This window comes from Apteryx rowi, unplaced genomic scaffold (genome assembly GCF_003343035.1).
Source record: "Apteryx rowi isolate R43461 unplaced genomic scaffold, aptRow1 scaffold_86, whole genome shotgun sequence".
Lineage (NCBI taxonomy): Eukaryota > Metazoa > Chordata > Aves > Apterygiformes > Apterygidae > Apteryx > Apteryx rowi.
Window position 1 is genome coordinate 1,372,385 of NW_020451160.1, and position 69,674 is coordinate 1,442,058.

A 69,674-nucleotide genomic window follows, 5' to 3' on the forward strand; every position below is an offset into this window, starting at 1 on the left:
GTATTTTTTTTGAATAACTGGGGGGGAGAGCCTTGCCCTGTGCTTGGGTGGCGGTTGATTGAAAGGGATGTTGGCCAAGCGTGCTGTGGAGAGAGCTTTTTGCAGCAGAAGCAGTTCCYATCTGTGACCTGCGAAAGCGTCGCTGTATTTCTGCAGGCTGAACAGGAGTTAAATGAAAGGAGGTGAGGATTATGGATAGGGAGGTGTTTGTCTGGAGGCCTAACAGGTTTTTCTCTCATACTGGGAACCAGCTCAGTTCTTCTCTTAGGCTGGGAGCCCAGTAAGAGCAGCATACTGGCAGCAAAGTGGCGTGGACTGCTGCTTGTCTAAGGGGCAGAGTGGCTGTGCTCTGCTGAGAAACCACGTCTCAAGTTCTTCGGCGCTACAGTGGAGAACTCGTGTTCTGAGCCACCTCTGGTGGTGAGGAAACGGCAGCAACTAAGACAGCTTGGGGAGGATGACAGAAAGTGATGTAATGGTAGGAGGATGAGGTCAGAAGGAAAAGGGATGAATGCAAAGGGGTAAGGGGTGACGAGAGAAAAACCTGTGAAATCTCATGAGGCAAAGACTTGGACTGAGAAATGGATCATAGAAAGTAGGGCTGGAAGAGCCTTTGAGAAATCATGTTTATACTTTCTAAAGCAGCACCAGTTGTATCTACATCCCTCAAGAATGTCTTTTGTGAACTTTTTAAAAATATTCTATTGTGGTTGTTCCACGATGTCCCTAGGCAAGAAGAGACATAGACAAATTAGTGTTAGAGGGGATTCTTCCAAAGTCTCTTTTGGATGCCAGAATAGTTCAGAGTGCCTTCAACTTTGGGTTCTCCTTCCTCCACTAGCAAATGTGCTTATAAAATGAGATGGGGAGGGGGAATGAAGCCTCTGTTTCTCAGTGCCTCCGTTAGCTAAAGGGATCTTTCAAGACTGCTGTTCACAAAGAAAATTCAGCATGGGGCAATCCGTCATGCTGCCAGGCAGGAAAAGAGAGTGCCCCCTTCCCCCCCCCCCCCCAACTGGTTTATTGACATATGCAGTGAAAGAACATGCTGGGGCCCCGCGTAAAGGAAGGAGAAAAAGCTTCATTCTTGACTGGTCTTTGTGGTCTAGGTGAGACTAACTGCCATGTGACAAAAGGGTGGGGTGTTGGCGCTCCCATATTTACATACCTCAGCAGGGCACTGGTGTTTGCTTGTGCAGGATGCATGACTGGACTCCCCTGAAACCTTCTGAGCTCCCACTGGCAGCCATCTCCACGTAACCTCCCAGCCCGTGAGTCCCTGGATTCACACCAAGCTGAAATAATGGGCAGAGTCAGATCCCCGCTCCAAAGTGATGTGCTCAAAATACACATTGCTTTCTCAGCAGCATGTCTCCTCTTTTACAGCCTCCTACTCTGACATCAGGTTGCAGGAGAAATAGATTTTCATCAAATCATTGGTAACATGAAACCCTGAGCTTAGCAATGCACTGTGCAGTGTTTCCAAAGGCTTTGATGGTCAGAGGTGGTATAGCAGAAAGCAGTGTTCACTCACTGATGAAAGTCCAGAGTTAGCACTGAAGTTAGTTTTTCTTAAAAATAATCTCTTAAATCTCCAGACTTCTGTCAATTTAAAAGCACAAGTTTTCCCATGTGGACATTAAAAAATAATCTGTAAGGAACATTGCACTTCAGTACTTGCAGCATAAGTGGAGCCCAGAACTTGAAAGCCGAACTGAGTGTGGACAAGAATGAAACGGCTTCACTGATTTTTAGTTGCAAGAGAGAAACTCTGAAGCTGCAACAGCATTAAAAATGAAAAATTGCTTCAAAATGACTTCAGTGATAAAAGATGGCGGTAGCAGCTGACAGAAGGTATTTGTATATGCTGCAGATGTATAGTGATAATCACACATGGAGAAGTGGGGTTGAAGATTTTTATATGATATGTATATTACATCACAATTAAATTTATAAGGCCCTTTTAATAATAAAGCARCCTCATCTTTTTTCTGAGGATCCTTGTGTGCTTTACCACTGCGAATGTGTGTGCCCACCCAAAATACCCATGAAAATGCTGCCTGTGTAATGGGTGAAGGGAAGCACAGGCTGCGAGTGTGGCACCAAGTCATCGGCAGAGCAGGAAACTGAAGTTGGGAGTCTATTAATTGCTAGGGAAACATATGCTTTCTTTTCTCAGTCAGTTGGTGATTCAATGATTTCAGCAAGCAACTGATTGGAAGATATGAAATACCTGATCTTGTGAACCAGCTTGTTACAGTTTAATGCTAGCTGTGCCTCTGCTTTTAAAGAGACAGGAAGGATCAAACAACAGGGATACAAACTCCAGCCCTTTCTTGCTCCCTGTTACGCAGCTGCGGTATCACAACAGGTTGTTAATTTGAGCATGGTGACAGTGCATCTTAGAAACTGATCTCTGTCTAGTCTTGAATAGCCTATTTTTGAAAGTATTCAAGCTTGATTCAAGTATTCAAGTCTATTGGCTTGATCAAAAGCAAACTTGTTAGTTACAGCTTTGCTTTTAAGACAACACTTTACACAGCTGACTCTTATCCTAGACTTTTCCTGCCAGACTTCAACAAATCCCATTTTCCAGTTCCCCTTTTCAACACTGTGCAATGCTATCCCTGCTGTGGGAGCAGAAAACTGGCGAAAAAAGACCCATTTGGAGTCTTGCCTTGGTTTTCCTTTGCTGACTGCAAGGATCCTATAGAAAAGCTCACTTCTAAACTCTGAAAACTGTGTGGAGCTGCTGGCCTTGGCAGTGGGGATCAAATGTTGCTACTTATTAACATTCTAAATAAATCTGTCCTCAGACTTTCCTTGTGCATAGTGGCTTCAAAACAGGTCGTTAAAGGTGCATGAATTGCCTCAAACTAATCAGCTGGCCGTACAGAGTTGCCGGATTTCCTAGAACTCAATTAAGTGCTGCATGAGCGACTCTGTGGTCATTACACTCCATAGTTCTGCCTCATTTGGGTAGAAAGGAGCACACTGCTGTTACATATTATCTGAATTTCTGTGGTAGTGTGGCTAGAAACCCTGGTCGGGGGCTAAGGCCCTGCTCTGCTGCCTGGTGACAGGACAAGGAGAGTCCCTGCCCCAAATGCTTTGCAAYCTGGACTGGTAGGATGCTTGTTTGGGGTGTTGGCTGGAAGCCAAGCGTGAACACGGTGAGCAAGACTAGTGACTGCTTGCGTCCTTGATTCTCTGCTGACAGTTTGCAGCAACTTTAGAGGTGGTTTAAGATCAGCCTGGGGTAGGGACCTGTTGGACGGATTACTGGGAACAGGCATTCGGTGTAAGTACAGAGAGATCTTGGTTGGGAGGAGGGTGCAAATACGTACCCTGTCCGAGTTTGTGAGGGATTGTGTCTGAAGGAAAAAGTGAAGGTGATATTAGTTTTTGGTTGAGKATGGCAACAAATTCGGGGAGCAGGCTGTGCCTTGGGACCTCTTCCTGTTTACAGGACGTTGTCAGCTCAACTCTTTTCCCGTTTCCTTTGACGTATCCTGTCTAGGGATTGCTTGTTCAGGGCTGTGATTCTTTGCTCAGTAACTGGCGAGATGCTTGAAATCTAACCGGCTTCCTTTTCTGATTCCTGCAGCGTGTGTGTGTATGGCATGTTTCAAAGAACCCCAGACCTGGAGTTTACAGCCTTGGGGACGTAATGACTGGAGGTACTTGACAGGACCAGTTCTGCCTCTGTGCGGTCAGCATACAATCAGAGGTCTTTACACGTTGCCTAGGTGAACTGTAGGTAAAAAACCAGTTGCCTTCCTTGCCCCCTCTGAGGTGTCACATCACAAGTCTGCCCGCTGTGGTCTTGGCAACCACGCTGTGCTAGCTGTCTCCTCCCTTCTGCGCGGAGACCTTGGTTTGGGCAGCAGCGTGTCTGTCTCTGCCAGCTAGTGTCTAACTTCAGCAGCTTCCCCAGCTGGGTGTATGGGAGCTCAGGAGCTTCTCTTTGCTCTCCAGATGTCCCACTTGTGTTTCCAGAGGAGAGCTGAGCTTCTGGTCCCTCGCTTATTGCTGCAGCGAAGAAGTCTTTGTTCTCGTCGCATCCCTGGTGCAGAGCTGCTCCTGTGCAGTGTTTTGGAGGTGTATCTGGCTGGCTCTTGTCTGTGCGTTGCAGCTCTGCCGCCAAGAGAGGACACATCTGTGCTGACCCAGAGGATCTGAAGTGGCCCTAGTTCACAATATTGCTGATGAGGATTCAGCTCTTCATGAAGTTCTTATTGCTAAAGCACTGTGCACGTGGCTGAAGTTAGCTGCGGTGCTGTGGGATTCATTCCTGCAGCATGTACAGTACCAGCACTTGTAACTAAACCTTGGTAAAGTTTCATAGCGAAGATATCCATGACAGGTGAACAAAACTCTAGATCTCTTCCCTTCTCTGTGAGCTAGGTACAGGGTGTTGGATGAGCTCAGCATGAGCAAATGGATATTTAGATTCCCCAAAGACTTGGTGTGCCAAGTACAATCAGCATAAAAAAAATCCAGTGATGTTCTATTAGGGAGATGAATGTTACGTAGATCAAGTAGCTTCATGATGCCAGATTATTAGTTAAAATCCGGGGGCTGCAGGGATGTGAGTGACTCAGTCGGTACTGAATCCATGTCCCGGGATTGTACAAAAGGGATACCATCTGTCGGATGAGGAACTGACTCGCTGCAGCTATTAAAAATGGAAGAACTGATGTTTCAGTGTAATCTGCTTGCTAAGATGGCAGGCACGATGTTAACGTAACTGCGGGATCCAATATTGCAACTTGGGTAATCGCTGTTACGTCTTTCTCTCCATGTAATTTTAGTTGGACACAGTGCTCTTCACTCCATCTTAACTGTTGTGTTACCTTGTGTAAAATAGCAGCGGTGTTCAACCTCTGAAGAGGCTGCGTGCTAATGGCAGGTAAAGGGATCTGTGCACGCTGGAGGGAAATGGCTTTCTCCTTCCCCTCCAGATGAGGGCGAAGCCATTATTTATGCATGATCTCCAATTAGCAGCAATTGCTGTTTGCTGCTGTCAGTGGGAGCGGCTGTGGCCGGCAGCCAGGAGGTACATGTGGCAATTATCCTTGCGGTTGTGGTATACGATTTGAAAGGTGATGTAGGAAGTGTAGGATGTTTTGTGCGTTACATAGATTGGATTTCCAAATATTTGGCTCTTTTGGAGGAGTGTACTTAAAGATTAGATTTGCAAGAAAGTTTACTTCTGGCTCAGGTTCTGGAAAAGCACAGCTCCCTCACGTGCGGGAGCTGAATTCCCCTGAAAATCAGGCTCTTAAGTGCCTGGCTGTTCCTACAGATCCCCTATGTGGAGCTGTGCACTTGGATCCTTTGGAAAAAGTCCCTCTTCCCTTGAAAAGGGATCTGGTGGGAACTTGCTTCATAGGTTAGGTGATAAAATGAAGAGGGTTTGGGCACTAGAGCAGTATTTAAGAAGATACTTGAACACTGTTTTTCTCCTTTTTGCTGAAGGACTGGGGAGTAGCTTGGGCTGTTCGTTGCATGGTGGGAAAGAAGAGGACAAGCGATATGCGGCCTCGTAGCACTGGAGCGTTAAGGAACCGAGCTGTAGGGCAATAACCAGCTATACCAGTTTGGGGGCAGCCCGCCTGCTCCTCTCACTTTCTGGCCTTGGGGTCATAGTGACACATCGCCTGCTTGCAGCTTATGGCTGTTAATTCAGCAGGTGTTTCCTCTTCCCGAGGGGGAAATCCAGTGCTTCTTGGTGCCAGAGCTGTGAGTGAGCTCTTCTCCCTGGAGCTGGGTCTTGGCTGCGCTTAGCTCATCTAGCTCTGTGATATGTTTCTTTTTGCCTACTGCAGCGGAGTTGGGAGTGGGCAGGAACAGTTTAAATTAAACACGCATTCATATTTTTGCCCCTTTCCCATCTGACATGACAGACCTGCCCACAGTGCTGATTATCGCAGTTGGCAAGAGCTGTTGTTTGCTTTTGAGCTGTTGCACGTCAGCGGCAGGAGGTTCCCTCTTGTCTTGACCCGGCGGTTGGGGGTGTTCAGCCAGGCTGGTGTTTTGAYAAGCTGAGCACGCCTCGGCAGGGCCAGGGAAATCCCTTTGGGAACGCTTCCATTTTCTTCTTCTGAGTGAACTTGTTGACCCACCTTTTTCACACTGCATGGCATAAATACTCAGGAAGGCTCCTGTCACCCTTCTAGGAGGACCCTTGGGCTGGATGAACACTCCCAGCCTGTGTTTGGGTGCTGCCTATTTCTTGGCAAGTATGAGCATTTAGATGGGAAGAGTGATGCTCAGTTTTAGGCTGGCTGAAAAGTCTTTCCTGACGGTTCAGAGCTCCCTGGTTTTGGATGCCTGAGATGTGTAATAGAGATGCCTTCTTGCTAAAAGAAACAGTATTGGCTTTTTTACCTCTGGGGGAGTGACAGAATACTTGTTCTCACACTGTGGGAAGGAGATGGTAGTGCAGGTGAGAGAGGAGGACGTCTGCACCTGCAGAGCCAGCAAGAGTAGCAGGGAGAGGCGAGTTCCCAGACACAGGGGGATGGGCTTCTTGGGCTGCGGGCCTGAAATTGCTTTTTTTGGTATCTCAGCCTTCTCTTTCCATCTCCCCCTTTGACTTGCACTTTTAGTGCTTTTTTAAGAGCAAAGCCTTGGCAGGGACCAGCTGCACTGAATCCAGTTCCCCATAAATATTTGATTCTGCAAGATCAATTCTGTTGCAACAGTAAGTGCTCTGGAGTGGGTCTGTCAGTTCCGGGTGTCTGTTTGTGCCCAAACGTGAGAGATCCCTGACTGCTTCCCTGAGGCTTTGGTTACAACAGATGCAACTCCAGCGCAAGCTCAGGGCATCCTTGGCATGCTCTGAAGGTGACAGGATGCGTGACAGCAGCCTGGCCCATGTGCATCGGAAAAGACCTTGTCGCATRTGTCCTAGGTTGCAGACAAGCAGGCGGCCTTGTGCGTGTCCTGACTTTGTGAAAGACTTGGGGGGTTCCAGTCTGATGCAACTTGTCACGTAAATGTCTTGCTGGTCACCTCCACTGCAGAGGGAATGCTTAGTTTGGGTGGTCGAATCAGCCAAGGCTCTGATAACAGAGAGGTCAAGCTATAAAACCAGTGCCAGTGTGTTTTCTCATTTACCCTCTTGTATGTTCTGCTGATGCTGGGGTGGCCCAGGCCTGAGCCTGAGCTGTGATGTTTGGACCTCACAGAACAGCAGCTCTGCGTTTGTAACCGCTGTTTGTCTTTCTGTAGCCTGTGGAGGCAACGGATGATGCCTTTTGGGACCAGTTCTGGGCAGATACAGCCACTTCAGTGCAGGATGTATTTGCCCTTGTACCAGCCGCAGAGATCCGAGCGGTGAGAGAAGAATCRCCTTCAAACTTGGCTACTTTGTGTTACAAGGTAAGGAGGGCACCCTCTTCCCTGGTCCTGTGCTCGTGGAGGGGGGCTGTCCCTGGACCAGGAGTCCTGTGGCTCCTAAGGCCCTCTTGTGTGGACTGGAAATTTTAAGATGTTCAGCTAAGTGGAGTTAGGCTGGGGGTGGTTGTGGTGGCTACTGGCACTCCAGGCATGTTTGCCAAGCCCTGGCTTCTTGCTTGGCTAGCAGTCGTGCCCGCTGGGTGATAGCGGCACATTGGTGCTGAGTGTGGTGGCAGATAACAGCTTATTTCCTTCCGCCAGACGCTGTGCTGGCTTGTCCCTGTCTCCTTGTGATAACTCTCAGCCCTTCCTCTCTTGGTTTACCACAGACCACAGCTGGCATTTGCTCAGTTCAGAGCTTTTTTCTTCTTGTCCCTGCACCCTTGAATCCTGCCCGAAACGTTGACTGCTTCAGGCTTAGGGAACTTTGTACCAAGGCTGTGTATATGTGGTGCCTCTGTTTCCCTTTCTGCATCTAACTGCTCCTCATTCTGTATCAGTTCTCCTCCAAACTCATAAACCCCAGAGGGATGTGGAATTTGTCACTGTAAAAGTCCCTGGATGAAACTGGGGGGAGTCTTAAGCCTTGTCTTCCTTCTTCTGTTATGTCAGCATGTCCCTGGTGCTGCTTCTGGTATTGCCATGTCCTCGTGGAGYGCAAGGGACATTGACTTGCATTTCCTACTCTGCCAGAACTGGCAAATTGTCAAGCTGCTGAGCAATGGCTTAGGCTGCTGAGGGAACAGTCTGGTGAGACTTACTCTGCCTGGGAAAGTGCAGGTGTTGATAAGTCTTGATTTGGGTCGTACAAAGATCAGCCTTGAATTTGGAGTGTTGGAAACATGCAGAATGGCATTTGGCAATTTTCAAATGGCTGTTGCTGTCCTGTTTTTCTTTCCTGCTCTACAAAATGCAAAAGGGCCCTGCTGAATCATACTGAAGGTCACTCTGACTAAATATCTTGCTTCAGACAGATGCCTGTAGTGGATGCCTGAGGAAGAATATAAAAATGAAGAAAAATGAAGTGGTGTTTCCCTAGTGCTGGGTTCTGGCCATCAGCAGCTTGGGAACTGAGAAGGACTCGGAGACCTGTACTGACTGTTAAAAAACAACAACAACAACAAAAAAAACCCACCTGTCCTCTTTCCCCCAAAAACAAGACTAAAATATGGGCTGTTCACCCTCTTGGAAACAGATGTGTTGGGAGAGCTGGTCATGGCAGGGTTGTTCATCCAGGAGCCCTAGATCTTGGTATGTCGGGGCAGAAAAGCCTGCAGATTCCTGCAGCGCTGTTGCCAGGCTGAGGGCACTGACTTGCACTAGGTGCAGCATGGTGCCGGACTTAGCAGCGCTGCATGTTTGTGGAAAGCACAACAGCATGGCTGAAATGTCATTTGTAGTCATTCTGGGGACTCAGTCTATATCTCCACTGTACAGGGTCATGAGCATGCCCCCAAAATATATTTAAGCGCAGTCACAGAGCAGTACATGGACAGGCTGAGAGTACACAAGCAGCACTTAAATACCCATTAAGACAGTGACGTAAACTAGCAGAGTCAGTGACCCAGACAGTCTGCTRTGAAAATAAGCAGGGACATGTGGCACCATGAATTAAAAAGCTGCAAGGTAAATCCTTGGTAAATGTTTCAGCTTTCATTCCCCCTCTGTCCCCTCAGGATCAGGGATTAAGAGGAAGCGGGTGCAGGTACGGGGGGAAAGGGGGTCTCTTTTTTTTGTCCAGTTACAGACTTCTGCCTCTGCCTCCTGGCGCTGTGGTTGCTGTCTGGCGAGACCCACATCCCTGTTATTTAAAAAAAAAAAAAAAAAAAAAAAAGCTATGTGATTGCCTCCCTTGGCAGTTTCAGCATTGATCAGATGGACTGTAGAGACTCAGCCCAGAAGCTCTTTCCAGGGCAACAGTCCTATTCGCAGGGTGAGCTGGGGGAACCTGGGCTGCCACCTTCCTGTGCTGCAGTACAGCAGGGAGCTGGGCCTTGACAGGCTCTTCCGGAGCCCTTATCCATGCGCGTAGGCAGCATCTTCGCTCCCACCTGCCGAGTCAGGAGAGGTGCCTGCTGTAATCACGACRGCACGTATGGATGTGTTGAGTTTTGTGTTTCCATGTAATAGTCCCCTGCTGGTGCCTCACATCATGCAGTGCGAGGCTGCTGCCTTGGTCCTGGCCCGAGTCTCACGCATGTGACGCGGCTGCTTAATCTGATCTGCTCTTTGCGGTGTCTGGTGTCATGGAAGGAGTCTACGAAAAGGGATGCTCCTGCGGTGCTGTGGCCCTCTGTCTCACATGACCCAACACATGAGCTGCATGGCACACCCTGGCATGTGAGCAGTCTTGCAGTGGGAGAGTAGAAATTCAAGAAGGTCCATTTAAGATGCTTAACCCTATTTCTGCAGTTTTTCAAACAGCAGCACAGAGACTTTACTATTGAACTCAGGGAAAACAGCTTATAATTCTATGTCGGGATGTCACCAGCACAGCAGGCCTGCTCAGCTCTTGCTCATGTGTCTCCAGGCTAATGCTACCTGCCTTGGTTTTGTTTCCCTCAGGCTGTGGAGAAGCTGGTGCAGGGAGCAGAGAGCGGCTGCCACACGGAGAAAGAGAGGCAAATTGTCTTGAACTGCTGCCGGCTCCTCACGCGTATCCTGCCCTACATCTTCGAGGACCCAGATTGGAGAGGTTTCTTCTGGTCAACTGTCCCTGGGGCTGGCCGAGGAGGGGTCTGTCTCTTGGCRCTTATTCTTCCTTTTGGAGAGTGAGGGGGAGGTTGTGGGATGGGGGAGACCCAAATGCTTCTGGGGGTACCTTGTTCCAGTAGTGTCTCTTTGGTCAGAAACGAGGGGGCACCTTCTAAGCTGGTTTCCTCCCTTTGATTCTTGCTGCTTTTCCTCTCACCCTCAGCTACTTTGTTTAGCACAGGCTGCTGCATCTCCTGAAGTTTTCCCTTGGGTGCAGCCGTAAGAGAGCGCTAGTATGTGAATAGTGCAAATAGTGCTGGAGAGACTCTCAGCATCTTGTTGTGACTCAATACCCGGTTTAGGAGCAGAGTGATACAGTTTTAACTGGGGCCTAGTCTGGTAGGTGAAGCCCACAACTGACCAAGAGTGATTAAAGAATTAAAGAACTGGGGACTGTTTCTGGCTCTGTCACTGTATAACCTCAGGGGAATCTCTAAACCTCCCTGCTCTTTTCTGTCTGGAGAGTGGGCACAATAGTGCTTTGCTGAGTCTCAGTGTGTCACGGGGAAAGTGCTTTGGGATCTTCTGCAGATGGGAGAAATAGCGTTGTAGACACAGTTGTTAGGCCAGAAATACGTATTTGCCTGCTTGTTCCCTCTGCAGCTGGCTCGTCCTGCATGGAGAGCACTGTGCTATGAGTTTCTGAGTGTGCAGGCCAGCCTGGCTGAGCTCTGTGCTGAAGAGGGTGGTTTYGTCTGTGTGTTACGTGGACTGCACTGTTTTGGGGGAGGGCTGACGGGGATCGGCAGTGGCAGGTACAGCATGAACCTTGTGCCGTCTCTGCCTGTCACCTCTAATCTCTTTTGCCTGAGGCCACTTCAAGGGGAAGTTCTGGGTGGTGGAAAGGGAAGTCTGCTAGCTGCTCTCTCTGTTATACGATCTGTGTGATGGGGAGGGTGTTTGGCCACCCTTTCATCCCTGCAGGAGCTGGGGAGTGCCCCAGAGGCTAAACAGAGGAGCTGAATCCAGCTTGTTTTGGGGAGGACGACAGCAGCATGCTTGGTGCTCTGAGCCAGCCAGGCTGCTGTCACCACTGTTTCCACCTCGTTCAGCAGCTGGAGGAGAGAGTTTCTTAGCCTTAGGGTGGTGGGGTGGCCCTGAGGCGATCCAGCTCAGCAGCATCGTGCTGGGTGGGAGCTCTCCCAGGTGTTGTGCCTCCTGGATGTTAGCAGGGCTGTTGTGGTTCAAGGTGCAGAAGCAGCTGTAAGGCTGGTTGCTCCCTCCTGTAAGGGGCTGAAGGGAACATGAGTGTGGGTGGGTGCTGGCCCCAAAGCAGGGGTGCTGGACTTAGACAGGGACTGTATTTGCGCGCGTGTTGCTGTGTTTAGGAACAGAAAGGGTGACAGTTCTTGAAAGACGGAAAAACCCTTCAAGAGATCTCTGGGGAATGGGATGCCTTCTCCATTGGGTCTATTGGCTTCTTGTGTGCCACCCATCTTGGATGTATTGGTACCCAGAGCCTGCAGGGACTTTTCCTGGAAGCTGAGGCTATTAGTGTAGACCATTCTTAAAAAAAGAAATCCCCTTGGACCCTAATGCTTCTCCTCTCATCTCCGATTGCCAGCCCAAGTAAAAGCATCCTTGCTGCCTGCCAGCTCCGTCCATCCTTTCTGGGCCTCTCCTTACATACGGGATCTGTTTGATAGTGCTTTTCCCGACAGATGCCCGAGCCGTGCAGGCTATTATCTCCTTAGCTGCCTGCTGTGATTGAAGAGCTGTGTGTCATGCTCAGGCTGACAGAGGCCTGGCCGAGATAGATAAGCCCCTGCCGTTCCTGGTCCCTGCCTTTCCCTCCCGCAGCAGCGTGTGCAGGGGAAGGCCACGCATCCCGGCTGCTCTTTGACAAGGCCAGGAGAGGTTTCCCTTGGCAACAGCTGCAGAGGAGTAACCATGCATGATCCGAGCACGACCGTGCCGTGCGGCTTTGAATGCTGGAGACAGCAAAATCCCCTCTGCTGCCATGGCAGGCCGAGGTGGCCCTTGCTGAGCACGGCACCCGCTGCCTCTCCTGTTCTGTCCCCTCCAGTTCCAGGCAGCCCACGCTGGCCTTTGAGAGGTTTTACACTTCTTCCCGCTGCTGGCTGGCTTCTTCCTATCCCCGGCTCCTGTGCACCATCCGTATCACCTTCCTCATTTTCTTTTGTTTCTGTAGCACCCTATTCTCTGTAAATGGTTTCCTTTCCTTTTGTCTTCAATAAGCCAAGCGTCTCCATGTGCCAAGGTCCGGTGCAACTCTTCTGTCTTCCCAGCATCTCCAGGCTTGGGATCCTTCACCTGCTCAACTTGACTCTCATCGCCTCCTGGGGGGAGTCCTTGCCTCTACTGGGTGGATTTTGTGTGCTTTTCCTGCCTGTCCCTTTGGAACTTCTTGCCTTCTTGGGTGTTAATGGGGAATGTGCCTTCTCTTGCTGTGTTATAGTACTGTTACTGTGTGCTCTTCTCTAATCCTGGATTGACAATACTCTTCCACATTTCTCACTTTTAGGGGGATGAAGATGATGAAAATGCCCGGCCACTGGCTGAATCATTGCTCCTTGCTGTCGCAGATCTGCTCTTCTGTCCTGATTTCACTGTGCAGAGCCACCGGAAAAGCACGGTGGTAAGTTGGATCACAAGATTATCTGCATAGAGGTATAAGATTAGATTAGGGGGGCACCCTAGAAGAACCGAGCAGCTTCCTGCAAATGGACAGGCAGGAAAATACTGTGTCATTGAGCTTGAACACACAGTGAGTAACACTCTGACGTTTTTGGTTGGCTTTATGGCATTTGTGCCTTCTACAACAGATGTTTGATTTAAAACAATCCATCATCTTTTTAACCAAATCTATGACTAAAGCCAGGGCCCTTGTGCTGAAGGCGAGAGGTTAGGACATCAAAGCAGCAGGATAACCTCTGCTTGTAAAAGTCTATTGAGAACCTGCAAAGGGAAAAAAAAATGTGGAAATGAAAGCATTATTATGTCTTTATGCTTTGTGTTTAGAGCTTTTGTGTCTTGTCTGGTTAGAGGCTATCAGAAGTAAACTCTTGAGCTCTTTGGAGGTCAGTCTGGGGGATTCCTACAGCAAAGAAACCACTCTTAAAAAGTCTCTCTTGAGGGAACAAAGGGAGCCTGGGGCAAAGTGAGCAAAGACACAAAAGTGTGTTGATACAGGAAGCTTCTCTGTGCCTTGCCTTGCTTGTGATATTGCTGTGAGCGTGGTACAGGCTGGGGAGAGCCACAGAAGTGGGGTGTTCTGAGACAGCTAAGTGAGTCCTAGCTGGTGTGACTGTCCCTTACCTGGCATTACAGCTCACCTCTTGGGAAGATATGATCATGCTGGCAAACAATTGCTCTTTTGTTGTTCCCTGGAGAGCAGAGACCTTTAGCACCTTGTTTCCACTGGCATGTGGCACAGCCTAGGGATGGAAGTAGCTCTGTCTGCCTGATTGCAGGTGCTGTGACATAAATGAATAAACAGTCTCTGCTGTGTCTGTCCATTTTCTCTCCCTCTTCATATTACTGCAGCAAAGACAAATGTGTCCTGATCTCTGTGGTCTGTGTCTTTACTTCAGAGGAGTTCTCTGAAGTTCAGGGATATCCTACCAGATGTGCTAAGGACTGATTCTTGAGTATCTCCTGATCTCTCACTCCCTCTCCCCCACCTTGTGTCCCCCTCTGTGGGTATTTATTGTAGGTCCAGTCTATAAACAAAAGTGGGCAGCCCTTCTATTTGGTATAGTTATGAGGTAAAGATTTAAAAAAGTGAAAAAAGAGAGAGAGGCTAAACCACTGTGTACGTTGACTGCAAAATTCCTTGACAAACCTGAGTATTAAATAGTTGGCTCTAAGTTTCTGGATGGTGGAAACAGTTGAAATCTGTCACCTAGGGATGAAGAAGCAAGGTGGGATCAGAGCTATGGATGTGCTAGGGGTAGGTGGGAGTATGGCTGAAACAGATGGGAAAGCCCCCCCCACTGCACTTGTGATTTCTTTCTTGGCAGCAGCCAGCCTGACTTTCCAGGGTTTTGGGCAAGATGAATTAGGCAGTGGGATGGTGGGTGCTCTGTGATCCTTGCTGTCTGCCGCCTGTGGCATCTGTGGCCTGTGCCTAGTTGTCTTCCCTCTCCAGATCTGCTCTGACCTTGGCTCTTGGGTCTGACTGCTGGTTAAGAGGGGAGAGATGGGTAGAACCACCTCATGCTCGTGGCAGAACTACATATAGCCCCAGAGCCACAGACTGGTTGATAGTTGCTGAAGCAGACCTGAGAAAGGAGGAAGAGTGAGTGCTGGGATGAATGGGCAGAAGAGAGACCTGGCAGTGGCTGGTACTCTTTTGCTGTTTGCTCTCCTCTTGAAGTCAGCTCTGGAATTATGGCTAGAGATTAGGCATCCCTCTGTCATGGGAAGCCTGTGCCTGTGTGTTATATTATTTACCTGCAAAGACTGAGCTCTTTGAAGGCATCAACATCTGTTTCTTTAGGCCTGGGCAAGTGCTATAATGGTGCTTAGTAACATGCTGTCTTCTCCTAGTGTTCATGCTCTGTTGCACATGGTAGAAACAGGTATATGGGTGTAACTGCATTTCTTTCCATGAAGTCTGTGTCTGACAGAAGATGTTGAAGATTTAATTGTGGGGGAGATCTTGGGCACTCCAGTCTCAGAGAGAGTTGTTGTGAGGGGCTGGGTGAGAAACCTGAGAGCAGGCAAGCTCCAAACTATCTGAAGGAGGTGAGTTGGAAGGCAGGAAAAGCCTGGACTGTGGAGGAAGTTGCCGTTGCTCCTGTCTTGGCAGTAGCTGCTGTCAACATGCTGTTTTTGTGGCCGTCATGGTTGAGGCGCTAAGTGTGTCTTGGCTGCTCTTGAGCCCCACTGTCCTGAGGTCAGTGCCTTTGTGGGAGGGAGGGAGATTATGCAATGGGAAGCCAAAGCAATTAGGAGCACAGTCCTCTGAGCTGCTCTCCCTGAGTGCAGGGAGGAAAAAAGACAGGCGGGAGAATTCACTTAATTAAATCTCTAAAAAAAAGACAGGCAAGGTGTGCCAAGCATCCTTGATGTAAGTATGTTCATGTGGGCCCTTGCTCCCAGCTATTCCTGGGGTAGAAACAGGTGGTTTTCAATGCCTGCTTGTATCCTCTAAGCTGCTTCAACCCTGACCTGACTGACCGTGACAAAGAAGGGCAAGCTGCTGTGGTTCATCTCCTCAGGCTACAAAGCAATTCAGAGTCATGCCAGGAGCTGGATCTGTGGGTGTCAGGTGACCCTTCCCAGTGGAGACACCTAACATTGCTCCTTGGCATGCTAGAGAAAGGGCTTCATCCTGCAAAGGTGCTCAGCATGTGTTGAAGATGAGAGGTCCCCTCTCAGTGGTACTCACTGGCTGGCCCTAGTGTGTACAGCCTGACGTCTGGATGCTCATCTGCTGGTTTCTTTGCCATTGCTAAAGAGAGGGGCTGAGCTGCCTTGGATACCACTAGGGCTGTCAACTCCTGCTCCTGCCTCCTGAGCTCTGACCTCCTCCTTCTTCCCACAGGACACAGCAGAGGATATCCACTCCATCGACAGCTGTGAGTACATCTGGGAGGCAGGTGTGGGCTTTGCTCACTCTCCACAGCCCAACTACATCCATGACTTGAACAGGTAAGAGGGTCTGCAAGGGCAGAATGGAAATAAGCTGGGCTTGAGAGAGAGGGATCTGAGGGAGATGGGCTCTCCCTGCTTCTCAAGATGTCTGTGATTTCCAAGGGTCCTTCTACTTGCTCCTTGCTGAGCCAACAGGGCTGGTAGCACAGAGAAATCCCAGTCCTGGATTTCTTCTTGCAGTGGGATTTGGAAGTTGGAGTGTCTGCGATGGGAGCTGGAAAACCTTGCTGCCTTGAAACAGGCCGGGACCTCTCTGCTGTATTTCTTTTTCATAAAGCAGCAATTCTGTGTAGTGCTTTGGGTCAGAGACAGCAGCGTTGCTTCAGAAATTAAACTGGGTGCCCAGGTGTCTGTTGGAAGGACTGCGTAGCTGGGACTGAGCCTTCTTTAAGGGTTGTTGTGGTAAATGACTGTGCTGCCTGTGCCCTGTTCCTGGATGACTCCAAGACGTGGCCTTTTCTTCTCTTCTTTCAGGACAGAGCTGCTTAAGCTCCTTTTGACCTGTTTCTCTGAGGCCATGTATTTGCCTCCCTCCTCAGACAGCAGCAATGCCAACCCCTGGGTGCAGTTCTTCTGCTCTACTGAAAACAGGTGAGAGTAGAGGGTGAGGAGCTGAGTGCCAGGTGGAGAAGTATCTCCAAATGTCTCCCAGGGAGGGTGTTGGCAACGGGGGACCTTAGTACTTGCTCCCTCCAACATCGAGGGGCTCTTSTCAATGCATGGTGGCTTTCCTTGCCCTTTCTCTTTGGCCCTGTCTCACCTTACATCTCCATTAGCCTCTCTGCTTAGTGAAAACTGTTCCTCGACAGCAAAGGGAGGGAAGATGCTGGTGTCTTGTCACAAAGATGTTTGTTGCTTGAAGGATTAGAGTGCAGTGCTCAGTGGAGTCTGATGCAGGACTGGTCCCTGTTCTGCAGGTCTCTGTTCCCTGCTGTGGACGCTAGCGCAACACTGCAGAGTGGGTTGTCTTCCGGCGCTCGGTGGCGGGTGAATGCTGCCCTCTAGTGACATTGTTGTCTCTGGGACTGTCAGCTCCCCAGGTGACAGTCAGCCATCTGGGGCAACACAGTCCTGACTAGAGGCAGCCAATTGAGTCTTTTCAGAGTCTGGAGAGCTTTGAGGTCCTGTCCCCTTTTTCAGATGGCTGGACAGAATCCCTCTGGGAGGCAACACCACCTTTTTCATCTCCCCTTCCCTCTCAGCTTCAGGCCATGAGCCCAGCTAGGAGCTGCAGTGTCGGCTTTTGTTTCTGGCCTGCTCAGTTGTGGGCCTCTGTTGTAGGTTAGTTGGATTAGAGAAGATGCTGGTGTTTTGTCACAAAGATGTTTGTTGCTTGAAGGGTTAGAGCAATACCCCAGACTCCTCCAAGTAATCCTTACAGACCTGAGCCATGTTTGAATGTGAGACCTGCTGTGAAGGTGAAGGCATAATAGAGCAGGGCCAAACTGTTGCAGTTGCCATGCAGGCAATATGGAGCAGGGAGATGAGCTGAGCTGGGAAGTCCACAGGGCTGGAGCAGCGGAGAGGCAGTCTGTACAGCTGTGTGTTTGGCATGGTGCTACACACTTTGCTTCTGCTCAGGGCAGCAGCTCTGCTGCCTGTGTTGTGTGCTGGGTCTCTGCAGACTTGAGCCAGCTGGAGTCTGTCCGTACCTGCTGTACCCTTGTAGCTGTGACCATGGTGTGCTGCCCTCCCTCTGTCCTGCTGTGTTTGAAATGAGAGCTTGGCCCTTCCTCTCCCTCCCCAAGGCAGTGCCTTTYGCTCACTGCTCCTGCCTCCTGAGAACATTTCCTCCTCCCCAGACACGCGCTCCCGCTCTTCACCTCGCTTCTGAACATCGTCTGCGCCTATGACCCGGTGGGGTATGGGATTCCTTACAATCATCTGCTCTTCTCCGACTACCGCGAACCCCTGGTGGAGGAGGCGGCCCAGGTGCTGATTGTCACCTTGGACTATGACAGCTCCACCAGTTCGAGTCCCACTGTGGATGGCACTACCACTGGCACGGCCATGGATGATGTGGATGTGAGTGACGCCAGGACCTTTCTGTGCAGCTCTCCTGAATGCCCTCTCTGTGGTCGTCTTATGACGATTTGCATTGAATGTTGACCTGTAGGGCCCAGCTACACTCCTCTCCTTGCAGTCTGAAGTCTCTTACCTGCTTGGTGGCAGAACCAACCCTTATGTGTGCTTCTCTGCTGGCAAGTGCTCTGACCCAGTCCTGCTTCCTTCTGTAGGACACTAAAGAGCCACAGATGACCAAACCACTAGGTTTCGATCACTGATTTGAATCAGTACCGTGTAAATGAAAAGCCCCTGACTTTAYTGATCCCCCGAGGTGCCCTGTTTCCTGGATTAATTCCAGTTTAAAACTGGATTATTCAGAGAGGAAAGCTGAAGTGAGATGTTTGCCCCCAAAGCCAGTGGTTACACTTGACTGCCTGAGTATTTCCTRTTGTCAATAAGCACTTTATTTATTTTCTTTAAATGCAGCCTCCAGGACCAGACAATCTATTTGTGAATTATCTCTCAAGAATACACCGAGAAGAGGTAAAGTGCTGGTGTCATGAACTACTTCCTGTCTGATTTCATACTGATTGCACTAGCCCTGGGCCCACCACTGTTCTTTGTGGTCTGTTGACAGGATTTCCAGTTCATCCTGAAAGGAGTGGCCCGCTTGTTATCAAACCCGCTGGTCCAGACCTACCTGCCAAACTCTGCCAAGAAGATCCAATTCCATCAGGAGCTCCTTGTCCTCTTCTGGAAACTCTGTGACTTCAATAAGGTGTGGATCTGCTTATTGTCAAGCTTTGCCTCTCCTTGCCTGGTGCCCAGAGCCTGGTGTGGCTCTGGCTAGACCAAGCCCTGGCAAAGGCTTGTGCGATCCAAAGCAGGTAGTTGACAGTAAATCTGTGGTACTAGGGTCAGCTGTGCTGTTCTTTCCCAGGTGGGTTGTGGGGTCTGGCACCATAGAGAGCTTGTGAGAGGGGCCGTAGCACCCAAAGATCAGTGCCTGAGGTAGATGCAGGAGCGAGTATTAAAATAACTCTTCAAGTAACATGAAAATGAAAGGCTGGTGTCTGTACCAGCCTTTCTAACAGCCTTAAGGGACTGGTTAGGTTGAGACTACCTTGCCTTGAGTCCTGTGGATGGTGGAGAAAACCAAATATGCTTGTTGTTGAACAAAAAAGTTGTCTGAAATCCTCCCCTTTCTTCCAGAAATTCCTCTTCTTTGTGCTGAAGAGCAGTGATGTTCTTGACATCCTTGTCCCAATCTTGTATTTTCTCAACGATGCCAGAGCAGACCAGTGTAAGTTGGTTATTTTCAACAGCTGGGGWTGCCCGTACTTAGTAGTTAAGCTAGAATGTTTTTAATATGCTTCCTCTCTACTGCTCAGTTGTAATTGTGGTTTGAATGCATATTCCTAGTCATCTGCAGGCATGAAGTCAGTGGAGTGTTTCAATTAGCTGGGTGTTAAATTTTGTAATGGGCTGGAAGCAGGACATGATCTGTACCACAGCAGAGGAGATCCTTAGCATGTACTAACCTATTTGAGTCCTTGGGTCCAAAACAGTGCCCCTGGTCCTGTGAAGAGGGAAAAATGAGTGACCTTCTCTCGCCTGGGTGTAAATCAGGCATAACTCCATTGCTGGGTGGTAGGAAGGAGAAGTCAAATCTTTCCTACTATGATGTTGGTTTTGCATCAAGAACTTAACAAAGAAAAGCATAATCCATGTGAGACTTATGTTGTACTGGCTTCATAAACACGCTTGAGACAGATGCTGGTACTGAAGGTGGAGAGAGCTCTGTGTGCGGTGTCCCATATAAGGATGCTGTGCTCTGTGCAATTTCTCTTCAGTCCTATTGTGTTTCTTATTTCTCCTCTCTCTGCCATGCCACCCTCTTATTTCCAGGAGCCCACAGACCTCACTGTGATGTCTTTGTTTCCACAGCGCGAGTGGGCTTGATGCATATCGGGGTCTTTATCCTCCTGCTTCTCAGTGGGGAGCGTAACTTTGGAGTTCGACTGAACAAGCCGTATTCTGTGCGAGTGCCTATGGACATCCCTGTCTTCACAGGGACACATGCAGATCTGCTCATCATAGTGAGTACAGCACTAGCAGTCCTCTTCTGGCCCTTCTCGCTGCTCTTTCTTACCCCCACAGCAATTGGTCTGCCTCCTTCTTCAGTATACTGGTCCTGCCTAGATTGCCAGTCCACCGAGTAGCTAGGAAGCATGTGAGATGCATCCAAGGGCTAGTGAGATCTTTGCCCCCTGTTAGCCTGAGGTGATGTGTCTGGCAGGGGACATGTCATACAAATGATCCCAAAGAACGGGATTCGAGACGGAGCTGGCCTGGTGCCTAAAGGAGGGTCTGGCACGGGTGGGATGGATGCCTGATCTCTGCTGGACCTGATTGCAGGTGGGGAAGGCAAGAGTTGTGTTGCATTGCCAGTGTAACTAGAGTTGTGCGGAGCACATCTGTCAGAGCGGGGGCAGCAGTGATGCCAAGCTCTGCCCCACAGCTTTGGGTTGCTGCAAGATTTCATTCATTCTCAGTCTGTAGTGCTGAGCGTTGCAGCACTGTCAACAAACAGAGCCCTGTGGCTGGCAGTGCATATAGCTGCATATAGTAACCCTCCTGGCATGGCAGTGCTTGTTTCAGACTAGAACTTCTTAGCAGCTTCTGATAAACCTCCAGAAGGAGATTCCYATTAGAAGGAGTAGGAAGAAATCCACCCACCAGGACTGTTCTTGGTGCTATCTGTTTTGCTATTACTTTCCATTAATTTTAGATCATCCCTGTATTCTCATTATGCCGCCGGCTTCCTCTATGGGAATGCCTGCCAGAGAGGGGAAAGACAAGACTGGAAGCGTCTGAACTGGTCGTGGGGCAGTTGTCTTTCCATGTCTGAGGGCATAGTTCAGAAATGTGGGACAAATATTTGAGTTGGATGTTTGTACTAAAATCAAATATCAAATCATTAGCTCCTTAGCATTTCAAGCAGCTATCATTAGGGGTCAGAGTCAACACCCATTGGAGATGAAGAGGATGGTTCTTACTTCCTGGTGTCCCCCCCCCCCCCCCGGACTGTCTATGCACTCTGGAACAACTCACAGTTGGTTTCTGTTTGTGATGTTGTAGAGTCCTAATCACATCCACAAAGGATTCCTAGGAAATGAAAGCTTGTGCTCCTGGAGCGCAAGTCTACAGCRAGAGCAGCCTTCCCCACCTGTGTAATTGTGGAGTATGCAGGGCCCTGCCTAGGAAGGAATGGTGTCAGGAAGCAATTAGCATGGGGGTGGCACTGGTTTTGGTCGAGAGGATGCTTTCAGCAAGGTACTGGCACTCCCCTTGCTCAAGAATTCCTTCCTTGCTGTAGGTCTTTCACAAGATCATAACCAGCGGGCACCAGCGGCTGCAGCCTCTCTTYGACTGCCTGCTCACCATCGTTGTGAACGGTAAGCGCCTGGCTGCGCAGTGTGAAACAACCTGTAGAGGGGACATCTGGCTGCTTTCACGCTCCTCCCCATGTACGCTCCTACCTCTGCACCTTAGCATTTACCAGTGACAGTGGCCGCTGCTGGAAATGGTGACCCTCAGGGCTGGAGGTGCCTGCTGAAGATCAGCTCTGCATGCAGGAGTGGTGCTTGGGCTCAGACAGGCGGGTCAGCGAGGGGGAGAGAGGGATCCCTGGAGCCCCTCTGGGGTGGCTGTTACCCAGGCAGCCTGGTGAGGGTGGTGGCAGTGCTGTTCCTCTCCAGCAGGGAGTGCCACCTCCCTGTGGTGCCAGTGGCCTCCCCTGGGTCTAGTGGRTGTCCAGGTGATTCGGGTTGTGCGGGCTTTTCAGGGAGTGCGTCAAACATAATGTTCCTAGTCTAAAACTGCACAATAAGACTTTGAAAACAGAAAGGCCTGCTTTTGCTAGGTGGTTTCTGCGGAGCCCCATTGGGCTCAGCTATTCCATGAGGCTTTCCTGAAAGTGGAGGGTGGGCAGGCGGTAAGAGGGGCATTTTTAGTGATGTATTTATGTTGTCCCTTGGATCATTCTCTGGTTTTCATTTCTTTGCCTTCCTTAGTGTCTCCATACCTGAAGTCTCTCTCCATGGTGGCTGCTAACAAGTTGCTGCATCTCCTGGAAGCTTTCTCCACTACCTGGTTCCTGTTCTCTGCTGTCCAGAACCACCATCTTGTTTTCTTCTTGCTAGAAGTTTTCAACAACATCATTCARTACCAGTTTGATGGTAAGAGACTGACTGCTCTATTTAGTGGCTTTCTAGTAGTTTAGTTCAAAAGAGCAYGAGACTGAAGTTCAGAGAAAATTCAAACTGATGAGAGAGAAGAAGTGCAGAAACCAACTATATGGAGACTTGTCTAGGATTGAGAAGTTGGTTAGGAAGAAACCAGTGTTGCGTTCTGACCCAGACTGGCTGGATTAGAGCAAAATGAAATGGCAGATAGTTATCAGCATAGCCTCTACCTCCTGCAGACCAGAAGATAAGACTTGAGATGGGTAGATGGGTGGGAAAGTTGAGTGCTTACTAATGCTCAAGGTGTAACTGGCTGGATGCTGATGTAAAACTGCTCACATTGCTCAGTTTTGTAGGTGAGGGAACAAAACTTCCATCTTGTTAAATGTTTAAAAGTGCTTCTCAGCTCTGCTCTGGCAGTCTCTGAAGGTGAAGGTCAAACAGCCCTGTCTGAACAAAGTTCCAGCACCTGCTGCATTTCCTGGAAATGCCTTATCCTTTCCCCCTTCAAAGCGTGACAGTCTTGACCCTCTTGGAAATAGAGAGGGAGGTCCCTTACCCTCCTGGGAGCTCTTACTTCTCCTTGCTCAAAATTTAATGTTAAAACTGCAAGTGAGGAGTAGTCATTCTGCTTCTCTAATGGACAGTTAGCAAGTGATGGTTGCCAGATCCTAAGACAGCCTTTGTGGCTGTGGCTTGTATTTTGTTTWAGGGTACAATTTCATTCTGTTTCCTGCCACCTCACAGATGGTAAGAATTTTGGTCTTTTGTTTTTTCTATTTCAAGCCTATTTCTCTGCAAGAAGAATGCCCCGAGCTCTTTGTTGAAGATGGAGGAATGTTGAATCTTGACTGGCAACCTTTTCCTCCAAAATGTGTGCTAATGCAGTTTAAACTGTCCCTTTTCTTCTCAGAAATTTGAATGTCACTCTCTAAGCCTTTTCTCCAGTCATAAGTCTTCCAGCCTAGGAAGAATCTCACAGAATTTCTTGTACTGCTTTGTAGGGGATAAGGGGATACACAACTCTGCTCTTTTTTCMCTTGTACCATTGCCTCTATGGGTGGAAGCATGGTTCTCTGAGCTTGCAGRGTCTCCACCATCATGCTTAGCGTTATCATGTTCCCATTGACTTAGACTACATTGGCAGGGCTCTCTGAGTCTTCCTTCTTTGCTCATTTTGTTGCTGTGATTCCCAGGGAACTCAAATTTGGTCTATGCTGTTATCCGCAAGCGGAATGTATTTCACCAGCTGGCCAACCTGCCCACGGACTCACAGTCCATCCAGAAAGGTCTGCAGCGCAAGAAGAAAACTCCTGAGCCTATTTCTCGCACCAACTCCCAGGATGGGGTCTCCATGGAGGGGTCGCGGCCTGCTGCTCCTGCTGAACCAGGGACGTTGAAGACAAGTTTGGTGGCTACTCCAGGTCAGCTTTAGTTTATCTTTATAACATGAGAGAGGGTTGTTTGTGAGATACATCAGGGACTCACCCTTTCACTGGGTGTGGGAGAGATTAAGAGCTTTCAACTATGAATGACTTATTGCTCTTCAGTTTCAGATAGACCTTGCCCAAGCTGATCGCAGTCAGGTGTAAGTAAAGTGCAGTGAGCTTCTCTCCTCTCAGACTAAGAGTGTTCACATGGCCTTTTGTCCCAGTTTTGACCTCTTGCTTCAGTTTAACTATATCCATGTGAATTTGTGTTCCTATTACAGCAGGGAGTGTTTTCCCAGAGATGAACCAGCTCCTTTGGGGTGGTGAGATCAAGGCTAATCCTTGCTTCTCCTGGTGACAGGAGAGTGTTTYAGATGTCAGCAGATGCACAGGGTGTCTGTATAACGTAGGGCAGAGAAGAACACCCTACTTTTAAGCATATTTAATTCACTTGCGCTTCTGAGCTTTTTCCCTGTCGAACACAGGAATCGACAAGCTCACAGAGAAGTCACAGGTATCAGAGGATGGGACCATGCGTTCGCTGGAGCCCGAGTCTTTGCAGCCTCTACCAGAGGGTAACCCACCCTCTGCTGTGAATGATGGGGAGCCCTGGAGTGGGGTAAGGCTAGACACTCCTCTGGTGTTTAGGGAACATCTGGGCTTGGTGTAAAATGGACTAAAATGGGGGATTCTGGAAGGAGAGATCTGGTGGGCCCATGGAGGAAGGCACTGTATTAGAGGCAGTACGCACACCCAAGCTGTGCTGAAAAACACTGTAGTTTGGAAGTAGTGTTGCATCATTATGCACAAGAGCTAGGACACAAGAGGGCCTTTCTCTGTCTTGAAGTCACTGATGGAGCAGTAGGTGCACAGGTGCAAAAGGATGCGTTCCTGATCCAGAGGCTCTCAACTCAGGTCCTGACTGCTTTCTTTTTTCCCCTCTCCTGCCTTTCTGGGACGGAGAACTCAGCCAGCATCTTCTGGCTTGCTGGTGTTGTGAGCAACAAGTGTTCCCATGAGGGCTTTACTGAGATGCTGCCCTCAGAGTGGCTGCTGCTTGGCCATCTAGATGAGACAGAGGCTCTGTGGTCCTTGCATCGAGGCTGCACTGGTCTCCCGCACTCTGGTAGTGGTGTCAGCCTCCTGGCATTTGCTAATTTCCTACATCAAGAGCCATAAAATAGCTGTCTTCCAGTTTCAGAGGAGCAGTTGTGTTTTAGTGCTCTCTGTTAACTCCTCAGTCTGTCTTTTCCTGTCCAGTATCACAAACTCCCAGGCTGTCTTCTAGAAAGCTTCTCCTAAGGGCTGTTCTGCGTGTGCTCTCCTTCAGCAAGGCTACATTTATGCATGCAGTGCTGCCTCATGGCTCTGCCTAAGCATTTGTTGTCTGCTGAGCCATTTTGTTGGAGGGAAGACATTGCATCCCTTCCCACAAGGAGCCATGACTTCCCTGTGGTAAAAGACAACTTTTCCCCAGCTTCTCCTTTCTTAATTTTCTGTGGAATGGCCAAACTGACACACCTGCTCTCAGATGAGGAGCAAACTGGGCAGGGAGTAATGGGTTGGGATGCATTTTACCACAGCTCCTATGGACTATGGTGGTGCTACAATCTGTTTTGCTCTGGAAATGTTTTTGGCTGAGCCAGCACTGCAGAACTGGGGTGCAAATGCAAATATCCTGGGAAACAGATGAGGCTGTGGAGCATGTTATTTGGGAAGTGTATCAAGATGGTCTCAGCTCTTCTTTAAAAGTTGCTTCCTCCTTTTTTCCCTTTTTACAGATGGCTCTGGAAAGACAAACTGTCTGGCTTGCCAGTCTCCTCATTGCTTTACTGTAATGTTTGTGAGCTAGTCATAGCCCTTACCCTGGTGGTTGTCTGGCTGGGGACTGGCACTGCCAGTGAGGCTGCACGTAGCCTGCTATAGTCTTCCTTACACTTGCCAGCTGTCTGCCTACACATGAGCTATTCGGGGGGACGTTAGCAAAGACATGAGCTAGCAGAGCAAGCCAAAGACTCTTATGTTCTGCCCTTATGTCCTGATGCTTTCTGTTGGTTCTGCTTGTGTGTGTGTGTGTGTGTGTGTGTGCGTGCATGCCCACACATGAGTCTTTGGTCCCAGTCAGGCAGACAGTTGCCCATTAGTTGCCCCACCTGGCTCCAGCAGTGCTATTTGCGTGTCTGAATGTTTATGGAACTGGGGCCAAAAAGCAGACAGGATGTGAAAGGYGGTAAAGCACTGGGTGTGGGATAGGCTATGGGGAGAATCATCACTGCTATCGCATGGTACTTCAGGTGGCACACACCTGTCTCCAGGGATCATGGTGTTTCAGACTTTGTGAACATGATCTTTCCGTGCTCCATCCTGTCTCCAAACTATTGAGTTAAGAACTTGCTGTGTATATTTCAGGACCCCCACCCTTATGACTGATTTAAGTTCCTTCCCTTATCTGTTGCAATGTTCTCCATTTATCAGTCATAACCATTTCAAAAGCATCTCATGAAATGCTCAACAGCCCTCACATTTCAGCGTAATTCTATCTTGTATCTCCTAAATGTGTCAGCTGGCTGCCAGCGTTTAGATGGCAGCTGGGAAGGGATAAGGGCTGTGGGAGAGAGAGGAGCAAAGAGGAAGAGGGTGGGGTCACCTAAAGGAAATCAGGGGGGTTTATGTTTTTATGAATTTTATTTTTAGAAGCTTGATGGGACATGTTACTGAAGCTGAACTGGCTGAATGATAGGTTGTAACTGCAAATGTTGCAAAATGACATTGCTGTTTAGGCTTTGAAAAAGCTGGAATTAACAGAATATGTTTTAAGATGGGCACCAAAAACCCCACAGTACTCAGTATCCCTATAGGTCTCAAAAGCTGTGGTCTTTATCTGCAGAAGTAATTTAATCTCYGTGCTAGAAGAAAGAATCATGCCTGAACCTCCTTTTATCAGTCCCATTTAACTCTCCCACTACAGATTGTTCCAGCAGAAGTATCAGCAGTGGTGGATGGAGTTGTAACCTTGCTTACAAGGTCACACAACTTAACCTCCATCAAAGATTGCCACTCACTGGGTCAAGGCAGGCGGCTTTGGGGAATGATGGGCTGGTGGGTCTGATCTGTTCTAGGGACAGGCTGAGCTGACATGCCCAGGAGTGCTCTGGGAAAGCTAAGGGGGAATGGTACCGTTGAGCAGAGAATGGGTTGTATTTCTTGGTCTTAACTGTGGTTTTTTTTTTTTTTTTATTGATAGGAGGCATCGCAGCCCCGACGGGATCGAAGGCGTCTCTCTAGTGCATCCTCCAGTGGGCAGTGGACCCCAACTCCTGACTGGGTAAGGGAAAGTTGGGCAAAGGAAATAAATAACAAGAAAAAGAGTTGTGGCTGAAATGCTTTTTTTTCCAAAGCACAGACTTCCCTAGCTGCAGATTTCTTCATGGAGAATACTTTGACTTGTGGTCAAAACTCTAGAAGTTCACTACCACCTGTAAAGAAGTATTTTGTTTCTGTTTTAAACCAATGACCCACTGAATGTCTCATAATTCTAGTGCTGCCTGACTTGGTGAATAGTTGTGGTGCGTTTAGCTTATCCACCACTCATGATTTTTGCAAACCTCATTTGATATGAGACAGTGGAGATAAATGCAGAAAAACCACTATTGCAGCCTGTGCACTGATTTCCCTGTGGGCTTCTCCACTCACAGGTGATGTCTTGGAAGTCAAAGCTGCCCCTGCAGACAATCATGCGGCTCTTACAGGTGCTGGTCCCTCAGGTGGAAAAGATCTGCATTGACAAGTAAGTACATTTTGGGAGAGGAAGGGGTGTGCAGTGTAGAGAGCTCTGTGAGGTTGGTAGTTTGGGTTTGGAGGGCCTCTAGGGGAAATCAGGCCAGCAAGTCTAACTTACTCATTTCTGTTTTCTTGTAAAATATAATTGAAAACATCGCAACTTCAGCAGAGGAGGTGTTATGTCACTTGCCAAGCTGGTTGTTTTTGTGGTCCCTTCTCAACTCCTCTTTCAGTGGAGGGAATGTGTGTTCTTGGTGGTCAAGGTCATTGGCTGTGTGTGCGTGCATGTGTGAATTTGCTTAAACAGATACTTTTTGCTGCAGCAGTTCTGGGGGTGTCTGTGGGACATGCCAAGGATGCTCCTGTTCTGTCTCTTTACAGGGGTCTCACAGATGAATCGGAGATCCTCAAGTTTTTGCAGCATGGCACACTGGTGGGGCTGTTACCTGTCCCTCACCCCATCCTCATTCGCAAGTACCAGGCAAACTCGGGCACTGCCATGTGGTTCCGGACCTACATGTGGGGAGTTATTTATTTGAGGTAAACCAGCTGGGTGCGGTCTAACCTAGTCATTTTACAACCATTTTTACAGCCCGCAGGGAATTGCATGCACTTGGCCAGCTCTAGGCTGTCTCATGTTTAGAGGACAGAAGGATGTGGTTCTATTGGAAATGACTAGGGTGAATCAGTTGCTCTGAAACTTTCTGTTTGAGCTGGAGACGTGAAGGGAGTTGATCTTGGGAGCACTGCTTGTTTGGGAACTGGCAGCTTTTCTATTCCCTGTTGTTGCTTGGAGGGGGTGGTGCAGAGATTTGATACAAAGCTCTAGCTTTGTGGGATGTTGTAGAAATTGTCGTCCCTTTAAGGCCCATTCTCTCTCAACCAGTGATTTTTGTCTTCTGCAAAGGTGACGGTGTTCTGTATAGCCAATCCTGTAACCCTGGTGGTGGGATTTGAATTCCATGTACCTGGTCACAGAGAGTAAAGTGGGTCTTGTCTTTCTCTCCCAGGAATGTGGATCCCCCTATCTGGTATGACACAGATGTGAAGCTGTTTGAAATTCAGCGGGTCTAAGAGAGCACTTACCTCTGCTAAGAGAAATACACTGGATCTAAGGACTTTGCTGTGTGCTGCTTCATCACAGCTATTTCTGCATTTCATGTCCAGCTGAGAGACCAAAAGGACAATCGCTTCATTTACCTCCCTGTCACTTTAAGCTTTAATTGGGATCTGCTTGGACATCCCTCCCCCCAGCTCACTTCTCTTCCCTTGCCCTTCACCATGAACCTTGAGTGAAAGATGTCTAAGGGATCATCCACTCTTGTGGTTGCACTAGAAATCAGACTATTCTTAGCTCTTCTGTTACTCTTTTGCTCCTCGATTTGGTTTGGAAACCGATGTGACCCTGTCCTTGCCCAGGTCAGAGTCAACATTTAATTGAAAAAGACTGGCTGTAAATTGGGTGCGGGGGGGGAAGCTGCTATTCCTGCAGAAGATGGAGTTTTGGAAACCTGTAGTTACTTCCATGTGGCTTCATAAAGTTTCCAGGGTATCCCTTCTGACTGCAGGTGTCTCCCTGGTGTCTCAGTTGTACATTGGTGGTGAAATCTTTCCCAGTCAAATGAAAGGAGCAGTTGCTGACAGAGATCTTTGTTCTTGTCTCAGTTCTGAATCCCTCTTCTCCTTTCTTGGAAAGCTGCTTAAGGGCTTTTGCAGTAACCAGTGCTTCAGTGTGGTATGAGAAGCTCTTCCTTGGCTTCCAGGCCCACCAGCCTGTCCTTCATGGTGGGCTGTCACACTAGAGTGTGTGTCACTTAGGAAAGCACTGTTTGATCCATGTGAGCATGCAGGAGTAATGGGCTGGTTTGGTGGGAGCAAGAAGGAGGGATAGATCTGCTAAACTCTATTAGGTTGTTCAGTTCACTGAAAGGACAGTGTTACTTGGCTTTGGAAGAAGCCATAATCTGCCATCTTTGCTTGGCAGGTTGGTGCAATGTAGGGAGTGGGAGGGCCTTTTGCACGCTACTGTCTAGGGCAGTGAGGGAGGCACTCAGGGAAGCTGTAGGAGGAATTTGGAAGTTGCAGGAGGAAAAGCATCTCCATATCACTAGGGAGTGGAGACTGCTGAGGCGACATTGGATTCTTCAGGGCATTTTGCTAGTGACCAAGCTATCAGATCTTGAATGTATTGGGTCCCAAGCATGCAAAGTCTGAGAAGCCAGAGTGAGAATTAGCGGGAGACTGGCTGTTGCTGGCCTGGTTCAGCAGCACAGGATTGCACATTGGTAGGTGGAGACATCCTGGGGTTTGAGTCAAACTTTATGCCCTCCTGGGAGGGCTACTGTCTTAGACCTGTGTGGTCTTTGGGCAGTGAAATGTGAGGGGTCCTTCCATGAACTGAGACCTTTCTCTCTCCACCAAAGCTTAGTCCTTGGTGCTCTGGGCTTCAGGCTCTCAGGAGGATCACTGGTTATGGGATGTTTGCTATAGCTTAGAGCCAGCGAGGTCACTCCATGGGAACTGTTCTCACGCCCTTAAGGAAGGGGACAGATATGGCGCACCCTTTTGTGTCTTCTGACCCTTGCCTAAGTTTTGAAGCTAGAGCTATAGCAACACAGCTGCCTTTCCTCTCCTAGAGAGTGTGCTGCTTAAGTGTACTGGTGGCTCCTGATGGTAAAGTGACTTCCTCCTTTTGGTGCTGAGAGTGGGCTGGAGTCCCCAAGCCAGTTGACAGCTGAAATACAGCCTGAATTGTTTTTCTGAAGGACATGAAATATGTGAAGTAGAGAGAGGTTATTTTCCCGTCCCCCCCTCCCCAATCTCCAATCCACTCTGCCATCTACCACTACTTGCACCCTGACTCCATCTCTGTTCAGAGGTGGACAGGGTGAGGTCTCTGTTTGCTTGGAATCTCTCTCATATTTAAGAATGTGATTTGGTGGGGCCAGCCTCTGATTGTACGACACTCATGCCTTGCAGCTGGAACGGGGCATGCTGTGTCCCATGCGCTTGCCTCTTCCCTCCCATGGATCTGCTGGTTCTCACGATCTCTTCCGTCCTCTTTTCTGCTCTGTTTCTTTGTGAGTTCCTCTGGAATTTTCTTTTTGTTTCTTGGTGTTTGGCGTCTGATCTTTGTTCTGTGGAAATCAACTTGCACTGTAAACTATTTGCTTATTTACAGAGAGAAAGATAAAGATTATCTGAAACATGCAGTTGGCTGCTTATTTTTTTCCCAGAAAGGTTTATAATCTTGATGGCTTGTGCCTGGGTGATTTGTGCTACTAGGGGAACATGTGCAGACTTCCTTTGCAATGTGTGAGGTTTTATTTTCTTTAATCAAAAATGAACATTGAACTCTGGAAAATGTGTGAACTGTGTTTTTGGCTCTTTCTGTGCTATGGATAGGAGACATCATCAAAGCCACCTTCCTCAAAGGAAAGAGAAAATAAACTAGATGAAACAGGACCAAGTCTCCTGACCTTGTGAGCTGTGTGCTAAAACCTTTGTGCAGCTGAGACCCATAAAACAGGCACCCTGGCCCTAGGTGAGCTCTGAGAGTGGTTCATGGATGGTAGATGACAAAGGATGGTGAGAGCAAGTGGGCCCCTGGGGTGACATGGCTATGTTGGCTTCAGTAGTCGCAGCTAGCTCACTTCTCACTGAGCATTCAGATTACTGTGCTCAACCCTGCTGTTGATCATGTGGAGTAGCTGTGGCAGGGCAATTTTAATTGCATGCAAACTGTGTGGTGATGGTTTTACCCCTCCTGGATGTTCACAGAAAGTAGACCCAGCCCAAAGCTTGAGTCGTGTAGAACTGGAACCCTCCCTGGTGCATCAGGACCCCATGCTCCTCTTTGGGCTGGAGGACTGCTTCCTTTGTTGTGCATTGTGGTATTTCTTACCTTCATCTGCTGTTTTAGAACTAGGCATTGTTGGGAAAGGACATAGAGGGTTGTGACCACTTACTTGATTTACAGTGGCTGTTTGCAAGAGTTGGAGCTGGTGGGCTTCCCTCCTGTTCATGTTAGTCAGATACTTGGGTAGTTCATCCTGTTCCTACAAAGATCACAAGCAAACTTCTCTCTCGGTACATACTTGTCTGTAGTACTTATGGGACTTCATATTTATACCTCAATGGGAGACCTCCACAATCATCTGTTCAGTGGAGGCTCACTAGCTTTAAGCAGGTTTATACCACAGATAAAACCCAGGTCATTGGTTAGCCCATGAAGTACATCATTCCTTGTCCCCAAGCTGTCAAAAACTAGGGAGAAGGTTTGAGTTCCTGTTTATCATTTGAAAGGGCCAGACCTTGGCATGTATCTGCTTTGGATCCCTTGGTACAAACTGTGAAATGAGAATAATAATTAACTTTATTGGAGCCTAATTTATCCAGCTGTTACTTCTCATGATATATGTCTGTTGACACAGGCCTAAGTGAAAGCATTTATTGGGCAAAGTTCATGCTCATGCTATCATTCTTGCTTTTAGCCTCAGAGGAAGGTGTCCCTCTGTCCTTGTGATTCAACATTCAGGCTAGGATGTGTGTGGTCAGAAGTTTCTAGCTTTCATTACTGTTCCTGTCTTGGGGGAGTTTGCTTCTCTGAGATTGGAGCGGGGAGAAGCCATTGTTAGGCTCTGATCCACACTCCTCCTGGGATTGATTTATGGAGGAACAGAAGCAGTAACATAGATGCATTTTGTTAAGAGTCATGAAGTGTTTTGATAGCAAAAAATGGATTGATTGTAAAACAAGGCCTGCCCTTAGATCTCATATAACCTCTGAACGCAAGAGTGGTGCAAGTCAAAGTCAGCTGACATTGAGTCTGCTCTTTGAGTGTAGAGCAGACCCAGAGATTTCACCAGATATATGTGAGCATTCAATCTGTCTTTATTTCCATTCATCAAGCTCTGTGTTTGAGACCCATAGTCACAAGCCCCCATGTTCTCCCACGTGCTTCCAAAGCAAGCATCTTCTATGGAACAAGTACTAATGGGTCTTTGATCAGGCACCACGCTGTGTATTTTTATTTCTTTATGCTCAGTGTGCCTTGGGAAATGTTTGTGGATGCACTACATTGTGTGCGAACCAGTAGTGGGGAGAAGTGTTGGTGTGGGAGAGATTCACAGTAGATTTGGCAGTAGCTCTTTCTTGAACTAGCTTATGTGCGATGGTAGGACCTTTGCTAGTACGCACTGGTGATAACATCATGCACAAGTAGCATCAAGTAAAGATCAGCCACAGTACTTCTCTAGAGCTTCTCACTCAAGGCTCTCTGAGTGCTTGTAAGGAGAAATCTGTTTACTCTCCTTAAGGTGAGGTAATGGTATTGCTTCCATTATAGAGAACAGGAAAAGATACACTGAACTGGTGAAGGTCTGAAGGCCTGTCCTGCTCTTTGTCGTTGAGAGCTGCAAGTTTTTGGCTCTTCAGTGGTGTCTTGGTCCCTATGGAACTCATCCAAGCTGGTTCCCCAAGTGTTAGCACCAGGAACAAGCAGAAATAAACCTTGTTCTGACCATTACAGCATGCTACCCAATATACTGATCTTTTGGGAAATTAAATGTAAAAAAGTGTATGTTTGGTTCATTTTTGAATGATCGTGGATGTGTGTCCTTCTAGTGTGCCTAGTACTGATAAGTCTTTTCTGTGCTGCAGGATGGCAGATTGGTGAGCAGTGGAGGGGCTGGTGTCTGTGACTGTAGATCTGGAGGTTCAGTGGAGTGTAGGTCAGTCTCTGCTGCTCTTGTTGAAGGTTGCTCTTGTATTCTTTTGTCTGGAAGATTTCAATAGGAGCGGGTAAAGTCCCACTTGCTACCATAGTGTCCGCTGGCAGACTACCACAGAGTACCAATGTGCTTCCTTAGCTCAGTAAAACAGTGTGTGGGTGTTGATTCTGTTGTTTATGGAGAAAAATGGTAATATAAAACATCCTCCTTTTCTTCTGAAACTCATGGAGATGTGTAAGGAGAAGTCAAAGCAGAAGCTGGAAGGAAAAAGCTGAAAACCTTCTATGTGTGTGTCTGCTGCTTACCACATCTTTGTTCAGCCTCATCCTTCTACCCCAGTGTTTGAGGTGAGCAGTCAGCCTAGTTCAGGCTGAGATGTAGACCTCCAGGAGTCCCCCAACAGAGTGCATACGGTAGAACACACCCAGTGGGAGGCCGAAGTTCACAATGGCAAACCAGGTGGAATAGCCGTAAAATAACTTCTCCAGTCCGTTCTCGAACACAGGGTGAGCCCCAAATGTGGGCATGATCCACAGCTAAAGAGGTGTAAGAAAAAAGAGCAGAAGTCAGAGGATGGCAAACTGTCCCTTATCTGCACTCTGATCTCATTGGGGGCTCAAGTGGTTCTAGGAATATCTCAAGAGTATCAAGGGGGCCTCCCTGCTAGAGGAGAGAAGGCAAGTTCCCTAGTTATACTGCTTGCTCTTTGCTAAGTCAAATCCTGTCGTACTCCTGGAAACTTCATGACAGCATCATTCTGCCCCAGCCAGCTTCATTTTTCTATTGCGGACTGGAGTTGTCCAGATTTTCACTGCTGCCTTGGCCAATTTGCTTTCACTGGTTTAAGGCCATGATGAAGATCCATGTAGCTGTAAGATCCCAGAGCCCAGTGTGCTTATGGGTGAGTTTCAGTCCTGGAGACTACTGATTACAAAGACTCACTACTAGTTTCCCATGTTTCTCCAGTTATCTCATGAAACATTTTTAATGAAACCCTTAATGAGTTTGATAATTTCCTCAGAGGTTAAAATCACAGCACAAGAATTTGAGCTGTCTCCTTCCCTGCACCCAGAAAACCTAGCCACGTTTGACTCAGCTTAAAAGAGAGCATTTAGAATCATGGGAGTAGGGCGTTAACAGAAAAACTGGTCTTGACTTGTAATGATGGTCTTACCAGGAGGTTGAAACTTGGTGGGCAAAGGTTGCTTCTCTGGAATGATGGCCCAAAGGAAAGAGGAGAACGGGTCTGTATAGAGCTCAGCCAAGTTTTGATATGGCAGAGAGAACAATACTTACTATGATGTTACACAAAACCAAGAAGAACGAGATCTCCCTTAATGCTTTCCTCTTCCAGCTCAGGTGAGAGTAGGTATGGATGTATGACAGAGAAACTCTCCGGATCTCCTGTCCCAGCTCCAGCACGCTCACTCGTCTCTGGTTGTGGGCTTCATGATCCCATTCTTCTTTCAACTCTTCCTCTTTTCTGAGAGGTGGCTGTGTGTGCTCCTGTTTGCTCTTTGATGTGGCTGTCTCTTCATGGGAGGGCTCTGAACCCACTGCATGCTGCCCAGCATGTCCAGTGTGTCTGGCCTCAATTGCTTCTGCAAATGGCTGCCTGTGGAGCCCGTCAATAATGAAGACGTTTTGGGTGATGTGCTGAAAGATGAGGAGGACTGAATAGGATAGGATGAGGCTGTTCAACAGGTCCCTGGGGTCGGTGGCCACAATCGCGACAATGGAGAAGTAGGACATGCCGATTTGGCCAAGGGCTGCCCCCATTAGCAGGATCACGTCCAGGCTACGGGTTGGGTTCTTCAGTGTGTCCAGGTCTCTTTTTTCTAAGGCATGGATGATTGTCCCAATCACTGCAGCAACACTCATCAGCGGCAGGAGCACAATGTAGTAGGAGTAATACATCACAAAGATCTGGCGGCTGGGTGCTGAGCCAGTGGCCTGAATCTGGTACATCATGAAGACGCAGATCCCGATGATCACAGCAGCAGCACCCAGCAGTGGTCCAAAGACCACACCCTGGAGCTTGAATTTGGGTTTAATGTGAGAGGCATGGTGGTGGCTGATGCGTCTCCCCACGTTCTTCCACATGACATACAGCATGGAGCAGCAGACAAGGCAGTACTCAGTGTTGAAAGGGTAGAGCAGGATGTAGCCCTTCTGGAAGACCTCGCAGGCAGTTGTGTTTGGGCACGTGCACAAGATGGTCTCGTTACCTGGAGTGAGARAAGAGGAAGGCAACAGTTAAAAGGGAGATGGTCTGAATTTCATGGCCATCTTCAGGAGCTCTGTGTGTGCAGGAATAGCATCTGCCTTTATGTATCTCAGAAATGGTGATTGGTAGGAAGTTAAGTGATCAGTCCTCAGTTTTCAAGGCTGTAAGGATTCAAAATAACAGGATTTAGCACATGGCTTGCCCAAAATGCTAAGTATTCCTTCTGGTCAACACCATACATACAACCCTTCTTTCACAGCAGAGCCTCCTCTACCCTTGGAATATTAATTTCCCTTTATCTTTTTCCTTACTCTTAAAAGTAGAGCACAGCAGCTATGTGAGTTTCTCCTAATCTGACAATCTTTTGCTTGCAGTTGATAGGTGAATATAATTGTCATTATGTGAGCAAAAAAGGCTTTTCCTTTCCTAGCCCCTAGTTCTGTGGTTCTATGTAGCAAGTCTTTCCCCTGCAGCACATCTGCTGAAGACAACCTCCATCAATAGGGAAGTTGCAACATTTGGGGGAACTGGTTGAGATATCTGAATCACTGAGACCAAAAACTGTTGTCTCCCCAGAGGTCAACTGTGTCAGCCTAGCACAAATAGGGATGTGTGAAAAAGGAGTCTTGCCTGCAAGTCGCTGCTCCACGTCACGTAGCTGAGACTCAATCTCCTTGTGAATGGAGTCGTTGGTCACCGCCAAGAGCCAGAGRAGGAGGTTAGTGGCTATGGTCAGCATCAGCCCGCATCTGGGAGGAGGGAAAGGCTCTTTCACCATATGTTACCTATGGAGATTGCTTACAACCTGATCATGTGTTCACCTGCTATGCAGTGCTGCCCTCTGTTTCTTGCTTATATGTGCACAGATGCATGCAAGCATAGTGCTTTGTGCCCATTTGGCATATGGCCATTGGCACACAACTTTGCACATGCAAATCCCACTGTGCATGTTCCTATTTGGCCATTTGCAAAGGAGCAGGGCAGGCAACACCAGGCTTGCTAGCAATTGCAAAACTGGYCTAGGCCTGGGTGCAGTTGCTGGAGGGAAGACTGAGACATCTTCCAGCGCCTGATGTGGGACCCAGCAATAGGAATGGGGAGGCCTCCCCCCCGCCCCCATTCCTCAGTCAGTGAATCAGCCCTTGAACCATGCAATGTGAAGGCGTTTGGGGTTGGGAGGAAGTAATAGGCTTTAGCTGTTCAAGGTGCAAGTGAAGACCAGGGGGAGCTGGTGAGCCCAGGTAGATGGAAGGAGGATGGGTCTGGTCAAGTCATAGCCTAGTTTTTGTGTGATGCAGAATATAAAGAGGTTGTGTAAGATCAGGTGAAGACAGGTCTAGCAAGAGGGTTCATGAATAGACAGAAAGGAAAAGTTTCTCTTTAGAGAAGAGTAGAAAGTTTTTTCTTTGCTCCTCATACCTGGTGAGGTTGTGCTGGACTTGAATGCAGTCCTTAGAGCGATGCCACAGGAAAAGAGCCTGTAAATCAATAGCAATAAAGACATGAGCAGGGTGAAGCTGGTAGCCTGCTGCACTTGTGGTGGAGAGAGACGGGAAGGCAAGAAGGCACGTGTCTGAGTGGGAGCAAACCTGCCTCTGTGTGAACTGTGCAGAGACATGTGTGCACCTGCATTTCAGTGTTGGCACAGGTGTTGGTATCCCTAGGCGACTCTAGCATGTGTATGCCTGTACCTGATGCCAGAGGAAGTCTAGGGGATCTGCTTTTCTCTGTCTTGTTATGCATGAGTGTTTGCTGCTGAGAGGGAACCAGGTTACTTTTCAAATATGGCTTTGGGCCTGGGCAGGAAGGGGGAAAGAGCGTTATTGTCAGAGAGTAACAAGTTGCAAAGAGTGTGAGATATTTCTGTGAGCACATGGTTTTGTGTGGGGGTGTAATTACAAATAGAGAAAGGCTGAATCTATGTAGGGAGACTGGTGCAAAGATATCTCTTTGGCCTAATCTATGAATTTCCTCTCATCTCTCCCTACTTTAATGTTGTGGAACTCCCCTAGATCCAACAGTACATCAGGTATTGCTAGAGATATTTATTTCAAAATCTTATTTCTTTGATATTTGAAATGGTACTTATGTCTTTGCTTGTGAGARAGCCTCCCATGCACCCACTTCCACACTTGCTCCCACCCTGTGGGCTCCTGGTGATAGGACAGAAAGAACAAGCAGACTCCCAGAAGGGTAACGTGCAGTACCTGGGTGCTAACAAAAAGGATTTCGATGCAGGGGAACACAAGCTGCACGTGGGATTTGCACTGGATGTGAACCACACTGTAGCCAATCTCAAACACGTTCAGGAGGACACTGAAAGCACCGAAGAGCAGTAGTGATCCTGGGCAAACAACAAAAGCACCAGTAAATAAGCAAAGACATGTCTGTGGAGCATCTGATCCCAGCTTGGGTTTGGAGACTTTGTGTCTCTTGGATTTGGGAGGAGCTGGAGGCCTTCCAGTTTGGAAGTCTCACGATTTTGAGAGAAGGTGAGAAAGGAGAGCCTGATTCCTGAACTTGGTTTGGTGCTTTGGCTGATTTAAGTTGTTGAGATGGTGTAAGTCACTTCCCTGTGCTTAGATACAGTGTAGGAAGAGGGTTTTCAGCCTTTTCTGTGCAATCTGGGGTGATGGAGGAAAGCTAACAGCAGGTGGTGGTTTCTGCCTTGCTGGAAGAGATCAGAAATGAATGCAGGCCTGGCTGAAGGTCTCAGTGGCACCAGTCTGCAGAAGATGAGGCCCTTCTTATGTTGCTCTGTTTGTGTTTTGGCACCTCTCTGCAGCTTTAGGTACTGAGGTCTCTTGCAATTGTCTTCCCCTTAGTTCTCCATGCTTAATTAATAAGACTGTGTGCTAATTAGAAACTCCCTAATAGACTAGAGGCAGGGCAGTTTAGAGAAGCATCATTTCACAAAGTGGGGCAGTTGTGGTGAACACCTGATGGAAGATCTCCAAGGAAAGCCCAGCTGTCACTGGAACTTGAGTCACTGGACAGGAATCTTCCCTTGGAAACAGGACTGCTGTGATGTTAAACAAGGGTGAGGACAGCATGGGGCTGCTGACATCATGGGAGGGTAAATGTGGTGGTTCTTTGCTTGCTTTGCAAAGTGATGGGCTGAGCATGGGATTTGGGGTCACTCTGGCTGCCTTGAACCCACCCTCTGCTCTTGCAGAATGCAGGAGTCCAGGGTTTCTCATCAGCACATTGTGGCTCTTATGTTTCTCTCCTTTTTTTTGTCTGCAGGTTTAAGTATTAGGGAACCTTAGCAAAACAGCACTCCTAGTACTACCCCAACTCTCCCAGTGGTTGATTAAGGTGTGGAGCGTGGAGTTGGTCATTCATAAAACCTTCCCTATGTCTCTCCCGTCAAGCTCAGTTGCTGGGCTGTGGGTGAGAAATGCCTCTGTTGTGCTTTGGGGAGGGATCACAGAGCAAGATTTGCCCTGGAGGCTGAAGGGAAGCCAAGCTCAAGGCCTTGCTGGCTGCTCTGATCCCTCTCTGTGGCATTAGCTATGTCTCTATCTTCCCCCCAGCCTCATAACACAAGCTTGCAGGGACCCTGGGAGATTCCCAATGCCCTAATTACATCTCCTGTGGGTACTAGCTCTTTCAGTAGGGGGGGAAGGATTTCCTCATCTTCCAAGTGCTGGGAGAAAGGGAGAAGGCATGAAATGATATGTAAAAGCAGGACTTACCCCTAAGCCAGATCGGCCCGGCGTGGGAGTCCCGGTGCAGCACTGCGTGTGGTTGCCGGCTGGTGCCCAGCAAGTAGTAGAAAATCCAGCACACACACAAGACCTTGAGGATGGAGAGCAGGATCCAGACATCTGCCAGTGTGATGGCCACATGGTTGAAAATCATGCTGCTGAGGAAGGCGCTGCCCAGAAACACCACGTTCATGGCCAGCAACCCTGAGAAGAGCTGCCCGGCTTTCTGAGACTGCCTGTCCCCCTGCACCAGTGAAGAGCAGTGACGGTACAGCCAGGACTTTTCATAGTGGATTGTGGAGGTGTCTGGTGCAGCTGAAGCTGACCTGTGGTTGCAGTGATGGCAGGGCTTTTGCCTTGAAACTCTGTTGGCCAACATGGCTCGTCTGCCTGGGGGTCACCTGCTGCATTGAACAAAGAGGGGGTTAATAGGTGTAATGATGGTGGGGGACATGCTGAGAGGTTTTGTGCTCTGTTATAAAAGCCACTTTTGTGTGGCGAGTTTGGAGGCCTCAGCCTCCTGCATTTTGGACCTCTTCAGGACTTGCCCTGCACGCAAGGCAAAAATGGTCCTTTCAAKACCTTGCTTGTTTGAGACCTCTCTTGGCTGCTTTGCAGCTTCTTCCCTCTCCAGAAGCTGAATGAGGGGCAAAAGAGGTTGGTGTTGAGCCCAGATTAGGTATTAAAAATGTCCTTCTGGACAGGGTCCCTGCAGGGCACTGAGGAAAGGCCCTTCTGCCCAAATCTGTCCCGAGAAACCTGCATTAAAATGGATATTTGATATCTCTGCCTTGCCCCGCCTGTACTCAGAGCTGTTGGTACCAGAGGTGCCTGAACTGTTCCCATCCGGACCTTCCACGCCTCCTCTGCGTACAGCCCTGCATTCAGGTTTTGTCCTTTTCTTTTGTTGCTGTAAGGATTAGCTGGAAAGGCAGAACAAGCTCAGACCTGCTCTAAAATTCAGAGCTGTTTGATTTTGGGTGATGGGTCTGACTTCTTCCTTGTGTTTCTAGGCTGCGTGATTTACACCATGCTCCTGGGTACGGTCACACAAATTGTGACAGAGCTGGAGAGAGGAAAAAAAGGGTCTCTAAACATTGATCCAAGATTTTGGGAAAAGACCCAGCCTCCCACCCATGAGGGCTGAGAATGGGACAGACTTAACACCTGCCTTGCTTTCTTTTTGTACTTGTAGTGTGGTGTTCGGAAAAGCACAGAGCCGCGAGCGTCCCGGCACAGAAATTTGAGGGATCAGCCCAGATAAAACATCCAGATCCTGGCAACTTTTCTATTCCAACTTTTTGAAAAATCGCAGTAGGACCGTGTTCCCCAGGACAGGAACATCTCCTTGCTYGCATACAGCGATCAGGCAAGACTGGCTTTGCTACAGGTTCAGTATATGGTAAAAGCTGTTTCACTCCAGGGAGCAAGGTGAGCCTGGCTGCAGCGGGGGGCGGCTGGAGTGAAAGCAGACCCCTTTGCAGGAGAGATGCACTAGGGGGAATGGTATGTAGTTGTCTTAAGGCTTTGGGGGAGAAGTTGACTGAGAGGGGACGAATCTCAGTGCTTCCCTCTTCCCTTTGATCTGTGGGGATTCAAATTGCACTTCTGTCAGTGGAGGTGATCCTAAACTCTTCCCCTTCTGGCTCCAAAACTCTCCTGTCCTGGCAGTACAGAAGCAAATGCCCACCCCTCTCTTAGGGCTGTAACCACCCTGCTTTGGGAAGGGAGAGACCATGAAATCAGAAGGATCAGATGGAAACATGTCCGGGCTGCGACAGGAGGTCCCTAAATGCCCAGACAAGGTCGTGTGCGGCAGCCAGCCGTGTTGGACCCAACCCCTCGACCCCGGAGTCAGGAGCTGCTGAGAGCAGCCAAGTCCCAGCTCTTACCTCCGTGCCGCCTCCTGCCGCCTGCTGAGCGGGAGCAGCCGCCGGTGCAGCCTCGTTTACAGCCAGGGCTGAAATTACCCACTCAAAGGCCGCTGGGATGTGTGCGAGTCTCTCTGCGGGACTGAGGCGCTGGCAGAAGCCAGCAGGACTGCTCCCTCCCAAGTGCGGCCTCTGCTCAGAGTCCATTGATTTTTTTTTTTCCACCTTGTTTACTTTGGGTCTATTATTGTCATTATTTTAATTACTCAGTGAGAAGCTCTTAGCTCCGCTGAGGACAGCCAATGGGGAACGGCTCCTTTATACACCTGCTGGGTTGCCCCCGTGTCGATGGCCTTGGCACAGGATGTGCCAACTGGTAAAACCACAAGCCTTGGTGACTAATTTGTGCTGTGGCTCAAGCAAGTTGAAAGCTTATCTAGTGTGGGCTTGTTCTGGGGAGCAGAGCTGGGGGCACTCAGCCAAGCTGCTTTGGCTACAATCCACTTGATTTTGCCACTGCCCTGATTTTAGGTAGTTTCTAAGATGTTTTTCTCAATGTGTGCCCCTACATTGTGCATTTTTGATTTTCCTTTGCCTGGCAAGGGTTGGCCTGGGAGAGACTTTTTGTCCGGAGCCTGAACTGAGTGTCTGTGTTCAGAGCCAGCATTTCTGTGCCAGTGAAATGTGAGGGGTTGCAGGATGGTTGTGAGCACTATGTGTCCTCGTGTTAAGGCCAGAGGGGCYGTTAGCTGTTGGCAGCAGGACTGTGACCTGAAAATGGGAAAGAGTGGTCCGAGGTGTGCTTGGTCTTGGGGACAGGGCAGTGTGCTGGGAGCTCCTGTGTTGGAGGCATCTGTGCAACAAGACAACCAGAAATCAGGTCCCCAAAGTGCTCAACACCGAGCAAAGGAGGGGGCAGAAATGTGGATCCCTGCAGCCTCTAGTGAGAGATGACCAAACTGACCTGAAAGCCCAGACTCACAGTCCAGCCTGGGTGCAGGGACCACATTGGTCTGAGGCTCTTCTTGGAGGGAGGCTGCTCCTCTTGGGGGTGGTAGCTATGACCTGTTAATGCTGACTTTGGGCCAGACAGTGCACAAACCTTGTGGCTGTGTGGGGCCCAGGGTGCTCTGGGGTCAGCTGTGCTGTCCCTGTTCTTGCTGTAGGGTGAGCTGACTTCTGTCCTGGGATGGTGTGGTGAACTGGTCCCTTGTTTTGTGCCTGGGAATTGGGGTTTGGCAGTTCTGGCTGAGCTGGTGAGCCCAGAGGGTGCTGGGGGAGAAGCTGTTTGTATCCCCCAGGATGAAGCCCTGAGATCTGGGCTTCTTGCAGCTGGCAAAGACGTGAGGTAGGAGTTTGGAGCCATGAAACACTTAACAAGAAACTGATAGGGAGAGGAAGGACCGGAGGAGTGTGAAGGCGGGGGTCAGAGGTTATCATGTGGTGAGATGTGACGAAAGGGACGGAAAACAAAGAGCGGGGGCAAAAGGGGCCCTTTTGCTCCTGGGGTGAGAGCTCCCGGTGTGTGCTGGTGCAGCTATCACGTTTAACGTCTAATCAGCAAACCCATCATGTTTAACGTCTGACCAAGGCCTTGCCTTGGCATGCTRAAGCCAAGAGGTTTTGGTCTGGGCTGGTTGTTTCATGACTACCCACAGTTAGATTTGTTCTGCATTCCCCCAAGCATCAGCAGCTGCTTGGGAACCTGCTCGGAGACCCATGTCCTTGTGCCTTGCTTTGCCGCTCTGGGATTCTCTGTGGGCAGACGGGCTCTCTGTTGGGTGCCCGGCTCTTTTCATGACCCTATTTTAGAGCTTAGCAGGGAGCTGGGATCCCCAAGTGCTATTTGGTGGCCTCTTTGTTGAACAAAACCAATGATTTACATGTGAGACATTAACAAAACTGGCTGTTTTCAGGATACTGGGCCCTAAATTGGGGTGGCTCTGCAGAGTTGGGAAACAGGCCAGGACTCTCAATATATCCTGGGGGAAAAGAAGTTTGGGTGAAATCTGAGATTCTTCCTTTAAAGATGGGCCTGAAATAAAACTCTGGTGTTTGTGTGCCCCAGTGGTTTTGCCAATAGGACTGTAYGTATGGGTTGCAAAGAGAAGGCATCCTTCGTAGCCTGACTTGCCCTCTCCTGATTTTGGAGCTGAGATAAACACAGAGGACCTGYAAGGCCCTGGGACATTGGCTAATCCTGCAAATCTGGCCTTTGTTCTGGGGAAGCGCAGCTGTTTAAGCTTGTGTCAATACGTTTAAGTTAACCAAGAGAAGCAATCGTTAAGCAAAAAGGTACAGAGCAAGCCCCAGGAGAAGGACAGAAAGGGAGAGGATGGGTTGAACTACCTGGATCAACTGTATAAATTTAGGCAGTGCAAATCACTGCTTTGCTCTGGCCTGGAGAAGCTGCCTTTACTCGGAGGCTGACGGAAAGCTGCTCGATGCCAGGAAGGCTGTTTGCTCCTCCGCTATCGGCAGCATGCTCATTAATGGTGTGTTATCTGTGCGCTTAGCAGTAATAACACCCAGGCTGGGCCAAGCGGATCTGTAAACAGGAGCCGAGGCGGAAGGAGGTTTGTGCCTGGCTGCTGTGTTTGCCCAAAGGCCTTCTGAGGAATGCCATGCTCCGCAAGACTCCCTGGCCAGCACACACCCTTCCTTCCCCGCTGCCGATAACCAGCCCGTGACGTCTCTTGTGGGGCTGGGGAGCAGGTGCCTTGCGGGGCCYGTGCAGTGATGGTGAAGGGCAACCTTGTCCGATGTTAGCTGTTCCCACCACCCTGACTCCATCTGCACATGGAGGTGAGCAGATGGCTGGGCTCAGTGGGGCTGAGCGCCAGCGGCCGGTGCGCGGTGGCTCCCCGTGTGAAGCATGCCTCTGCGTTCTCCCCGTTGGCCCTCCGCGGAGGTTGCTTCTGCCTCTTGGTGTCATTGCGTTGCTCCTCACCATCTGGGCCCTCCCTTGGTCCTTGAGAAATGCCCCTCTGTCATCAACTTCTGCCCGGACTCCCAGCAAACCCAAGAGCATTGTGGGCTGCCCTTTGCCTCGTGCAGCAAAGCCGGCCATCGCTCCCCGCCCCGTGACCTTCTCGACGCATCCGCTTTCCAGCTGCCACATTGACAGGTAAAAATTAACTCTGATCCCTCCCCTGTCCCCGACACACCTCAGAGCAAATCACCCAGATAAAAGGCTTATTTCTTTTTTTTCCTCTAATAAAACAAAACTTGCCCTCAAATAACATGATTAAGTAGTAGAGGAAGGGATGCAAAACCCTGGCGGGGATGGGACGGTGACTCAGTTCTGGCCTCGGATGTGGTCTTCCCTGCTTCTTTTCTGAGCAGTGATTTTTGATCTATCCTCTGACTCACGCCCTCCTTGCTGCTCTCCCTGCGAAGGCCTTGGTGCTGGTGCCGCGTGGCTTGGGCCAGGGCCTGGATTGGGGCCTTTTCCACACTCCTGCAGTAGCTGGTGCTCCTTGGGCTTGGTGGGAGCTGGGTCCCTAACTCCAGGCTCCCTCAAGGGTTCAGTACTCCCAGCAAACCCCTGCCATGCAGCAGGTGCTCAGCTCCTTGGGAGGCCACGGTAGCTTTTACACCAAAATGAGCAAATCTGGGAATCCCTCACAAGACACTGGAGCCCCAGGGCTGCTCCTTTGGTTTCCCATAGCTCTTCGTTTGCGGTAGCTGCCATTCAAACCATTACCAGAAGACATGTTTGTGCCCCTGTCTCCTAACGCAGGTCTGAGCTTGGCTCCGTAACTGATGTAGCTGCAGCAGGACCACTCAGTCGGACGCTGCCCGAGGCCCTGGGGCCCAGCTTTGTTCTCTGCTCTGACTCAGGCTTTTTGTTCTCCCAACTCTTGTGCCTCAGTTTCCCTGCTTTGAAATGTGGAAGATGAAGATAACAGTGGTACTTTTCAGCAGACACCTGCCATGAGGATGTGTGTACGAAGGACCGAGTGGCTCTTGACTAACGGGACCCCTTCATGTAACTCAGGTACTCTACGTCTGGGGTGTTTTTTCCTCCTCCCATAAAACCCTCCATCAGGGAAAGATGTCACCTGTTTAACTGCACTGCGAGGAGGTGCACTGCAAGCCAGTAGTCGAGGAGGTAATGACAGAGGAACCAGCAGCAGGTCGGCTGTGTTGCCTGGCACTGCTGGTTCCCAGGGAAGGGCCCGCCTTGGTGCAACTGGGACACACGGCAGTGCCTGCTTCTGGGGTGCACCCGGCTTTGAGTAATGAGCCTGGGAAGCGGGCTGGGCCAAGGAATTGCGCCAGGGAGGTTTGGCTGATCTCCATCAGCCTCAGGGATAATCCCTTCATGCCAATACATTCTGGGAAGACAATCCTTGAGCACACAGCAGGACCCATGCTTACAGTGGGGTTTTCTTAGGGTTTGTTGTTTTTGCTGGTTGGACTTGCGTGGGCTCACTTTCCCTCTGTCCACCTTCTCGTGTATATGAATAGGGTTCATTGATGGCCATTTCCCTCTTTGCTACCTCTCCCAAGATGCYAGTATGCGGCTGGGAGGCAGAACAAGAACGCGGCCTGGCTTGTAAACCCCTGCCCTCCCTGAGTTTGCGGACGGGAGACGTCTTGGGTCAGCAARGGGTGATTGCAGAGATCGCGGTGTCCCCAGAGAGTCTTGTTTTATCCCAAATGTGATGGCTCGTGGTGGGATGTTTGGGTTCCTGCTGAATGAGCAGCTTGGAGTGGTTGATTTGGGATTATGACTGGCACTGGTGCAGCTTGGGGTTGTCCTCACACCCATCCTGAGTTCATTTAGCCCCAGAAATGTCCCTAGCCCTCCTGGTCTCTGGAGCAGAACGTGAGAGCAATTCTAACTCGGCCCTGGCTGGCTTGATGTGTCCGGGCCTGGGAACCGGGGACCAGGCACCAGAAAGGGTGTAAAGGGGAAAACACAGTGTGCCCCCCTGCCGCAATAAAGCAGGTGATGAAGAGTATTTTCTGCCTCCCTCAGAGCTCAATGGCTTGGAGTAAAACAGCGTAGGAATGTATGTAAGACTGACGTCTGTGCACTATTTACATCCTTTCTCTGACATAACGTGTGGTTTCTACAGTTAAAATTAATAATGCTTTTGTTTTAGAAAAGGTGAAGTTCCTAGGGAGAGATTATATCTCTGTTAGATTAATGCAATAAAAGAAGAGCCAGGCCTTTGGCAGGTCTTTGGGGCTGGGAGAGGCTGCCTGGCTGTTCCCAGGCTTGCAAAGGGAAGGATTGACTTGCCCCGGAGGTGCTGGATCGGTGCCTTGCCCAGGGGCAGGGGAAACTAGGGCTCACCTCATCTACCAGCCTCAGAGAAAGGCTGCAGGCAGGCAGGCGTGAAGGTGAAGATGTGAGGCTGGTGTCAYGCAAGCCAGAGATACCATTCCCTTCTGGACTGGAGAGCTAGGTTTGAAGGGGAAGGTGGTTTGAAATGTGTGAGCCTGGGCTGGCACACCAAGCGCAGAGTGTGTAGTCTGGACTCTTGGATGAAAAATCCTCTCACTCGATTTCAGGTATTGTGATTTCCATTTATTCTTTTCTTTGGCAGACACACACACGTCCATACAAAAAGGCTTGCTGATTTTTGCCCCATCTGCAGTGGTCTTTATTTGAACCATAACCGTTGATGTCTCGGGGTACAGACGAAGGTGAGTTGTGCCATTTTGGCACGCGCCCTCCCAGCCTACTGACATTAGGCAACATAAGCTTTCTGAGGCTCTGTTTTGACTCCGGATACAGCAGAGGGCCCGTTTCTACCACCTGCAGCCCAGGAGTCCTGCTCTGAAAGCCCCTGCAGCCATACAGCAGTTTACGGAGAGCTGTAAGCACCCAGAAACTTGCGTCGGGACTCTTTTCTGTGCTATCCGTGCTGCAGCTGCCTGGATGCTGAGGCTGTACTCACAGCCTCAAAGCCTGCACAGTCTTGAGGGTGCAGTGCAGATGTACCTTAAGGGCATGGGAGATCAAAATGAGAGGCTGTAGCATTGGATTGATGTCTGTGTCATATGGCATTGAAGGTCCCTGCATGCGTTCAGTGTTACAGTGAAAATCAATAAATAATTTTGTGTACAAAAATGTTCATATATTAAAAAAAAATCATAATCTATTAAAAAAAAATCTCCTGATCATCCCCCAGACCATATTGCCTATATGATCTTTATGGGTCTTGAGCCTTGATTCAGGAAAGCTGGGGAAAAGAGTGTGCTTAAAACGATCCCTTGTCTGGGCCAGCCCATGACCACATGGACAGCCCTTCTGTAGGGACTACATGTCCTTCTGAGAGAGGAGGCTGCAGTGTGCAAACCTGCTCAGCAGCAGTAATGCCTCACTGAAGAGGAAGGAAAACAGTGGGGGATGATACAGGGAAGGGTGAAGAGGGCCAACATAAATGGGCAGTACAGAGAACAGATAGAAAATGTTTCCCAAAGCCTTTGGTGCTCACCAGTTCATTTTTCACATCTTTACAGGGGACTGGTTTCTCACTGGCCATAGCAGAAGTTGGAGTGGTTTCCCTTTCTTTGCCTTCCACACCTGAGTTAGTCCATCGTACCCACTGGGTCTCTTGAGTGCAGGCAGGACTGGGTCTGTTTGCAGGCAGGCACTGCCCTCCGAAGGTGCTGAGCACCCACTGGAGAGTAAATCAGTGGCATGGAGTGGACAGGCTGGATCAGGGTTGTAAGAAGGAAGGAAGAATCTCTTGGCATGAACCATGGGTAATTACCAAGATCCTGCTCTGGAAACCTTGTCTTTTTCCCTTTTTTCTTTTAAGCTTTAAGAACTTGAAACACACACATACACATTCACACACAAGTAGCAAAAATAAAATCTGGACTATGTTTGAATGATCTTCACTGACAGGAGAAATGTCCCAACACTGCAAGGGGATGTGATTCAAGCAGTGCTGTAGACCCCTGGGGACATCTGGGCAGTGTCCCAGCCCTGGGGTAGGGAGGAGGTGGATTGGCTGAGGAGGATTTAATCTTCCTTGCAGTAGAGTTCTTTAGGACATGATGTAGACCTCCAGCAAGCTGGCCACTGCATGCATTCGGTAGAAGATCCCAAAGGGCAGGCAAATGTCCACAATGGCCGGCCACATGGAATCACCATAGAAGTTCAGTTCTTTATCATTGTCGAACTGGGGCCGGGCACCAAACGCTGGCATGATCCAGAGCTGTTTGAGGATAAGTGAAAATAACATTGCAGTGAGAAAGATGTGTGGTGTAGTGAGCACCTGTAATCACAATTACTGAGGGACGGGTAGGGCAGGGAACTGCATCCTCTCTTTGGTGGTCCCCTGGCTGCTCATGGAATGGAAACTCCAACTGAAGCTGTGAGTGACTAGTTTCTCCTCACAGCAACTGAGAACAGGGGAGACCTGCAACCTGGTTTGGGCTTCTAGGCTGTGGGACTTGAGAGGAGTCATGCTGCCGTTTTTCAAGAGAACGTGGATTTCACTCCAGGTATTTGTCTGTCGCTTGACAGCCTTTTTGGGGAGTGTAAGAGGAGGATTTCATATATTTTATTCCTTTTAATAAGCTATTCTACATCTCTGCTAATACCCAATAAAAATACTGAAACTGATTCTTCTTTTTTAGCTGCCAATTTTATTGTCTGATATTCCAGTGATAACTGACAGCCTCTGTGAGCATAGCCTAAAATATCTTTAGCTCCAGGGCGGTTGCTCTTGCTTGTAAGTGATAAGGAAATCAGACCTGTCTGCATATATGGTATAAATAAGTCTGCACCCTGTATAGCAGAGCCAGAAAAAGGACTGTTTCTGCATGGGCCACATCCTTTCCTTCACAGATATTTCTCCCTTGAGTTTGCTTCCTTCTGCCCCCACCCTGAGAAACTTTTCTCTCCRCATCTACTCACTATGATATTGCTCAGCAGGAGGAACATGGAGATCTCCCTTAAGAACTTCCTTCTCCAGTTCATCTTSTTGGGGCCTGCGAGGGACTGTACGAGCTCAGAAGGATGGATGGCTTCAATGCCAGGGACAGTGCTGGGTGCCAAGGTGCTGCCACTGTCAGGTACACGGAGGGACACCGCATTGACGTTGACAAAGGTGAGTCCATAGGGATCCTTTTGGTGTGGATCACGTTTGCGGTCTTCCTTGGGGGGTTGCCGATGAAGGCCTTCAATAATGAAGACGTTTTGGAAGGTGTGCTGGGCAATCATCAGGAGGGCATAGATGAGGTTGAGCGCACTGATAGCGTCCCTCGCTGTGCTGGCCACAATGGCCACAATGGAGTAGTAAGAAATAGCATACTGCCCCAAGGCAGCACCCATCAGCAGGGCCACGTCCAGGGTCCTGGTTGGGTTCTTGTGGCGATCCATGTCTCTCTTGTCAAAGCGGTAGATGAYAGAGCCACCAATGCAGACAAGAGACATGAGGCCCAGACAAACAATGTTGAAGATGTAGTACATGGTGAGTGCTTCCTTCTTCTTGCTGGATTCATTGCTGGAATTTACCCGCACCTCATAAACAATAAGGACTCCCAAACCACTCACCAAGATGATGAGGCCCAACACGATGCCTACAAAGAAGGTCCTTCGAAAGAGCCTGAACTTCAGGCGGTGAATGTGGTGGGAGTGGTGGTCTATAAAGCGTCCAACATTCTTCCACATGACATAAACCATGGCAGAGGCAAAGAGACTGTACTCAATGTTAAAGGGGTACAGCCAAAAATAGCCGTTCTTGAAGATCTGGCAGATTTGGCTGTTGCAATTGCATTCTTCATTTGAGCTACTTCTCATTCCCGCTGGAATAGGGGAAAAAACACATAGATGGTTTTAAAGCAGTGGTATTAAAGCAAGGAGCCAGCATTTATTAGCTGCCCTGAAGAACTAGATAATTAGGATCAATGAAAAACAAGACTGAGTATGAAGGATACAGGAGCACTTTGAGAACCTGGAYGCTTCAACCTCAGCTTTCTGGTGCTCGTGTTCCTTCTAAAGAAGGCTTGTCTCTGTTAGGCAGATGGCAGGTGAAGCTCTCTTTTTCCCTTCCTTTCTTCATTCTTGTCCCATTTTTACAGGCCYGTCCCCCTTCCTGACTCCTCTGTGATGCAGGTTAGGAAGTGAACATTAAAATCTGGCTTTTAATATATCAGCTGTGTTARAGGGCCCTTCTACTCTGGATAAACCCTCTGAAAAGGGATAAAACCTGGCTTGCAGAAAAATTTCAACCCCATGGGCTCCATCCCAGGATCAGATGGCTTTGCAAATGGGCAGATTACCTTTCATGAGCCATTTAAAGATTTCTTCTGTCATGTTTTTCTTCAACTTTGAATGTGCTTTGTGAACAGACTCGTCTGTCACTGCTGACATCCACACTGCTAAGTTTGTGGTCAGTGTCAGCATTAAGCCGCACCTGCAGAAGAACGGGAAGGTCGTAAGATCAAGGCAATGGCTCTGGGCCATGTTGCTTCCATCCATGTTGTAGATATGCACATGTTCAGAGAGACTGTGGGAGCTGCCTGAAGTGGTGTGAGGACTGTGTAGTAGTTAAGGCTAGAGATCCTGACTCTTGCTTTGCTGCTCTCTCTGGCCCCTCTCACTCTCTTCCTACTCTTTGTCCACCCTGAGAGGATTACARTACATTACATAATGAGAATTAGGTCTGAACCCTCTTGTTGGTTTTCAAAGAGCCTCTCAATAGGGAATAGATTAATGGGTCCCAATTGGTCTCCAATGGATCCAGTCTTGCAAAAGTGGCTGAGATCTTATTTCTTGTTCATTTAGTCTGATGCTTGCCTGCTGCATCACTGTCTTTCCAATGAAAGGAGGTCAGCTATGAATCATTTCATTTAATACAAATCTACTTGAATAATGCTTGTGTTCTTGAGTTGGATCCCAGCCTTGCTAGATCCTCACGATCTGAGATCTAAGACTAGCTGGAGAGTGACTCAGCAGTCTTTAGTTTTGGCCAGTGTTAAGGGAGATAGCATTATCCCCCTGTTGCATCTCAGCTGTGTGAAAGAGTGCAGCAGATCTGCGGTGGCCCAGTCCTTCCAGGCCAAGGGGATTCAAAGCACAGTACTCACCTGGTAACGTTCAGGTGTACGTGGATGCAATCTTTGGCAGAGACCCACAGGAAGTATGTCTGGCAGGGACAAGATAAGAAATTGTTATTTCAAAGCAAGCAAGAAAGCAAAGTCTGCCACTATGAGGCAGGGAAGCGCAGCAGAGAGCAAGCTGGAGCCTCTTTCGCTAGGGTCCAGCTGGGCCCAGCCTGTTAGCCCATAACCCTGGACGTTTGGTCTGCCAGACGTGTTCTGTTCTTCCTATGCTCCTTCTGCCCAGTCCTGCTGCCGTTGCTCCACCCATGTCCGGCCCTTGTTGCTATCTAGCCTGTCCCTATCTGACCTCTTCGGAGTTGGACCAGAGCCGGTGGCCCTCTGTAGGGCCTGCCTACACAGAAAGCCACCTGCCCTGCCCTGCCTCTCTTCCCCGTCTCCTCATGGGAAAGGAAACCTGGCTGGCTGGATCAGAGTTTGGGGCAGGCCATTCTGCTGTTAATCAAAATGTCACAGGATGGGAACAAGTTTGAACCAATGTCTTAAAGCAGGTTCCTACAGCTGGAAGTTGTGATCAGCTGGAGGAGGAGATGTTTTCCCACCTGCCTGAGCTGTGTCTGCAGGGTGAGTTGAGCGGTCTGTGAGACCAGAGCTACTTCCCCTGTCTCTCTACCCCTCCCCAAGACAGAGCACAGCCATCTCACCTGGACAATCACAAATATTGCTTGCACAATGGGGTAGATGATTTTGATAGCAGACAGGCAGCTGTAGAAACTGGAGTAATATCCTATTTTGAACACATCCATGACAAGGCTGAAAATGGCAAATAGGATTAGGCCTCCTGTTGAAGAACCAAAATATCTGCGTTTAGACAGAGGTATGCACATGTGGGCTAATGCAGACAGATGAAAGGAAAAAGAGGAACTATTGCCATAGAGAGGCTTTGTTTCTACCCCAATTTTTCCTCTCCCAACACACAAATTTTCTTGGTGCCAATAGAATCATACTATAATTTAGGCTAGAAGGGACTTTTGAAAGTCATCTAGATCAACTGTCTGCTCCAAACAGGGCTAATGGTTTTTGCAAGAGAAAATGGCAAGGTGGGGAAGGAACCTGGTGTTGTAAAACACCAAGAGCCCTTGTGGATAAGAGGGGATCTTGCAGTGATGCCAGTGGAGGGACTAGGAACAAACCTGAGGTAGTGCATGATGCTTAGAAAAGGAAGGACATTATCTGGACCCTAGATAGACTCTGTTTTCCATTTTGTAATAACTAATGTGCACATGAACCGTTCATCCTGCATCTCGCCTCCAGCCCTAGCCCCACCGAGGGCTCCTACCTCTCAGCCAGACAGGCCCTGCGTGGGAGTCTTTGCAGAGGATGGCATCTGGGCACCGGGAGGTGCTGACGAGGTAGAAGATCATCCATACGATGACTACCAGCATCATGATGGTCAGCAGGAAGAATACATCGTAGTCATGCACGGCGATCTTCTCAAAAGCCCCGCTGCTCACCAGCGTGCAGGCCAGCAGAGCTAGGTGCACGGCCAGCAGGATAGAGAACATGCGGCCGCCCTTTTTCCACACTTCCTTGGAGGCAGAAGGGGAAGGACGTTGATGAGGCTGGTGGCTGTGGCTGAAAGAGGCTGTCTGACTCGAAGCCAGGCTGGCTTTGTCATCCTTGTGTCCGCAGCCCATGCTGGCGTTTGGGYGTCTGATCTCGCTGTCCTTGCGCACGGGCTCTTCAGTCATGGTTCAGCTAATGCTGTAGCTGAGGGTTAGCCCTGTTGGGAGGAAAACCCCATGAATGAGAGGGGTCACTTCATTTTGGATAGCCCAGGGCTGGGCCAAAGCAGGACACAAGATGAGGAAGAGAAGATGTGTCAGAGGAACAGGGARGGCTGAGACAGCAAGTGCAATAAGAGGTATGAGCTCATTTTCAACCTTTCTCTCTCCATTTCCCTGAAGGATGTTTTTCTTATGATGCTCTTGTCTGGGGGAGATCCCAGGTCAGTTTAACAATGTGTGCCTAATTTGTCACGCAACGTTTAGGTGTTTATTGATGTACGATACTGGAAAAGCACCAGAAAAACACTCACACGATCAAATATCCTGGGGCAAATGGCCAATGTGGTTTGATTTCCAAATGTCAAACACAAAACGTTCAGAGAAAACATCACGCTTCCTGGCTAAGGAACAGGCTGCTGAAAGGTAAGAAAGCCCTGGGAGTCTTTGGAAARGCACATCATGGTTTATACCAGCTCCTGCAAGAACATGAGCTATCTCTGCTCCCTCTAAAGCCCATTGTCTGTGACAAACTTGATACTTCATTGATGCACTATGAAAAGCCTGAAAAAAAGCAAAGTAACTGTTTGAACTAAGTCATTCCACCCACCTGTTTTGCTGCCTGGAATCCAAATCTCTGCTCTTGCCAGGCTGTCTGAGAAGTTTCCCTTTGCTGCAGCTTTGTCAGCCAAAGAATTTATACCCGTTGGGATGTCTCTGTGATTTATACCATCTCTGGAGCTGACATTGGTGCTTCACGGGCTTCTCGGAGAAACTCACATGATCCATTTTGTGCAATAGCTGATTTTAGGGAAGCAGGAGAGAGATGAGGAAATCAGGGTTATTCACCCAGGACGGGTATGAGGTGAGCTTACGTCTAAGCATGTGTAAGGTGAGCGAAGCATGGCCTGGACCACTCTGTTGCAGGGTCACAATCTTCACAGACAGAGTAAACCCACCCTGACAAATCCATCATCCTGCAGGGACAAGGTCTCTTCCCTTGAGAGAATATGGTTTGAGTGATTAACTTTTTTTGGCTAGTGTTTTGGGGCTTGGCTTTCTGGTTAACTGAGTATGGTAAATAGTATAGGGTGAGGCTTAATATTTCATAAATAAGCTCTAAGCCTTCCCCACGCAGGAACATTTATGAGGAAAAGGAAGAAATTTGCTTTTGTCCCTATTGTGCCAAGAGCGGCTCAGTCTTATATGAGAGAGGTATAGTACTAGAACGAAGCAGGACTTGCGGACTGGAATCCATGTTCCCCTTTGCTGACGCACTATCTTTGACTTTTTGGGGTGGGATGATGTTTCCCTGGCCCTGGCAGAATCTCAGAATGGTTGAGGCTGGCAGGGACCTCCGGAGATCRTCTACTCCAATCCCTGCTCAAGCAGGGTCACCTGGAGCAGGTTGCCCTGTGTTCAAGGGGAAGCAAGCGATGTTATGAAACACAAAGCAYGTGGGATTCAAATGTTTGCCAGCCTGGAGGCGGAGGGAAAGCTTTTGCTCAAAATCTCTTTTATCCTAGGTGTTATATTTCAGTGGGGGACACGGGGGGGACACAGGGCAGTTCAGAATGGATGAGGACACTTTTTKTTCTTTTATGAGCATGCCTTTTTTGGAGATTTCCCTGCTGTTTGCCTCCTCTCTGGCAAGTTACAGAAGGAGGGCTGGCTGTTCGCTGTGCATTTTCTCCATCCCATTCCTGCCTGTTAACCCCAGTGCTCCTTCTTGCAGCACTGCAGGACCTGCCCATGCTGCCCAGCAGAGACCCAGCTGACCCAGCATCAAACCAGCCAGTGTGGGACTGGGCATGGAGCACCTGGATCTGTCCTACGGTCCAGGGAGACCACATGTCTTTCCTGTGCTGCCACCAGCCGGCTGCCACAAGCACTACTGGGACTGCTCCGCCTGGACTCTGCTAATCCTTATGGGTTATTCTTTTGGGTGAGTGGTTTCTCTTTTCTCAGTCTGTAGCTGTCTCAGCCTTTCCCAGGGGAACCCCAGACTCCTGAGCAGTGAATCTGAGCTGATAGTGGTTATCTTTTGCAGACCCTTTTAGGAATAGTCTGCAGAAGCCAGAGGTTCAGAGATCTCTGGGCTAAAATGCACTGATTTATCTTCCTTTGTCCTTAACAGCTAGCAACAGGGGAAACAACGTTTACTGCCTTGGGCAACACTCCTAATCCCCCCTGGGAGCCACTATATGTGCATGATGACAATAATGAGCTTAATTATTAATAATACAAGAATCATTAAACAACCTCGGTAATGAATTGTAGGCATTACTACACTGCTTTTCATCTGGAAGGATCTCGGCAGCAAATACCTTCATCTAGTACATCCCGTTGGGACTCACCCAGGGAGGCTGGGCCAGTGAGTAGAGTCTGTTGCTGTGAGCRTCCCTGTGTGGGGCACGGGCCCTCCTTCTGCTGTGCTTACAGGTGTCCCCAGGCAGCCGGGATGGTGACTCAGTGTTGGTCACTTGGGCTAATCACGGCAGCTTGTAATGGATGCACCTGGGACTGCTTTTGGGCCAACCCTCTGCTGTCTTGGGGCATTTGCTTGCTTGAAACATAAGCTGTGTTTCTCTTTCTCTCTTTTTCTTTCCTCTGTTTTTGCCTTCCTTTCCTTCCTTTCTGTCCCATCGCCTTTCAGCTTCTCTCTGCTGCTCTCTTGCAGTCTTTTTACTTTTTTCCCCACCCTCTCTTTCCTCCCTTTTACACCCATCTGCTCAGTCTGTCTTTCCCCTCTCCAAACCCAAACTGCACAGTGGGCTGTACGCTATTTCAGGGCCTTGGTGGAAAATACAGAGTACAGCCCTTCCCCAGAGCCAGGTGCACCAGAGGTAAAACACACAGGTCCTGTGGGACACGGTTGAGACTGTGCACAGCGAGGAAGAGGAAATTCCTCTTCTGTGACAGCATGTCCAGGGGTTGCGGTTTGCTGTTCAGTGCAATGTGCTGTGACAGTCGTGTGCTTTGGTCAATGCCCGGGCTTGGCTCGGCCTCTCCCGACGGCAGAGGGTGCCCTGGGCCCGGGAATCTCATGAGGGCTCGCCCTGGGAGCATCCAGCCCTCCTGGCAGTCCCTGCGGGACTGGCAGCAGACATCACTGCCAGAAATTTTGTGCCACTGTAAAAGAAACTGGACTCCAGACACTCTTATACATCGCAGTAGAGATCCTAAGACATGGACAAGAATCTGCAGGGGGAGAAGGGATGAGGAAGGGGGTTTCCCAGCCCCTATGAGTTACCCTGGGTTATCACAGGTTCCTGTTGCATGGTTTGTTGTGATTCTCTGGAGGGCAGAGCCCAGCAGGCACAGCAGGATAGTGTAGGGACGGGGAGGATGCTGGCTTTGCTGCTGTTTAGTGACCTAGGGGTATCTACACATTGCAATTTTTTACCAGGAAAAACTGGACAATGAACCCCCTCTGAGCTGCTCTGAAACTAGGGACAGCCACCAAACWCCTCTCAGTTGTCTCTGCAAAAGGAGGAGCATCCTTCCGTGTCCTTGCTGCCGCTCTGCTTTGATGGGGCTGCARGTGCTCCACCAGCCCATGTTTTCTCCTGCAGTTGTTGCAGCTCTGCCCTGGGGCCCTGCTGATCATCACTTGTGATGGGGTAGCTACAGCGAAGGGTGCCTGGGGGGGAAGTATTGGGAAGGATTTGGCCTGTGAGACTTGCTGGCAGCGTGCTTTGTTTAGGGGATGTTTCAGCCCCGATGAGCTGTTGCTGCCTGACCCTGTGTCCTTAGTGCTCAGCTGAGACGCTGCTGGCCCGATGCAGTGAGGCTGCTTAATTGGAGCTTTTAATGAGCTGCGGAGCTGGTGTGTGAACTGGTTCACTGTGAGGACCAGGCAGGGCCGGAGGACACTTAGGACCCAGGGGAAGCATCGGAGAGCTTCGCTGGCTGGGCTTGAAGGAGTTCCTGCCTCCCGGGCAGGACTTCTCAGGTGTCCTGATACTGCGGGCGCTGCAGCAAGGCGAGCTTGGCCCTCCCAGCAGCTCCCCCTTCCCCGCGTCCATGCCCATCCTCTGAGCCCCCCTGGGCTCCCGCTCCCCCATGCGCTCGCCCGGAGACAGCTTCGCACCATGAACGACCAGTACCACCGAGCAGCCCGGGATGGCTACCTGGACCTCCTGAAGGAAGCCACCAAGAAGGATCTGAACTCGCCGGACGAGGATGGCATGACCCCAACCCTATGGGCCGCTTACCACGGCAACCTGGATGCCCTGCGCCTGATTGTCAGCCGAGGGTGAGCATTGGTGTCTGCACGGTGCTGTTCCCCGTGGGATAGAGTAGCTGGGACCCCGTCTCTCCCCTTCCCTGCTCACAGGTCAGTGTGGGTGCGGGTGCCCCAGGAGCCGACAGCTTCTGTCCCTAACGGCCCCTCTCCTGCCCTCCCCTCTGTGGTTTTCTCTCCTCTTGCTTTGAGTCTGATCCAAAGCTCCTGATATATCTGTTGATCACTCAGGGTTATTCCAGCTCCTCTGATCCTATAACCACCCTGCAGGTCTGCCCCACACCCTGCCCACAGCTCACAGGTAGGGCTGGGTCCCTACTGCACCCTCTGTAAGTGCTTTGCAGTCCTGAGTCAGGTCCTGTAGACGGGCAGGTCCGAAGGCTAGCATGTCAGGTCACTGCCAGACCCTAAAATTGCYCTTTTAAATAAGGGGACAGAGAGAATAAGTGCTCCTTCTATTGCAAAAAATGCTCACAGAGAGGAGAGGTGGGGACAGTGCCAGCTGGCGGTCGCTGATGCTTGTCTGTTTTACCTAAAGTGAGATCTGAATATGTGACCCAAGGGCAACCTGTCGTGCACCTGAAGCCCAGGAAATTCAGGAGTCTGTGCCTCTTACAAGCAGACTTATTTAAGCCCAGTCTCCCACTGGGGGTTGCTTGATGCTGACGTGTCTCTCTTGGTCCCTCATTTGGGCTGAAAGAAGTGTCAAATCTGAAGGTCTCTGGGGCCATAAGCATGGATGTAGTGGGAAGAAGGGAGTGGGATTGAGAGGGCTTGTCAGAGTGGAAGGCTTTGAATTTTGRTGGTGGTGGTGAGGAAACTGGTGGGAAGGTCTGTGCTAAGGTGAGATCAGCTGTTCCTAATTCCTTCCTGAGCAGTGCTTGGCTCAACTGTTCTTACTAACCTCCCTCGGGAGCACGTGTCAGCACTTCCTTCCTGCTCCAGGTAGCTTCTCCGAACACCTCATCTAAAGGGTGTCTTCAGCCTTGTGCTGAGAGATTGGTGATGGCACAGATTTTTATCTTTTTTTTTTCCCCCAATATCAAGGAATAGCGCAGGGGTTGGGAGCCTGGATGTACATCCCACCTCCCTGGAAGGGCTTTGCTGCTCCACTTYGGGTCGGGACTCAGCTGGGCCATCGGCTCCTGAGTGGAGGTTTGCCTGYCTGCAGCCAGCCGAGGCTGGATGGGTGGCTCTCATGCCTGATCAGCCGTGTGTCCACTGTGCCTGTTCCCACACTCACAGCATTTCCTTATGGGAGACAGTTATACTCCAGTCTGCTTCTGTAAAGCCTCCAGCCGTCTCTCCTGGCCCTGGCCAGCTGTATTTATAGGCAAAGCTCTGTCTCACGTTGCTGCCTTCCTGTTGTAAGGTGCTTTCAGATCTTGGGGTCAGAGAGGCTGCGTGTAGACTTTGAGAAGTCCTTGAGTGGCTGACGCAATAGGAKCGTGCTCAGGAAGGCATGTTTTTCRGAGTCCGGCAGGGAGAGGGCAAAACACAGCTTTCGTCCAAAGCACGGGCCTTCCAGACTGGCTGTATACCTTGGGCACATCCTCCCGGCCGTACTCCTCGCGTAGCCCTCGTGCTCCCAGCCTTGGATAGCCACGTGCCGCTGCCGCGCTCCCCCCTGCAGCATCCCCGGTAGCCCGCTCTCCCCTCCACGCGCGCTGCAGCGGCACTGCTGCTCTCCTGCACAGGCCCCACAGCCGAGTCGCCGCCTCGCCAGAAAGCCCAAGGGCTGCTTTTCTGCAGAGGGGCCCCTTTTATAAATTCATTATAAAAAGGTCCTAGCGGACATGTCCGGGTGCGTCTTGGCTGCTGTTTAATTAACAGCCTGATATACATTTGCTGCTGACAGGGAAAATAGCCCAGCAGAGGCTTGGTGCCCTTTAAGTGATGAATGGTGGAGCAAAGCATTCGTCCGCGGGCTGCAGGATGAATTTGCATCTGAGCATTCATCTCCGTCTGTTAGATGCTCGCCCAGGACCGTGCAGAGATCTGTGAAGCCTCCTCACCCCTCCAGTTGGGTCAGTGCGGGGCTCTCTGCTCCTGGGAGCCAGCTTTGGGTCAGCGCTGGCCAGCTAAAGAGTGCGAAACACAGGAAAGCCTCCGAGCCATGTGGTGGGGGTGGTTGGTGCCAGAGAGGGGAAGTCACCCAAGCCCCCCTCCAGGCAGACCCTTTAATTTGTGCGTGTCGTCTGAGGCATTAACAGAAAAGTCTTGCTCAGAAATTAAGCTTGCTCTGTGCTGCTCAAGGGCTTTTGGAAGTGTTGCTATTACGCCTGGGATCTAACCATCGGGAAGCAAGACGGGGACTCGTCACTGTGCCAAAACGTCAATATAGCTATCCCTGGTCTCGGCTGTCAAAATATTCCTCYTTAGGCAAAGACAGGCCTGCTCCTCGAGGCAGGAGTGTGCGTGATGGGTGCGCGTAGGCAGCGCCCAGGTGAGCGGTGATGGGGAGGTCTCGGAGGCAGATGGGCTTTTCAAACGTCAGTTCCTATTTGCTAGCGCTTTGTGAAGGTCTGGTGCCCGGACAAGCTGGGAGACCGTTCCCTTGGTCTCCATGCCCTGCAAAGCGGGCACTGGGGCCAGGCTGTTACGGAACATCCTGGCACGGTGAGGGAGGCTGGCCAGGAGGGGCCCTGGGAAAGCAGGGCTGTGCGAGGGACAGCGAGAGTGGGTGGCGAGGGGGAAAAAATCACTGCTGCTGACTTCCACACCTCATTGCAGGCCTGGCTGATGGATTTTTAGGATTAGCTAAGCTCTGTCCAGCTGTCATGAGTGAAGGAGCCTAGTTCACATGTCCGCATGTTTGGCAAGTTGTGGTGCAGGGCCGAAATGGAGAGGGGGAAATAAGGTATGACAGTGCTGTTGGCRGATGTGTGAGGAAAGTTCATCATCTCAGCCCATGCAGATCAGGTCATGAAGTAGACTTATTGCTATGTCCAGGTCGGAGCAGGGGAGGCTTCATAACAGCCAGTGATTTGTCTGTGCCTTGCTGCCACCTTTGGATGGGAACAGAGAGAGGGGACGGGATGGAGGGGTCAGCAGTGGCTTGTCCTCCTTGTTAGCAACACAAAAAGCCTTTTTCTTCCTCCTGGCTGGGCTCCAGTGAGGGAAACAAACTCAATTAACACGATGGCTGGGAAAAGACAGGCTAATTGGCATTTGGTATTGCAGCTTTTCAGAGGCAGTAATTCTTCAGCGCAGTTCGTTATGAAGTGCCGCAGGAGTGACAGGCATCGGCCCAGCTCCTGTTAGCCACAAGTCTGATGGCTTTGTCTGGGAACAGCCAGGACTTTCTTGCCTTGGAGTGGACCATGAGAGGGGTTGGGATGCATCTTCCTGCTAGACAGGGCTGTGGTCAGCTCTGTCACCTGGCGTTCCTTTGCTGAGGTGTGCCTCAGTTTCCTGTGCTACAAAACAAGGGTCATGGATGCCTCCTTTTAAGAAGTGCTTTGAGTTTTAATGGCAAAGGGATGCGAGGCAGTGCGGATCATGCACCCCACACTGAGGCAGTGGGTTGGAGAACAGACAGCTCCTGACCTCAGCCAGGCTGCTCGAGGGAAGGGTTTCRAAGCAGGGTGGAATAAGGCAGCAGGCAGGACATGACATGCAAAGGTGATGGACCTCCGTGCTGGCTGATGGTCAACTGGGTGCCAGGAATAGCAGCGTGGCCATGTCAGTGGGGAGCTTCCCTGGGGTGATGACCTGCTGGGGAGGTGAAGGAGCTGGGTGGAGCGCTATCACAGCTTGGTTGCTTCCGGTACCTGAGCTGGCTTCTCCAAGACAGCGTGAGATCTGGCTGTGGTGACGTACCAGGCCAGTAGACATGCCCCTAGGCACTACTGCCATACAAATAGCATTAATAATCACTAGTAACGTTGGCTCCCACAATAACTGCTAACCTAGCTTCTTGCTGAAATAGAAGAGGGGGAAAGCCTTGAGATGAGCCTAACCTACAGCATCTGGTGCTAGATTTTTGGGTATCTGGACTTGCTGGAGAAGAGCTTAATCCTTGATGTACCACCAACCCTATCCTGGACAAAACTTGAGATATGAGATCTGAAACTCTGCTCTGGTCCCAAACTCATCTTTTTCTGCTCATCTCTAGGCTTTGCTTGAGCCATTRCCCCAACTGGCTATGCTGAAACTGGTTGTTTCTCTCAAGGCCATAAATGATTTTTCCTCTTCCTATAGCCAAAAACATGCCGAGTGTTTTACAGGAGCCAGGGCTACTCTGCACCCAGCCAGCTCACGGTTTGAGGGCCTGATCTTTCCTGCACACACATGAGCATGCCTGCCAGGGGGTGAGCCAGTCCATTGCTATCAGAGGAACTTCACACGTGCAACCAGGGAAGGACATGTGTAAGTGTTGGTGGATTCCCAGGCTAATTGAGGTCCCATGGGAGAAGTGGGGGGAAAAAACGGCAGGAAGGGAGTGAGCGTGCACGTCACAGTGAGAACACAATGACTCAGGAGATGCACATGTCCACCCAAGGGGCTCAATTAACAGTGTTTTTAATAATAATTATTACAGGAGTTGACTCAGCACTTGAAAACTCTTTGAAGTTGAGAAGTGCTGCGCTTCATACTTGTTATTAAAATACGTTCCCACTTAGTGGACCCTGCAGTCAGCATCTCCTTGTGTGCGGTGCCCTCGAGGTGAAGTTTTGCTTGGTCTGAGACCTGCCAGAGGGAAGGCCTCATGTTTATTATCAGCACCAGATCAAATGCATCTGCTTTGCAAGTCACCATTCTTCTTTCCTTCTGATGCATTTTTAGTGCCTCTGTCAGACATTTATGGGGCAAAGGGACCCAGAGATCTAATTTTGCTCTAATATCTTGGTTTCTAGACAGTGGAAATATCCAGCGAAAGCTGGTTTTGATGTTCTTTCCCCTCACTTATTCTCTGAGGCAATAAAAAGCATGAGGAAAGTAGAGCTTCACGTATGAATCTCCCAAGACCCTTCCAGCTTTGCTCTTTGCCACCCAAACCAAACGAACGTAAGAACAGGCTCTGAGACGTAGTATGTGGATCAAGCATCCCGCAAGAGAAGTGGTTGGTTTGGGAAACAAGGCTATTTCCAGTGCATCCATTGCTAAATCACTGTCCGAATAAGAAGTCCATATGGGTGTCGGGTCCCTCACGGTGCCCTGGCTCATCTGCCCATACATGTCTGAGCCGACACACATGTGCCCATTCAGAGTACACGTAAACAAATGACCGTTCACRCGCTGAGTTCCACCACCAGCCCCAGCAGTTCTAGTTTCACTGGCTCTTTAATCCAGCTCCATCAATAATTTACTCCTCTCTTGCAATTCATCAAATATTTATCTTCCCCATGAATTTCCCAGCCTGGACATGTCACTATGAGGGTAGGGGGGTGGATAGGGAGTTACCTCTTCTGGCAACTTGGCATTGCCACAGTACTGGCAGCTCCCCTCCTCTACTTCAGCTGCTTCACGGCTTCCTGCAGTCTCCCTGCCCCTTTTCTCCCTAGTGCTCTTCCAAGCCTCATCTTTGAAGCCTTTCTCGGCTTCAGTGAAAGATGATGAAGGCTCTGGATACTAAGTCCTGCAGGGCTTTGTGATTTTATTTTATTTTATTATTATTATTTTTTAAGGCTTAATTCCCTTACACATTTTTGAACCTTTTGACAAGCTCTGGCTGAATTTGCCAGAAGGCTCAAGATCATAAAGCTACTAAGTTTCTACAAATTTTGTGAACATAGGTGCCTGCTGGAGAGCAACTGCTGATGCTCTCAGTAAGGGAAAAGCTGAATGCACCTCGCAGTGGCTATTAAGGAGTCCCAACAGGAAACTCATGTTCTGGATGCAAATAATCTCCACTTTAACCTCTGGATGCTGGCTTTATTCCTTCTGCCTTTTGCAGAATCATTTCCCTTCCATATTAGATAGCTAAGGCATTTTGGCAAAGCCTGAAAATTGGGAACTAGTTATCACAGAGGCTGCATAGCTCTGCTCAGGCTCCGTTGTTTCCTGAACACCAGTGTTCACAGCGGGGTGTGGGGAGCTTGGGGTGTGCCCTAAGTATGTGAGGGCTAATGTGCTGGAAGGGGATATTACTGAGTCTCGTGTACGAACACTAGTGATGAAGGTGTAAAGGAACATAGCTGGCAGGGGGAAGAAGTCCCTAGCTCTAGCAATCTTGGCTCTCTTTCACTGGAGCACCTTTTAGCCTCTTTCAAGTGAGGTGGGCTGTAGCACAGAGGATATGTGGGATTTGGGAGAGGCTTCTGTGATCTGCTGGTCCCAGCCCTTGTCAACACAGGCCTAAAGCAGTGAGGAATAAAATAGCACAGGGTGAATGTCTCAAGGGTGTGTTCCCCTTCCAGACCCCTGGTTCTACCAGTGCATTTAYTCTTTCTTTTGAAGGCTTAGAATGAGCATCCTGATGCCTAAGCTGACTGGACGCTCTTCCAGACGCTTCCCTGGAAGCTAGGGTTTGTATTTGGGGTCCTCATGGCTGAGGGACAGTGCTTGGCTCCTCTAGAGCTCATCAGAAAGGGTGGCAAACAAAAGGGCAGGAGCTGTGCTGAGTTGCAACTCTGGCAGAGCCATGCTCCACTGTGGGCAGTTGCTCTTGAGAGCGGTGGAGCTGCACAGTGTTAATAAAAGGCTCTGCCTTACCTGTGTGTGTAAAGGGAGAGAGCCTTGTTGACAGATACTGCTGCTGGCTGCATATCATTAGCACGCACGCTGGAGCAAAAGCCTGGTGCCAGCAGGGGTGTGAACTATCTCTCGTTTCAGCAGATCATAAATACAGAGGAATGTCAGGAGTGCAGAGCTGCCTCGAGTCCTGGGTTCATGTCTATCCTGCTCGATGGGCCCAGCACATCATAGGAGACGGGAGATGTGGGCAAGTGGTTGTGCCCCATCAGCAGCTTGCTGCGGTAGGGGCTGACACAAAGTGAGAAGAGCTGCTAATTGCATTAGTCGAGTGTCCAGCCCTTGAGGAGTGCAGAAACCTAATCTCCACTTTCTCTGAAACTAGATTCTCAGGATGTGCTAATACCAACTCACTTCGAGGCATGCAATCGAAACCAAGAGTGGTACGGCAAAGAACCTCCACAAAAACCCAGCCCCTAGGCCTATGCTAACAACTCTGCTCTTATTGTCTGTTGAAATCATGTCCTCTGGTGTCCTGAACTTCCCCGCACATGAAAGAAGGGTGGAGGATTTAGTTCACATGAAGATAGAAAAGTGCAGCAGCTGGTGGTTTTCAGAACCAATGCTTAGGATGGCCATTTTTTGGTGGTATTACCATCATGGTGGGACCCACCATGAAGACCTGGTGTATGCAGGGGTATTTTGGGATATCTCTCCATGTAATGTGAATGAAGCCAAGATTTGAAGCTGGAATCTGCATAGCATTTAATGGGATGTTTGAGATTTGAAATTTTATAATAAGTTAAAAACCTGAGCTGGAATCTGCCCCACATCTCAATTTGGGGCTATTCAGAATCTGACCTGTCTCTCTCCAAAGATTGATTGGATGCAGGAACATGTCTCTTGAGAGTTAAATTCAGTTATGGGAGTTGCCACAGGCTTGCATGTCAGGCACATGATTCCATGTCATTGGTACATCCCTCCAGAAGACTTAAAAGTGAAGTTGTGGGGGTTGGAGGCATGTGGTTTTGTATTTCGAGGAGGAAATAATTCATGGTGCTGGTACTACTGATTTGCCCCTGCACAACTGCAATGGCTTTTTCTCTAGGAAATATCTCAGTAGAGTCTGTCAACCAGGCCTGTGAGCTAACTGGTTCTTTTCCTTATTGTATAGGGGGGATCCAGACAAATGTGACATCTGGGGGAACACCCCTCTCCACCTGGCAGCAGCCAATGGTCACCTGAACTGCCTTTCCTTCCTCATCTCTTTTGGGGCCAACATCTGGTGCCTGGACAATGACTACCACACCCCGCTAGACATGGCAGCCATGAAGGGACACATGGAGTGTGTGCGTTACCTGGACTCCATTGCTGCCAAGCAGAGCAGCCTCAACCCCAAGCTGGTGAGCAAACTGAAGGACAAGGCCTTTCGGGATGCAGAGCGGAGGATTAAGGACTGTGTGAAGCTGCAGAAGAAGCACCACGAAAGGATGGAGAAACGGTACAAAAAGGAGATGTCGGATAATTCAGATACCATGAGCTTCTCTAGCTATTCGAGTAGCACTTTAAGCAAGAAGTTCCAACACATGTCTATGGTGACTTCCCTGCCATACTCACAAGCCACCATCCATGGTACAGCCAAGGGAAAGACGAAAATACAGAAGAAGCTAGAGAAGAAGAAGCAGGTGGATGGGACATTCAAAATATATGAGGATGGGAGGAAAAGCGTGCGATCTCTGTCTGGCCTGCAGCTAGGGAATGATGTCATGTTTGTGAAACAAGGCACATACGCCAGCCCCAAGGAGTGGACTCGACGTAATATCAGAGACATGTTCCTCACAGATGAAGATACCGTCTCCCGTGCCATAAGTGATCCAGGTTTGCATATGGACTCAGCCCACTCAGAAGTCAGCACTGACTCTGGCCACGACTCCTTATTCAACCGCCCCGGGCTAGGCACTATGGTGTTCCGGCGCAACTACGTCAGCAGYGGGCTCTTTGGGATTGGCCGGGAGGACACTGGCACACTGGGAGAAAGCAACGCCGATGGGGTAGRTGTCAAACTGCGGAGCCGCCTGCAGCGCTCGCCAAGTCTTGACGATAGCATTGGCAGTGCCAACAGCCTGCAGGAGAGGAACGCAGAGGAGCTACCCTGGGATGAGGTGGAGCTGGGCTTAGATGATGATGATGAACCAGACACCAGCCCCTTGGAGACTTTCCTGGCTTCCCTGCACATGTTTGAGTTCATCTCCATCTTGAAGAAGGAAAAGATTGACTTGGAGGCCCTCATGCTATGTTCAGACAATGATCTGAAAAGCATCAATATCCCATTGGGTCCCAGGAAAAAGATTGTGGATGCCATCCAGCGGAGACGGCAGACTTTGGAGAGGCCAGATATCATTGTAGACACTGAACTGTAAGTAGGAGATGGGGCTACTGAGCAATTAAACTCTTCAGCAGGTGGAGATGTGGATAATGTAAGGGTTTGTTTTCAACCCACTTGGAAGAGTCCAGGTAACTGCAGTGCTTTTGTGTGTGGGCAAATTCCTGCTTGTGTGGAAATGATGAGAGTTTGAAAAGGTGGCAATAGCATTAGTTCATTACTCAACAGCCCTAATGCGGCCGGGCAGGACGTGAAGTTTTGTTTCATAACCTATATGAATGCAGATTGCTCTGTGGTCTGATTCTTCTGAGTCCTTGTAGTTGGGATTTTCAACCACACTCATGCTTGTCTTGACTCTTCACCTATTGAAGGTGTTAGGAAATCAACCACAATTCCCCAGTGGGACCAGACTGAGACCAGTGCCCAGTGGCTTTCAGAATCCTTCCTCGAATGCTTGAGTTCTTACTCAAACCTTCAGAGATTGCATATTTGGGTTGGAGATGTTCTTGCTGTGTTTTGGCATTTCCAGGGTTTGGCTGGTTTGGTCCAAAAGGACCACACGCCTGCCATTGAGGTGAATGGAAGGCATTAGTTTGGGTCTCCCCACCGTCACATCCGCTGACACTCCAATCCAGTGTTGTTTGGGCTTCCCAACCTCTAAATGTCTGTGTGTTTCTTGCTGGTTTTACTGGTTTTCAGTACTGCTCATTCTTGGATCTCCAGGGTGCTGATAGATTTTTCTCTTTCCCTTTGCAGATAGCAGCAGCAGCATTTTTTTTTTCCATGAACAAGAAACAAAACCAGTTCTAAGTTGCCAGAAAACACAAGCCAGAGACTCTCTTCCTGGGGCAGCTGGATGCTGTCCCCTTCAGTCCCTCTGAACTGGCCTCCTGCTCCCTCGCTCTGCTCCTTGGCTGTGCAATGCTCCCAGGCGGTACCTGGTACTGAAGGATGATTGCTGAGCTCGGACCAGGCAGCTTCATCCTGCCTGCCCRACAGGACAACAGTTGCCTGCTCTCTGGAGGAACATGAATATGTTATGCAGCTGGCTAGGAAACTGTGTAGTCACAGACTGAGAAACCGTGCAAAGCCATGAGTGGAAGGAGTTATGCAATGGTATTTTCAAAGGGACCCAAAATAAATAATTATACCCAGACTTTCTTGAACAAAGTGGTTGATTTGGGGTTTGGGATGGAGGTGCAGGGAAATGGGGCATCCTGGCCCATCTCCTGGTTCTTGGTTGCTTTGGGTGTGTTGTTTGATACTGTGTTATCAGGGGTGAGTTTTGATTACCTTGGTTTTTGGGTGTTTTGGCTTGAGATATCCCGGCTCTGATTTTTGCCGGTAGGTACTCAGCACATCTGCGAATCAGGTCTGTGCTCTCTTGAATGAGATGATCTAAAATGAAGATGGTGTTTTGAATGTGTCGATAGATGCCTTTCAGTGCCCCAATCTCACAGGCTGTCCTGGAGAAGTAATRTTTCTGTCCTGTCTCTCCAGGGCACTGAGCTGTGTAAGCAATTTATGTGTAAAGGGCCTCAACATTTGCCTCCGGAAGTTTCCCACGACAGAGCATGGCACCAGAGGATAACTGCTGGGCTGCAGCGAAGAGGCTATTCCAGGCAGCCCTGATACGTTGATGCTCAAATGCAGCCCAGCTCTGAACCGTAGATGTTAGGTGTTTCACACAGACCTGTCACCTCTCTCACTGACTGTTACACTCATTTTCCAGGCCTTCAGCTCCCGGCCGCTGCTGTAGCATAATACATGCATGGTCCATGGATGGGTTGTGAGTGGAAGGAGTGTTTCTGGGTGCAGCGGCATGCTGTGGACCTGCGTCCTCACCTGATCTCACACCCTGGCGGTGACACAGCCCAATGGAAGAGAGTCAACAGCTCTGTGCTGGCAAAGTGCCTGTTCAGGCTGTGATGCAAACTACTGGTTTAGAGAAGTGCCACCTGGATTATGTTGTTGCTGGGACTGCTTCAGGTGAGATAGTAAAGCCACAAACAAGATGACTGCCACTAGACAGCCCATAGGTTACTTACAGGGGTACCGAGACTGCAGTGGAGGTAGCTGAAAACTGGACCACAGCAGGAATGCAACAATGGCTCAAATGACCCCATAGACCAGGAGATCCAGTGTTAGGCTTATCCTATAAGCACTGAAAGGTCTCCTGGATMTTAGCAAATTTAAAGTGAGGTTTAATTTATTACTGTTGTAATCAGGTCCCGGCCTGCCTCGTTACAGTGGCTGCAGCTGAGAAGACTAGTCTCACAGTGTGCCTACTGCCACAGAGCAGAACCTGGGCTCCCGCTGGTTCCTTGCAGCCAGGTTTGAGCCCTGGCTCTAGTARAGAGAGAGGAAAGTCCGATTTAGCCTTTGCGAGAAATGCTGGCTGCTCTGGTGAGGCACAGGAGCATCCATGGGCATAAATCCTGCCCGTAAGCGGAAGGTTGCTTTGTCACTTTGTGTACAGCTGGAGGAACATGCTCAGTTATGCCTGGGTTTGTCTCGCTGTTTATCTAGCCTCGTCTTAGTGATGCAAAAGATGAGGAATAACCTGAGCATGGTGACTTCTGGCAGGATGTGTGTGCTTGCCCCAGGTCTGTCTGGGATCTGGACCACACTTGTCCCTCTTGAGACGTGAAGACGCTTTCCTTCACACATGGCTTCCAATTTGCTTCCTCTGTGCCGGGCTGTCTCTGCCCCCATGTGTCTCTTGGGACTAAGTGGAGAACGTTTAAGTTAGGCTGGCTGTTTCTTTCTTGCAATGGATGTCTCCTGTGCCAGCTTTGGCTTCCTCACCCCTTCGTTATGACAGCAGCTGAAACAGGTCCCCATCCTGAGACAACCTGAAGCCCAGCTCTCGTGTCAAGCCTACAGCCTGCATTTCCACTCCCAAGAGGTCCCCTGCAAGGCACATAGCCACAACTGCACAAATGTGTCGTTAGGCCGTTGAGCTTGAATCCTGCTTCTGAGTGCTGAGCATCAGCAGCCAGCTGTGATGTCTCGCCCAGCGTTCAGCTCATCGAGATGGTGAATGGTGGGGATGACCCAACAAGCCCTGGACCAGCCTTCCTGATGGTTGTTTAGAGGAGAACAAGTGCATGCAAATATGCGTGGAGTATTTTACAGTGGAAAGGCTTTAGTGGTGTAGGCTCTGTTTTTTCTGGTTGCAGGATGTGGATCAGCTTGGCGTGAAGCTGTGCAAGTCCTCCTCTCTGCCTGCATGAGCCCTGGGCTGTGCACGTGTGCATGAAGAGGAGGAGGAGGAGGAGGAGTGCCCTTTGCAAACAGTTGGACTTGCTGCCCGTGAAAAACAGGGAGCTGGTGGCTCTCTGTCCAGCTGCCCTCTGAATGGCTGGAGCCCCATCGGGAGCAGCACGGTAGCTGCTACAACCTCACCCCGCTGCACGCAGAGACACTGCAGCATCAGCTGGCCACCAGCACTGCACTGAAGGTTTAAGACCTTTCTGCACCGAGGCAAACTGAGAACAAACATTTTGGCAGTTGGAAATGGCTTGTACCAAAGCGCTTTTTGCCTCCTTTCTCAGGGCACCCAAAAGGACTGCTGCCCCGGTGCTCCCTCCTGCTCCTGGCTCTGAGAAGCAGTGCTGGCTACACGCATTGCACATGTCCAGCCCTGGCAGTGGGTTTGCAGCCCCATGCGGAGGGCCGGCTGCCTCGTGCGGGAGCCCTGCTGGGGCCTCCCGAGGATCCYGGTTAGCCAGAAACGCAGCGGGGAGTGCAAATGCTCGTGGCTGCCRGCGGCTCAGGATTGCAGGGTGGGGGAACAGTGC

The 69,674-nt window shown here is 49.6% G+C and overlaps 4 protein-coding genes across 4 annotated transcripts; 2 read left to right on the forward strand and 2 right to left on the reverse strand.

Moving 5' to 3' along the window:
* The first annotated feature begins 6,439 nt into the window (after positions 1–6,439).
* Positions 6,440–28,321, forward strand: HID1 (HID1 domain containing). Its single transcript, XM_026090580.1, has 19 exons — positions 6,440–6,451; positions 7,240–7,389; positions 9,973–10,143; positions 12,647–12,760; positions 15,674–15,780; positions 16,258–16,374; positions 17,586–17,808; positions 18,277–18,333; positions 18,428–18,568; positions 19,003–19,093; positions 19,738–19,889; positions 21,170–21,248; positions 21,867–22,031; positions 23,234–23,461; positions 23,953–24,086; positions 26,712–26,792; positions 27,163–27,254; positions 27,629–27,787; positions 28,258–28,321. Exons 1-19 carry the CDS (start codon positions 6,440–6,442, stop codon positions 28,319–28,321), a joined length of 2,337 nt encoding a protein of 778 aa, XP_025946365.1.
* A 5,023-nt stretch (positions 28,322–33,344) lies between these two features.
* On the reverse strand, positions 33,345–39,295 carry OTOP3 (otopetrin 3). The gene is made up of 7 exons (XM_026090581.1): positions 38,905–39,295; positions 37,414–37,550; positions 36,626–36,684; positions 35,837–35,955; positions 34,570–35,207; positions 34,276–34,455; positions 33,345–33,515 (listed from the first exon to the last, which is right to left on the reverse strand). Exons 1-7 carry the CDS (start codon positions 39,293–39,295, stop codon positions 33,345–33,347), a joined length of 1,695 nt encoding a protein of 564 aa, XP_025946366.1.
* Positions 39,296–47,800: 8,505 nt separating this feature from the next.
* Positions 47,801–52,573, reverse strand: OTOP2 (otopetrin 2). The gene is made up of 6 exons (XM_026090544.1): positions 52,162–52,573; positions 51,527–51,663; positions 50,850–50,908; positions 50,043–50,176; positions 48,676–49,565; positions 47,801–47,971 (listed from the first exon to the last, which is right to left on the reverse strand). The coding sequence occupies exons 1-6, from the start codon at positions 52,571–52,573 to the stop codon at positions 47,801–47,803; spliced, it is 1,803 nt and encodes a 600-aa protein (XP_025946329.1).
* A 4,127-nt stretch (positions 52,574–56,700) lies between these two features.
* USH1G (USH1 protein network component sans) lies at positions 56,701–65,908 on the forward strand. The gene is made up of 2 exons (XM_026090534.1): positions 56,701–56,864; positions 64,663–65,908. Exons 1-2 carry the CDS (start codon positions 56,701–56,703, stop codon positions 65,906–65,908), a joined length of 1,410 nt encoding a protein of 469 aa, XP_025946319.1.
* Positions 65,909–69,674: the final 3,766 nt, after the last annotated feature.